Raw genomic sequence first — 72,089 nt, 5'->3', positions numbered from 1 at the left:
TAACCATGATATCATTCACGTAAGCATGTACATTACGGCCAATCTATTGGTGTAGACAATTTTGCACACAATGTTGATAAGTTGCCTGGGCACTCTTGAGCCCAAAGGGCATAGACACATAGCAGAAGGCTCCAAAGGGAGTTATGAATGCCGTCTTCTCCTGGTCCTTAACTGCCATTTTGATTTGATGATAGCCAGAATATGCATCCAAAAAACTTAAACGCTCACAACCCGCTGTAGCATCAATAATTTGATCAATACGGGGGAGGGCAAAAGGATCTGCTAGACAAGCTTTATTAAGATCTGTGTAATCCACACACATGCGCCAGGTGCCGTTTTTCTTAAGGACCAGCACCGGATTGGCAAGCCACTCAGGGTGAAAAACTTCAACAATAAAACTAGCTGCTAAGAGCCTGGCTACCTCTTCTCCAATTGCCTTCCATCTTTCTTCGTTAAACCGGCGGAGGAACAGTTTCACCGGTTTGTATTTAGGATCCACATTAAGGGTGTGCTCAGCGAGTTGCCTCGGTACACCTGGCATGTCAGAGGGCTTCCATGCAAAAATGTCCCGATTCTCACGGATGAACTCGATGAGCGCGCTTTCCTATTTCGGATCCAAATTAGCACTGATGCTGAACTGCTTGGACGAATCGCCAGGTACAAAGTCAACAAGCTTAGTTTCTGCTGCCGATTTGAACTTCAGGGCCGGATCATGCTCCGTAGTTGGCTTCTTTAATGGAGTCATGTCCGCCGGATCAACATTGTCCTTATAATACTTTAGCTCCTCGGTGGCACAAACCGACTCTGCATAGGTCGCATCTCCTTCCTCTCACTCCAAAGCGATTTTGCGGCTTCCGTGAACCGTTATTGTCCCCTTGTGACCCGGCATCTTGAGCTGCAAATACACATAACAGGGTTGTGCCATAAACTTGGCGTAGGCCGGTCGCCCAAACAGGGCGTGATATGGACTTTGGATTTTCACCACTTAAAACGTCAATGTCTCCGACCTGGAATCATGATCATCCCCAAAGGCCACTTCCAGAGCTATCTTACCAACAGGATATGCTGATCTGCCAGGTACTACACCGTGGAACACCGTATTAGACGGTTTAAGATTTTTATCTGTTAGTCCCATACGACGGAAGGTCTCATAGTACAAGATATTAATGCTGCTCCCTCCATCCATGAGCACCTTGGTGAACTTGTAACCTCCCACCTGGGGCGCCACCACTAGAGCCAACTGACCCGGATTATCAACCTGGGGAGGGTGATCCTCTCTGCTCCATATGATTGGCTGTTCAGACCAACGTAGATAACGGGGTATGGCCGGTTCAACAGAGTTGACCGCCCGCCTATGAACCTTCCGGTCTCGCTTGTCCAAGCTAGTGGTGAAGACATGGTACTGCCCACTACTCAACTGCTTTGGGTTGCTCTGGTAACCTGACTGTTGCTGCTGTTGGTTGTAACCACCCTGGTTGTTCTGATTACTTTGACCATTATGTCCGCTCAGATTACCATTAAATCCTGAACCGGAATTTCCTCCACCGTAAACCGGCCCGGATCCTGAGCCACCGCCGGATCCGTGATCATACCGGAAAGCATTAGAATTCTTGAACTCCTGCATAATAAAGCAATCGTTCCAAAAGTGGTTTGCTGGCGCCTCCTTCGTCCCATGTCTTGGACAGGGCTAGCTTAGCAGATAGTTTAGGCGGTCTGGGTTAGGGTTGGGCGCCCCATTGCGATTTTTCGGTTTACCCTTGCATCGTTGGCCATTGTCCTGTGCGTTGGTATTAGCCACAAAGTCCATGTTACCATCCGCTTGACGCTTGCCTCCACCACCATTGCCTGTCCAGTGATGCTGCTGACCTTTGGAGTTGCTGTTCCTCTTTCCCTTCCCTATCTTGTCATCATCAGATTCGGGAACCTTGGTACTATCAGAATCAGCATATTTCACCAAAGCGGCCATGAGGGTCCCCATGTCAGTGCAATGACGCTTCATCCGTCCCAACTTCAGCTTTAGGGGCCCAAACCGGCAGTTGCCTTCTAGGGTTAATACTGCGGTGTCAGCGTTGATGCGGTCTGATGAGTGCAACACTTGTGAAACCCGGCGCACCCAATGAGTCGTTGATTCTCCTTCCTCCTGGACGCATGCAGCCAAGTCCACTATCGACATAGGCTGTTTACATGTATCCTTGAAATTGCTGATAAACCGGGCTCGTAGTTGGGCCCATGAACTGATAGAATTAGCCGGCAAGCTTTTTAACCAAGTACGGGCCGTTCCTTCAAGCATCATGGTGAAGTATTTCGCACACGCCGTGTCATCCACATCAAGCATCTCCATGGCCATCTCATAGCTCTCCACCCATGTCTCTGGAGGTTGATCCACTGTGTAATTTGGTACCTTGTGCGGGCCCTTGAAATCCTTGGGCAGGCGCACATTGCGTAAAGCGGGGATAAGGCAAGGCACCCCCAAAGAACTAGAAGTAACACCAGGTTTGATTCAGATGGTTGGACGAACCGGCGTGAGCTACCGAGCCTGATGCCGTGTGGCTAACTCAGCCTCCCTGCGCGCTCGGGCCCGGTTCACCACTTCCTGAGCGTTATTAGCACCACCCGCCGGGTTGTTGCCACGAGGTGCTCCACGTCGTTCGTTACTCGACACTGCCGGTTCATCCATATGTCTGCTATAGCTCCGGCTTGGACGGGGGGTCGAGTGGATCCGGTCGCAGCTGTACGGGTATGCTTCCTGTTGGACCAAAGCTGTCCTCAGAAGCTCCTTGACCCGTCGCGTCTCTATTGCCTGCGGCGAATCACCTTCAATTGGGATGGCCTCCAGCCGTGCAGCAGCGGCAACGAGATTGTCCATCAGGTTGGAGTAGTGACCCGGAGGTGTTAAAACAGCCTGAGGTATAACGGTGTTTTGACGAGGCGGGTCCATCTGACGAGGCTGAACCGGTGCACCGGTCCTAGGAGCTTCCGCCCGGTTTCCCTCCAGCGGATTGCTGGTTCCTACTCCTGGAGTGTTGAAAAGGTCTCTGGCCTAAAAAACTGGAGGCAAACGGGATCGGTACTTCCTCCTCATGACTTCCTGCGATGCACTCTGGTCCAACATGAGCCTGTAGGCTTGTGTGTCTAAAGCGGCACGCTCTGTGGCCATCCTGGTGTCCTCAGCTGTCAGATCTGCCTTGGCCTAGGTGATCTGTTCCTTCACCTTTGCAATCTCTGCGTTGTGAACGCCCTGATCCGCCGGATTAGCCTCTGCCATAAGCACAGCCAATGCATCAAATAGCTCTGATAGAACTTGAGCCGGCGGGCGCACAGGGCCTCCTGCCCCGGCAGCCGTCGCCGCTGCTGAACCGGAGGTTGTTGCCGCAGCGGTCGAAGAATGAAGCACTGCTTGTGTGCCAGTCATGAATATTCCAACCCGGTTGGGTAGATCAGAGGGGTCCGGAATACTGTCGCCATCGGAACATCCCCCAATCCGGCCGTCTTGTAGCTGATAAAGAGATTCGGTTTCTCCGGTCGATGACTCGTCATCGGAACAAACGACGGTATCGCCGCAAGATTCCGATCCATCCTCATAACTTCCTCCATGGATGACTCCCATGAAGGAACTCTTCATGGCCGGTTTAACCCGGGCGGATCGCGCACGCTGAGCCGTCTCGACAAGGTCGGTGCAGATGTCCGGCTCAGGGCCCGGTTCACCGATCTTGCCAAAGAAAATGTGAATGCCACCAAAGGGGGCCCGGTACCCATACTCAATTGAGCCAGCCTCGGGGCCCCAGCCTGCGTCGTCGATGTAGAGCTTGCCGCGACGACTCTTAGTCATCCGGCCTACAGCGTAGCCCTCAAGTCCTTCAAAGCGGCCCTCCAAGAACCTGAAACCGTCGTGCGATAGCCCCACGGTGGGCGCCAACTGTTGTGGAATTGTCACGGCAGATGTCCTAGAGAAAGGACTTAGTCATGGAGCCATCGCGACGGGTTAGCTTGAAGGGGTTAAAGCGGACACAGGGACGCAAGAGAGTTTATACTAGTTCGGCCCCTTCGATGAAGGTAAAAGCCTACGTCTAGTTGTGATGGAATTGATGGGGTTTCGATGACTAGGGAGCAAACAAGCTTCGCCTATGTCTCGAGTTGTTGTCTGTCCCTGAACCGCCGCCGGGTCGTCCGCTTATATACACGGGTGACACCCGTCGGTTCACAGAGTCCCAACACCGGTCGATATTCGTATCTGGGTTGGTCTCTCCTTATTCCTAACTTACAATACAAGTTTATATACAAATCCCGGTTTACAGCTACAAGTCTTGAACCGACTACGGGCCTTAGGCCCTCATCTGCCTTCTTGGGCTTTAGCACTCTTGAACTACTGATGAAGTTGACCCGGCCCAGATAGGCCGGTTTACGCCCAACAGTAATATCCCCAACAGACGGGAACGCCCCGTGCCTGGTCTGCGTGTGCAATAGTGCATCTTGTACCTTGAAAGCGGTGGTTCTATTTAATGTTTCAAGCAGTCACCTACCATTGAGTTGGTACGAGTAGTACTTAACCCGGGCCCCCCTGTCAGAAAGGAAAATAGAAGAAGTAATTAATCTGGACCCCTCCGCTCCCCGTCGTGGGTATTTAAGGCGTCTCGCATGGATTGACAGGCTGTAATCCATTTCTGCAGATCCTCCTCGGTGAGCACTGGTCGTGGGCGGCGCCACCCCAACAACGGAGGTGGAGATTGAAAGTGCTGCTCGTAGCATCAAGAGGTCGAGAGTGGCACCACCGGTGACGCCGCTTTCTAGTGGTGTGCTGGTCGTCGGAGGGGATGGAAGCGGCGACCGTGCTCCCTCCCGATCCGATGAGGAAGAAGAGGGATGTCGTGCGGACCGCATCAACGATCTCGCCGACGGTGTCCTAGGTGAGATTATCTCTCGTCTTCCCATCAAGGATGGCATCCGTACTTGAATCCTCGCATGTCGCTGGCGTCCTTTGTGGCCCATCGCTCCTTTGAATCTCGACTGCCGCTAGATCTCTGACTCTCGTCTTTTTAATGATGGTGAAAAAGTTCATATCTATGCGCCTTCACCAAGGAGCCCGTTCGCAAATGCTATTCCGGAATGCGGCTTTGTCGAAATCCTGTTGTCAGTCTTCCGGAATCCATTCTGTCCGGCCATGCTGGCTTGGTTAGCCGCCTCTCTATTCCGGCGTGCTACCTACAGTGCATGCCCTCCATTGTTGATGCCTGGCTCCGATCCTGGAATTTGAACAATATCCAGGTTCTTGAGTTCTATTACCTCTTCCCAGAATTTCTGACGCAAGAGGTAACTCTATTGGATCTATGCACTTCAACTACGCCCTCGGCACCGGAGTCCGTGTTTCAGTTTTCCTCCTCTCTCCACACCCTCGACTTTGCTCTTTGCCAAATAGCAGACAATTACGTAGGGACACTTAAGCTACCACTGGTGAAAAGACTCTCACTTGTGGCTATTGATATATCAGACGCGTCGCTGCAAAGCATAATCCACACTAGTTGCCCTGCACTTGAGTCTCTCCTGCTTGTTTGCAATAGAGGAGGTCGTCGTGTCACAATAAACTCGTCTAACCTTGTAAGCATTGGCATTTGTCGTCCACACGGGGAACTCGTTGTTGAGGATGCCCCTTCGCTTCGACGGTTGATTATTGATTGTCTGGTTGACGACTGTTCGATAACCATTGTCTCTGCACCTAAACTGGAGACGTTGGGTGAATTCGTGTTTGTGCCTCCCTCGAAGTGTCTTCAGGTACTGACTTTCCTTAATACTGGAACAGAGCTGTACTTGTTCTGATGTTTGTTTTATTAATTTGATGGTCTTTGTTGTATTCTTCATGCAGAGTCAGGACTTGGAGGTAACCGCTGTCTCTGCGCCTGAACCGTATCCATGTCGTATGACGTGTCTTGAGGTATTGAGTTTTCGTGATACTTCCAGCTTAACTTTATTTGTGAGGAAACAAGTTTTATTTCATCCAACCTTTATGCTATTAGTTTTGTGATTCATCTTCTGTTAATTTTCATCAAGGGTTTGAAGGCAGTCAGTCTAACAACAATGCGTCAATCTGTCAAGACCTTGCTTATATACATTGATTATAAGGTGGACATTGTCGTTGATTTGCTGCAATGCTTTCCAAAACTGGAGAACTTGTTTGTCGAGGTGATGATCTTCAGAAGTTCGCATTCTGTAGTACTCGTTCCTTTTTGAAATGCTTGTCTTAATTTTGACTGAAATTGATGCTCCCGTACCTACACATGATTTATTGTTGTATACATCCATATATAGACAAGTCTATGTCTAACTTCTTGTTACAGAGGTGGTAGAATTAATTGTCGCATTTGGTTTTTTGATGGTCTGTATCTCTTTTTATAGACATTAAGTATTTTCAACCTATCATTTATATTTTAGGGATCGTTGATTTCTCGTGGTGAAAAAAACAAATGGCGTCGTAAGTACCGGCAGTTTCTCAAACATCACGACGTTTGTCTGAAGACAGTATCGCTGGAAGATTATGTTCGCTCTGGGAGTTACGCTGACTTTGCGATGTTCTTTGTTCTTAGTGCAAAGGATCTGGAGACCATGACCATTAAGTTTACCTCCCCTCCCGCAGAGTTCACGGGAGTATTTTATGAAAAGCAACAAAGGGTTCTGGAGTGGTATAGAAGGGCTTCTAAACGTGCACGTCTTAGATTATCATCAAGTTGCAGCCACGCGCGTCCGCATTTAAGAAAGAGGAGTCTTGAATACCTGGATTTGACGGTTCTGTTCAGGTGTGGATGCTGAAATCAGGCCTTGTGTTAGTTGTCCAGATGTATGGAGTTATTTGTTGTTGCGTTCTTTTGAGCTTGGGTTTTATGTAAACTTTATCAGACTACCGTTGTAGTCTTTGCACCGTGTGTAGGCTTGTTTGTTTTTGTGTTGCATGCAGTCATGAAGGAAATGTGTGGTTTTGCGGCTTCGTATGGCCGAAGGACCGTAAAATGTTGTGGCACCAAGGTTAAGAGACATAAAGTAGATTTAAAATGCTGCATGTGTAACCGTGCTGTGTTGTATGTACGACGGTGCCTGTCTTATATATGTACCTGTCATGCACACAATGGATGTACAACCTTGCCTGTGTTGCTGATAGAGCTGCATGATGGTTGACTTGCATGTTGCATGTCTTATATATGGTGATGGGTGCCTTGCACTGATGGGTGCCTTGCACTGTTTCTGGTCCTCGTACTGTGGTTATAAAAACGGCTTGTAAGTTTATTTGGTGCAGTTGTAGAAACAAAGCAAATGTAAGCATAACAAATTTTGCTTGTTTAGGTATTTTTATTACTCAGCAGGCGAGATGAAAAGAGCTAAAAGCATATAGAGCCACCACAACGGTGAACCAAACCTTTTTTGCGAGGTGTTATGTAGTGCTTCTGGCTACCGCACAACCGAGTTTCTACTCAACAGGCCACACCGAAATGCGCCTCGAGGATTCTAGCCGTGACACTACAGACTCACAACCATGCTTTTGACCTTGTCCTAGCAATGTGATTTTCGTTCTCTGCTTGTATAACGTGCCTTTCACAGCCACCCTACTGTGCGCGTAGAAAAGGAGCAACGCTAGCTGATAAAGTGCTTTTTCTAGTACTAGATGTGTGGCCCTCGTTGCATGACTATCATGCGTTTGACAGTGGCTCTTTGGTACAGAACCGTGGTTGTAGAGAGTTCTTGCCCGTGCTTTTAAGGATAGTGTCTCTTGGATCAGTCATTGATTGCCTCACAAAGTAAACAGTGAGGGTTCACATCTGAATCCAATTCTGTTATGTTTTTGTAGTAAGCGCACGAATCTGACTCTGCCAAATACTCAAGTATGCCTCCATGGGCTTCTCGTTCGTGCCTCTCCGTCTAAACGAGTCGACGGAATCATTCGGAAAACAGACACAAGCGAACATGACTCTATATAATACCACGTGATGCCTTTGTGGATTTGATGCTCGTGTCTACGACCCTTATCACTAAAATACAGAAAGTCACAAACGCACATAACCGTGGCTGCAGAGACTTTATCAAGAAAGAACCATGTCTCTATGGACTTCACGTCTGTGCTTTTAAATACAAAGAAATAAGCTTTTAAAATCAGTGTTTCTCGTATAGGCAATTCTATGCTTCATAGAGTAAACGCGCGTGGCTGTGCGTAAGACAAAGGTTCAGTTCCGTGGGCTAGACGCCCGTGCATCTTCGTCTGATCGAGTCTCGCAGGCGAGCATGACTCTGTGTAATACCATCGACCATGCGCAATAAACGCATGATTGTGACCCTGCCTAATATTAAAATATGCCTTCATGGGCTGCTCGTCCGTGCTTCTCCGTCTGAACGAGTCGACTGAATCATTCTGAACACAAACACAAGTGAACATGACTCTATTTAATATCACACGATGCCTTTGTGGATTCGACGCCCATGGCTGTGACCCTAATTACTGAAACACTGAAACAGAAAGATTGCAAGACCGTGGTTTCTAAAAACGCGCAATAGCGGTGACATCTGCAATTATGTCCCTGCACTGTGCCTAAGCGTACCTCGTGTGCATAACCGTGCTTGCGATGCTTCTATGATGCAACGATTTCCAACACAACGGGTCACGGTTGTGTTTGCATTTCTGTTTTACAAATGCATATAGTGCTTGGCAGTAGGTTTCCACCGTTTCCTGGGAAAGAATTACGTCTTTACGTGCTACTGAAGCACGTGGAATCACGGGCGTGCATGTGTCCCGTCGTATCACTTCACGGCCGTTGTGTGGTTCGTGGCAAACCGTGCGTTTGCCATGGTCGTGCCTGTGTGATAGGTAGAACAGTGCGTCTCAAATCACTTTTCTATGAAGTCATTATCGTCTGTGTGTTTGCTCACAAACCGTGGTTCACTGAATCATTGGAACACAAATGCTAGCACAAGCGAGCATGACTATATATAATACCACACAATGCCTTTTGCGGATTTGACGCCCTTTCCTATGACCCTTATCACTGAACCACAGAAAGTCACAAATGTACATAGCCGTGGATGCAGAGACTTGCAGCCCTTTTAGTTAATGAAATGTACGACACGAGCAAAAGACCATTTAGCCATCTACCGAAATACCGAGTTCGCTGTTGGTAAGGTTACAGATTGAGCAAAAAAGGTACGGGCATTGTTTCAGCACACCTACGTAAATTCCAAAACCGGAAAGTGGCGGGAACATCTAACTCCAGCACTGTTTTCAGCACTTACAAATGAATGGATCCTTTAAATCCAGGTGCTCAACACATGTGTGCCTTAGATCCAAGTTCCCGTGGTTGCAACTTGGCGACAACCTAAGGCAAGCATGTTTAGAAGCCTTTTTGTCCCACTGAAGCACGTTTTGTTGCTGTTTGTAGAATTCTTCCGTGAAGTGTTCCTGAAGAAGAAACTTGATCCTCATAGTCTGCGGCTGTGCTGCGTTGAGAATAAAGAATGTTGCAAATCGAATGCTTTTGTCGCATTGAACATAGCTTTCCAGCGTCAGTGACTTCAAACGAACGTCATGACGGTGCTTGCAAGAATAGTCGTTCGCAAGACTTTCTTCATTAGGGGCTATTTCCTGAATAAACATGAATATTTGAAATGGTTAAGCTCGATAAAGAGTGATTCTGCTGGAAGGAATAAGTCTATAACCTCTGTTGTAATAAAAGCTTTCTTTTTAGTTTTGTCCTAATACTCGTCCATGACTATATACACCTTTGTCCATTACATACAAGTTTTCCTTGTGTTGAATGGAGTTCTGCCCCATGCATGGTATGTGTTTTACAATCTGTGTGAGAAGCATCACCTCGATATACAAGTTTTCCAAGCTTCGGAAGTGTTCCACCAAGGAAAAGACTGCGTGCAGGTCATAATCCATGCTGATAGACAATGTCTTGATAGAATGAACCGTTGTGGATGTGCTGACTGTCGGCAAACACTTCATGTAGAGTAAAACATAATATTGGTAGAGTAAAGGTTGAATTGCATGAAACTTGTTCATACCAATGAATGGAGGTGAAAGTATTGTTGAAAGTCAGTACCTGAATAATTATACGGTAATTTGTGATGCCGGATTCACAGAAAATATTAGATAATTTGCCCATGACCTGCAGTTTAGGTGCAGAGGTGATAACTACCCGCAACTTTTTGCATTCACCGTCACAAAGCAACCGTTGAAGTGACGAGGCATCTTCTACAACAATTTTACCATAGTAACCAGAAATGCCGATGCTTATAAGGTTAGGTGAGTTTATTCTGATGGAATGGTGCCTGACTGTCCAAACAAGCAGCAGAGACTCAAGTGTAGGAGAAGTAGAGCTGATGATGCTTTGTAATGAGACGTCTGATACATCAACATCTACTAGCGAGAGTCTCCTGAGCAGTGGTAGATTAAGCACCCGTACATAATTGTCTGGTAACTTGCAAAGAGCAAAGGCAATGGTTTGGAGAGAGGAGGAAATCTGAGGGTTTAATGCTGGTGGTGATGGCATGAGCGAAGGGCATGAGAATGGCCCTATGTCATGTTGTCTCAAGCATGGTGGGAACAGGTAGTAAAACTCGAGCACCTGGAGATTGTTCAGTCTTGGGGATCGAAGCCTGTCGTCGACCGTGGAGTGCCTGCAGTCGAGGTAGGACGCCGGAATGCAGAGGCGGCGAACTGCACTCTGACGCCCGGAGAGGATGGCCTCTGGAAGGTACGAATCATCATAGGAATTATCTTCACCGACATGTTCTCCTCTAAAAAAAGTTCCAGTGTATGTTACGCGGACGAGTTCCTCCGGTGTGGCGGAGTTCACGGTGACCAACTCGAAATGTACTTGATCTAGAGGGTTAAAAAGATGTGGGACAGGGATCTCACGGCAGTCCAGATTCAGAGGAGCGGCGCGCCAAACAAGGCGCCACCGACGTGCGAGGATTTGAGTGCGAGCGCCTTCCTTAGTGGACAGACGGGATATGACCTCACCGAGGACACCGTCCAGTAGGTCGCTGATGCAGTTGGGACCAGACTGATCTTCTTGATCCTCGGATTCGGTAGGCGCACCCTCGCCGCTTCCAGCCGCTACCGCCAAACCAACAGAGGAAGGCGTCGCCGGTCGCGCGAGCCTCGCCCTCTTGGTGTTCGGGGCACAGGAGTAGACCTCCATCTCCGTCTCCATTTCTGGGATCGCGCCGCCTGCGAGCACCACTATCTGTGGGGTGGATCTAGACAGTCCAAGAAAGAGGAGGGTGTGGCTAGGGTTTCGAGACGCCGTTCGTCCGCCTTAAATAGCCGGACCCTGGCCTCTGGCGACGATCCAGACCGGTGTCACCGGAGGAGACGTCCGTCGGACCCTTGGGTTTCCGTGGCGGCGCCACGTGGCGTTCACACCCGAAAACGTGGAGACGCCCGCCGAAACGTTGTGTTTCCGCAATCAACGGACGAACGTGGCCCCGCACAGAACACAAGCATGCCTCCATCGCCATCCCGACCATGCCTGTCCTGGTAACATAGTCAATGGATGCATTTGGAACACAAAGAGACACCAATGTGACTCTGGATAATTACAGGTCATGTGTTTGTTAGTTTGACAACCATGCCTATGACCTGAAGCACAGACACACAAAAAGTCGTCTTCGTGCGTAAAGGATCGTGACGCTACTAAACATACAAAGTTACCTTTCGTGCATTTGAGTTAAAAATCTTACAACGAAAACAATTGTAACAAGGATAGTCGCCCGATTCTACTAGGTTTCCGTAATAAACGCACCAACGTCGCTCCGGGTAGGAACAAACCATGCCTCAGTTGGCTGGACGTCCTTGTCTCTCCTTTTGACCGAGTCCACCGACTCATTCGGAACACGATCAGAAAACCTTTGTGCGTGACTATATATAATAGCACGCCATGCCTTCGAGGGATGTATGCCCGTGCTTGTGACCCTTGTCACTGAAACACAGATAGCCACGAACGTTGATGTCTTTATCAAGAAAGAAGCATGACGCAACTCGGTACTGAACCGTGTATCTATGGACTTAACGTCTATGCTTTTAAATTCAAGGAAATGAGCTTTTAAAATTAGCGTCTCTCATATAGGCAATTCCGTGCCTCATAGTGTAAACACCCATGGCTGTGCGTAAGACAAAGGTTCAGTTCCGTGGGCTAGACAGTCGTGCATCTCCGTCTGGTCGAGTCTCATAGGCGAGCATGACTCTATGTAATATCATCGACTATGCGCAATAAACGCATGATTGTGACCCTGCCTAATACTAAAGTATGCTACCATGGGCTTCTCGTCCGTGCCTCTCCATCTGAACGAGTCGTCTGAATCATTCGGAACACAAACACAAGAGAACATGACTCTATATAATAGCACACGATGCCTTTGTGGATTTGACGCCTGTGCCTGTGACCCTAGTGACTGAAACACAGAGAGTCACAAACGTACATATCTGTGGCTACAGAGAGTGCTAGCCCATGCCTTCGTACCTTGAAAGTCGTGGTTTTATTTAATGTTTCAAGCACCCATCTACCATTGACTTGCTACATGTAGTACTTAACCCGGGCCCTCCTGTCAGAAAGAAAAATACTAGAAGAAGTAATTAATCTGGACCCGTATTTAAGTCGTTTCGTGGATGGACAGGCTAGTCCATCTCTCCAGATCCAACGTCTGTCCAGATCCATGCCACAGATAGCAGCGCTCGCAGGCGGCGCGATCCCAGCAATGGAGACAGAGATGGAGGTCTACTCTGGTGCCCCGAGCACCAAGATGGCGAGGCTCGCGCCACCGGCGACGCCTTCCTCTGGTGGTTTTGCGGTAGCGGCTGGAAGCGACGAGGATGCGCCTACCAGATCCGAGCATCAAGAAGAGCAGTCTGGTCCCGACCGCATCAGCGACCTCCCGGACGCCATCCTTGGTGAGGTGATCTCCCGTCTGTCCACTAAGGAAGGCGTTTGCACTCAAATCCTCGCACGTCGATGGCATCCCTTATGGCGCACCGCTCCTCTAAATCTCGACTGCAGTGAGATCCCTGTCCCACGTCTCTTTAAGCCCCTAGAAACAGTTCATATAGACGTATTGTCCATGCTCCCCAGTAAGGATGTCATTCGCATTAGATATTTTGGAACTCAGTGTAGTTTTCAACCTGTCGTTGATGGTTCGTGCCTTTCGGAAGCCATCCTCTCCGGTCATGGTGGCACAGTTCATCGTCTCTGCATTAGGGCGTGCTACCTCCACTTTAGACCCTCTACAGTTGACGCCTGGCTTCGATCCCCAAGAATGAAGAATCTCTAGGTTCTCGAGTTCTATTAAATGTTCCCAGGTTTTGTTGGAAAAACCATCACACTACCACACGAAATCTCTTCATCTGCGCCCTCACCGCCGACTTCAACACTGCTGTTTTCCTCCTCACTGCACACCATCACATTTGCTCTTTGCCAGATACCTGACAAGTATGCATGATCATTTAAACTTCCACTCCTCAAGAGGGTATCGTTTTTGGAAGTTGATATATCAGACGTCTCACTGCAAAGCATAATCAGCCATGGTTGCCCTGCCCTCGAGTGGCTCCTGCTTGTTTGCAGTAACTTGGACCACTGCATCATAATAAACTCAGGCAAAGTTGAAGTCAACTGTATCCTTTGTGAGAATGGTGAACTCGTTGTTGAGGATGCGCCCTCACTTAAATGATTGATTCACGATATTCAGAGCCGACACTTGCAGATAACTGTCTTTCATGCACCTAAGCTTGAGTGTTTGGGTAATTTTTATGAAGGATTTCCTGAATCCAAGATTGTTTTTGGCTCTACAGTTATTGAGGTGCTCACCTTTTGCACTATACTCTTTACTTGCATTCCTTGCAGTGCCGAAGTTTCATGTCACGCGACCTTTTATCCAGCTAATTTTATGATATGTGCTTGTCGCAGGCTTTGTCTGTAGTCAGCCTATCAATGGTGGTTCAATATGTGAAGACCCTGCTTATCCACATATCATTAAATCTGAACAAGGTTGTTGCCTTGATGCGATGCTTTCCTATCCTAGAGAACCTGTTTATCAAGGTAACGATTTCTAGACACATTGAAAGCACATACAATGCACAACGTACTATATTTGAGGCCTCTACCTCCTTTTGTACTCCTCGAGTATTCTCACTCTTCATGCATTTTCAGGGAGGAGTATGCCGCGAGGAAGGTGTAACAAATAAGTGGCGCCACAAGCACCGGGTGTTTCTGAAACAGCATGACATTCGCCTGAAGACAGTAACGCTGGAAAAATATGTACACTGCAACAAAAACATTGAATTTGCAAAGTTCTTTGTTCGGAACGCAAAGGAGTTAGCGACTATGAGGCTCAAGTTTCTCCCCCCCAGACAACATCACTGAAGGATTTTATGAACATCAAGAAGAGGTGCTTCAATGGGGCAACAAGGCTTCTAGACGTGCTCGTCTTATATTGTCAGGGTATTGTAGGCATATGAACTTGGATTTAAAAGTACACATCTGGACAAACCAGTGTCCAATCATGAATTTGCCGGATCCATTGACCTGTGGATGTTGAAAACGGTTATCCGGACGTCAGAGATAGGTGTTGTTGCGTGCTTTCCAGTTTGGACTTCGAGCTTGTACTTTATCCATTGTGTGTAAGGTTGTCAGGAACTTGTTTTTGTGATCTTCAGCCGTGAAGCAACTTACAAGCTCAAAAAACTATCAAGTTTTCATGTTTTTGTGCACTGTCTATATGTTTGGATTTCCTTTTGTGAATAGAGCGAGCGACTAAAATCATCTGGAATACACAGTCACGTGTGATGTTACAGCCGTGCCTCTCCAAATAACTCATTAGCCGAGGTATTTTACAATACAGAGGCGGGCGTGCCTCTTGTACCTGTAAGACTATGCGTCTGTTATCACTGCACGGCACTTCCTTTGTGCATGTCTGTGACTCTGTGCTGAACGTTTTGGGTGGAAACATGCTTCCCACTCTAGAACATAGTGTCTTGTAGAAACATGACAGTGCTGTTTCTGTGAATCAAGACGTGCTTGTCGTGGAACCGCTGTGCTTGTGCTTTGCTTAAAAGCGTCACCATCCATCTTCTTCTACTCCGATCCAAGTATCTGGCCATCAGAGCAAGAGCGAGACGGTGAGAGATCGGCGATGGAGGCGATTCAGGCGACCACCGTACGTCTTATCGAGGTGGTCAGGGAGAGCAACCCGCAGCCCAACGCGCTGCAGCGCCTCCAGGGGCTGCTGATGTCCGCCACGGCGCGTTCCTTCTTCGACGCCAGCTTCGCCGCCTAGCTCAAGGGTGCACTGGAAGACTTCATGCACAAGTTCAGCTTCGCCAACAGCAAGGTGAAGGACCTGACTGCTCGCCTCCATTCCATGCGTCGCCTCCGTAAAGACCGAGCCTCCGCCTCGGCTTCCGCGACTCGGCTCGCCGGCCTCCATGGGAACGATCTCTTTCGCGCGCTGATGGCCCTGCAGCTCCCGGTCGGGACGCCGCCAGAGGAACACCTAGAGGTCTCTCTCAGCGCGCAGTGCCTCATCATGCATGATGACATCGACAAGTTCAGCCAGATCTATGGACAGATTGTTTACGAGGACAGCTGCAGCACCGTCCACGAGTCGAGCATGGCGGCCTACTTCGACCACAGGCAAACTTTGGTGAAGCTCGTTCAGGAGCACATCCACCTCGCCGACGCCGCCCCCACTTCTCGTCCAACCTCTGGACCATCAAGGGCACAAGCCCGGGTGCCTTGATTAGGTCCTTGCCTTGGCTCTCCGTTCATTTGCTGCAAGCCACATCCCACATGCTTGGAGGCAAGTTCTATATATTTGTGCTAGCTACTACTACTTTTGAGTTTCCAGTGACCCAGTCGATCTATCATGATCAGGACTTCTATTTATTGTGTGTGCTCTACTATGAATTTGACTCTAATATTGTATGCCTGTCGTTAATTTCCATTATTAATTAATACCATCGGTCGTTTAGTATTACCAACTTAGTTTATCTCTTGTAGTCCACTTTTTATGCATCTCTTTGTATGTGTGCGCATGTTTCATTTGTGGTGATGTTAATCTACATGCCTCCTCGTGCCTCTTGTACCTATAAAACTGTGCGTCTGTTATCACAGCACGGCACTTCCTCTGGGTATGTCCATGATCCTGTGGTGAACGTTTGGGTGGAAACATGGAGCACAGCCTAGAACATAGCGTCCCGTAGAATCACGACACTGTCGTTTCTGCAAATTGAGACGTGCTTGTCGTAGAACCACTGTGCTTGTGCTTTGTTTAAAAGCGTGCCGTCGCTATCTTTTAAATACAAGGAAATATAGGTAGCCACGAACGTCTACGGCTTTTATATCGAATAATATATGTAACATCAAGAAAGAAGGATGACAAAACTTAATACAGAACCGTTTCCGTAGGGAGTTCACGTCCGTGCTTTTAAATACAAGGAAATAAGATTTTAAAAACAGCGCCCCTCGCATAGGCCATTCCGTGCCTCACAGAGAAAATGCCTGTGGCTGTGCATAAGACAAAGGTTCAAAAACAACGTCTCCCTAATCTGCCACTCATTGCCTCACAAAGTAAACAACGAGTGTTCATATCAGAACCCAGTTCTGTTCGGTTTACGCAACAAACGCACAAACGTGACTCTCTCTAATACTAAAGTATGCCTCGATGGGCTTCTCACCCGTGCCTCTTTGTCTAAACGAGTCGACAGAATCATTTGGAAAACAGACACAAGCGAAAATGACTCTATATAATACCACACGATGCCTTTGCGTAAGACAGAGGTTCGGCTATGTGGGCCAAACGCATGTGCATCTCCGTCTGATAGAGTCACAGGCTAGCGTGAGTCCATGTAATAATACTACCGACCATGCCTTTGAGCGCTTCATGCCCGTGCCTGTGTCCAGCTTGAGCTTGTCATAACGTATGTGTCGTACTGAAGGGCGAGCTTCCCCTTCGCCTTCTCATCAATAGGATTGATGGAAGTCTCAAATAAAGCAACAACACCAAGCATCCAAAAACAAGTCAAGACAGTTTCAAAGAACCGCTGGGGCAACAGCAAAACAAGCCCGAAACATAACAAGTTCATTTCACAGCGATACACGGCCTATTTATTGAACCTAGATAGATATAGATAGATAGGTATGGTAATACACAGCAAGTACTTGGAAACAGGAGCTAACATACCAAGTTCATTTCACATCGAAACATGGCCCAGCCAATTCTAAATGAGGTTGATGGTGATCATCATCCTCAAGTCACGACGACGGGTGTTCGCAACAGTGAGTAGGATGCCCTGACCTACCCGAAGATTCTTGCCATGAAGGAACTTCTTCCACCCCGCCCGGTTGAAGACAGTGCGACCGTCCGTGTCCACTGCGTAGGCACAGGTGGTGATGGAGCCCGTTCTGGTAAGGCGTAGTCTAGTAGACATGCCTTCTTCATGCGTCTCGATGCCACAACTAACAGATAACCTCTTATGTAATTTCTGAAAATAGTTGGTATGATATATGAGCATGTCATGTGCAATTATCAGCAAATCATACACTTGAAGACACATATATCATTGGATTCAACACTGAGCATATATATCATCACATCACTACACTAGACGCTGATCATCAAATTACTACAGTAATTAAGCATATCATTAGTTTGCTACATACACTAACCACATCATCGCATATTACTACACTACATAAGGATATATCACAGTAGTACAACATGCATATCATATCAACTAGTACACTTATTAAGCATGCATATCGTGTAATTACCACAGTAAGTAACATACTATGAGATGCTATTTAACATTCGTCCTTGTGAGGCGTGTCACGAATGGCATCCCGACGTAGTCTTCACGTAGCGGAAGCATGTCCCAGAGGTTGCACATTTCATCATCGCTCAGCCTCAGTCTTTGGGCATAGAGTGCTTCATCAAGTGGGTTCTCATCATCATCTGAATCCTCACCATCGTCCTCCTCATGAACTTCATCCACACTATCAGAAATCAAATTCAGATAGATAACAGAAATCCTGGGCCTTTCTGCTCTGAAGGAGAAGCTAATAAATTCACCCCCACTAAGATGCAAGCGGGCGATGAAGTGATCCCATTCATCTCCTCCAATCTGGGTTATCGTTCGCCCCTTATCGACCTGCATAGTGTACGCCCCCCAAGAGCGTCGAAGGTCACGGTGTCTCCGACGAGCTCATTGAATGCTAATCTCGCATTGCATAGGACGATATGTGCAAGATAAAAACAAATAACAAACATAATGCATTAGTGGAAATAGAAATAATAAAAAAATAATGAACTGTCGGAAGGTTCATATAAATTGTTACCGCTGCAAAAACAAAAGTAGGGTGGAAGTAGATGCCGAACAGCGTGGCAGTACAAAGGCTGGTCCGGCACCGTGACTTGCACAGTCGACACGGTGCTTCCTCCATTCTACAAAGAACATATTAACTCTAAACGAGTCAATCGTGCGGTCGTGCCTCCCATGTCAAAAAGAAGAGTTGCGATCGTGCATCCGTGCTTAGTATGTTTGTAGTGACACGCTGCTCGGAGAGGTATGTGCGTGAATCAAGTGGAGGCATGGATTACTGGTTGTTGCCACTGTCCGATGTCACTGTTCTTGCAACGACATCACTTAAAAAATACTACTTTTTTGATAAATGGTGTTTTGCAACACCTCCGTCCTCCAAACCGTCTTTCCAGATCCACCGGGTCCATCGCTCCTACATGGAGTCCGACGCCTCTAGTACCAAGAGGACAAGGCTCGTGCCACCAACGACGCATTCCTATGGGTGTTTGGCGGTACCGGTGGGGACCGGTGAGGGTCCTCCCACCGGATCTGAGGAGCACGGGAAAAAAAACTCGTCCGGACCGCATCAGCGATCTCCCGGACATCATTGATATGTCTCCGTCGTATCTACTTTTCCAAACACTTTTGCCCTTGATTTGGACTCTAACTTGTATGATTTGAATGGAACTAACCCGGACTGACGCTGTTTTCAGCAGAATTGCCATGGTGTTGTTTTATGTGCAGAAAACAAATATTCTCAGAATGTCTTGAAACTCCACGGAACATCTTAGAAAAAACAATAAAAATCCTCGCCAAAGATGAAGACCAGGGGGCCCACACCCTTCTCACGAGGGTGGGGGGCGGCCCCCCCTAGGGCGCGCCACCTACCTCGTGGGCCCCTTGGAAACCCTCCGACGCCAACTCCAACTCTATATATTTGCTTTCGGAGAGAAAAAATCAGGGAGAAGAAATCATCACGTTTTACGATACGGAGCCGCCGCCAAGCCCTAAAACCTCTCGGGAGGGCTGATCTGGAGTCCGTTCGGGGCTCCGGAGAGGGGGATTCGTCACCGTCGTCATCATCAACCATCCTCCATCACCAATTTCATGATGCTCACCGCCGTGCGTGAGTAATTCCATCATAGGCTTGCTGGACGGTGATGGGTTGGATGGGATTTATCATGTAATCGAGTTAGTTTTGTTAGGGTTTGATCCCTAGTATCCATTATGTTCTGAGATTGATGTTGCTATGACTTTGCTATGCTTAATGCTTGTCACCAGGGCCCGAGTGCCATGATTTCAGATCTGAACCTATTATGCTTTCATGAATATATGTGAGTTCTTGATCCTATCTTGCAAGTCTATAGTCACCTACTATGTGTTATGATCCGGCAACCCCAAAGTGACAATAATCGGGACCACTCCCGGTGATGACCATAGTTTGAGGAGTTCATGTATTCACTATGTGCCAATTCTTTGTTCCGGTTCTCTATTAAAAGGAGGCCTTAATATCCCTTAGTTTCCAATAGGACCCCGCTGCCACGGGAGGGTAGGACAAAAGATGTCATGCAAGTTCTTTTCCATAAGCACGTATGACTATATACGGAATACATGCCTAGATTACATTGATGAATTGGAGCTAGTCCCGTGTCACCCTATGTTATGACTGTTACATGATGAACCGCATCCGACATAATTATCCATCACTGATCCGGTGCCTATGAATTTTCCATATACTGGTTTACGCTTATTTACTTTCTCGCTGCTACTGTTACAACCACTACAAAATACCGAAAACATTACTTTTGATGTCTTTACTTTTGTTGCTGCTACCACCACTATCATATTACTTTGCTACTAAACACTTTGCAGCAGATACTAAGTTTCCAGGTGTGGTTGAATTGACAACTCAGCTGCTAATACTTGAGAATATTCGTTGGCTCCCCTTGTGTCGAATCAATAAATTTGGGTTGAATACTCTACCCTCGAAAGCTGTTGCGATCCCCTATACTTGTGGGTTATCAGTCATCCTAGGTGAGATCATCTCTCGTCTTCCCATTAGGGATAGCATCCGTACTCGCATCCTCGCTCGTCGATGGCGTCCTTTATGGCCCACCGCTCCTCTGAATCTTGACTGCCGTGAGATCCCTCTTGCTCGTCTTTTTTAGCCTCTAGAAACAGTTCATATCGAGAAAATCTGTATGGCGCCTCCTACCTGGGAGCTCGCCCGCGAAAGGCACTTCGGAACTCGGTGCCCTTGCAAATCTGGCACTGACGATACCACCCTTCCGGATGCCATCCTCTCCGCCCATGTGGGCGCAGTTCACCGTCTCTGCATACCGGCGTGCTACCTCCAATCCAGACCCTCCGGCGTCGACGCCTGGTTGAAATCATCCAAACTGAACAATCTCCAGGTGCTCGAGTTCTATTACATGTTCCCAGATTTCGTGAGAGAGTGTGTCGTACGACCACTCACACACCCATCATCTGCGCCCTTTGCACCGGCTTCCTCCCTACACACCACCACCTTTGCTCTTTGCCAAATAACAGACAGTTACGTTCAGGCTCTTAAACTACCACTGCTCAAGAGACTTTCACTAGTGGACGTTGGTATATCCGACATCTCGCTTGAAAGTATCATCCACTCTAGTTGCCCCGCACTCCAGTGCCTACTGCTTACTTGGAATATGGAAAGCCGCTGCATAAGAATAAACTCACGTAACCTTGTAAGCATTGCAATTCGCTGTGGACATGGCGAACTTGTTATAGAGGATGCCCTGTCACTTCAGCGGTTTCTTAACGATATTCTCAGCAGCAACTTGCAGATAACTATCATGTCTGCACCTAAACTAGAGACTGTGGGCAAATTCCATGATTTTTTCTCTGAATCCAAGGTCACGCGTAACCCTACAATTATCCAGGTACCTAGTTTTCAGTTGCATTTGTCCGAGTAAACAAATTTCATGTAATAGAACCTTTTGTTCAATTTTTGAAATGTTGTGCGTGCACCATGTAGGGTTTGTCGGCAGTCAGCCTGACAACGGTGCTTCAAACGGTCAAGACTTTGCTCATCAAGATGTGTTTTGAAGTGGACGTGGCCGTTTCCCTGATGCAATGCTTTCGAAGCCTTGAGAACTTGTTTATCGAGGTGATGATTCTCACACACATTGAAAGCCCATAACATGCAAACTGTACTACTTCTATTGTATGTCTTAAAAGGCTTGTCTTACATTCGCCTGTAAATTGATACACCCATGGCTAGACATGTTTTAGTATTTCATACACCCGTATCTACAGAGAATCCAATAAATACCTTACACTGGATGCTCTTTCGACAGAATCTCTGTTTTTAGAGCTTAAGTATTTTCATTCTTCATGTACATCTAGGGAGGACTCTGTTGCGGAGAAACAAATACATGGCGTCGTAGGCACCGACCATCTGTCAAACGAGATGACTTTCATCTGAAGACAGTAACGCTGGATGACTATGAACCCTGCTTGGTAAACATTGAATTTGTGAGATTCTTTGTTCTGAGAGCAAGCAAGCTTGAGACCATGAGGCTTAACTATCGCTACCACCAAGACTTCACAGAAGAATTTTACGAAAAGCATCAAAAGGATCTTTTGTGGCACAAAAAGGCTTCTGAACGTGCTCGCCTTATATTATCAGGAGCGTGCAAGCACCGGTTCTTTTATTTAAAACTCATGCGTGTTGAATACCTGGATTTGACGGACCCATTCAGATGTGACTGCTGAACACAGAGCTGGAGTAAGTTGTCCAAGCTTGCAGGGTTACATGTTGTTGCACCCTTTTGAACGTGTGTTTCATCTGAACATGAACAGACAACCCTTGTAATATTTTGTACCGTCTGTAAGCTTGCCATAACAATCCTTGATTATAAAGTGTTGTAACTGTGCAAACGAAAGTGTTGTAACTGTGCAAACGTCAATGTTTCAGCGGAAAGATTCTGAGTATTTTACCATCACGACACTGATTCTTTGTTAGTATAGTACGATGTTCCCACTGATAATGAAATCGTCAGTGGGAACCTTTCCAATACCGAAGCAAGTCCGTGATTGGTAGGCCAATAAAACCGTGTGTCTCGTGACATGACGGATGTTCTTCGTGTTAAGGTCACACTTTGTCTAGAAACTTCACAACCGTGGTTTTCTAACTGCGTATTAAGAAGGTTGGCACACGTGCATGTAGAGCCCTTACTTCGGCGCCTTCTGCTCACAGTTTTCTGCACCCAGAGAGGGTTTATGCTGAGTCAGGCACTTTTTTGCATCTACGTGCCTCCATAGCTGACATAAGCCGTGGCTGTTAGGTGCCCGTGGAGCCAGATGCCCGCGGGTCCAGAGAGCTCACAACGGTGCCTCTCCAGCAGAGCATTCTCACCCATGCCTCTGCCACCACACTTTTGTGCATCCATTAGGCTGACACTCGTGCCTAAGAGGCTTCATTTCCGCGCCTCTGGTGTTTCAATACACGTGCCTCACATGACACTTGCCGTGACCCTTGTGATTGCAGAGAATACACACCCATGCCTCCATAGCTGAGTATTCTGATCCATTCCTCTGCCATCGAAATTTTGTGCATTCGGAGGGTTGACGATCATACGTGCCTGTAGAGGCTAGACTTTGGTGCCTCCGGAGCCTGCACCCTTGTGCCTCACGTGCCACGAGCCATGGCTTTTACGTTCCGCTGGAGACACACCGCCGTGGATCCAGATACTTCACAAACGTGTCTTTTCACCTGAGTGTTCGCAGGCATGCCTCTGGCACCACACTTTTTGTGCATCCAGGGAATTCATAGCTGGCTCTGTGGAGGCTTCAATGAGGTCCGTGCTTGTATAGACTGCAATTAGATGCCTCCACCGCCTGCACGCACGTGCCTCAAATGAGATTTGCCCCCGTGTCGTGGCGCCACACCCCCTTGTCTCTACAGACCGCGCAACCGTGCGTTTTTAACTGAGTATTCGGACACATGCCTCCCCCGCCAAACTTCTGTGTATCTGGACAGTTGATACCCGTGCCTCGTGAAGACGCACGTCTGTCCACGCCGTGACAATTCCACCACGTCTGTCAAAATCTTCTAGATTAGGTACGTATATATATTGTCGTCTTTATGGATCGTGAAACCCTAACCCTTTTCCCAGATCCACCGCACAGAGACCTGCAAGGGAGGCGGCACGAGCTTGGCAATGGAGATGAAGAAGCGTGCCTCTAGCAACAAGAAGACGAGGTTCGCCGCTGTCCCCGTGCCCTCTAAGCTCGTTAAGAGGAGCGGCTGTGGCTCGCCCATTGGATCCGAGAACCATGTTGAGTCTGGTCCGGACTGCATCAGCGATCTTCCTGACGCCATCCTCGGTGAGATCATCTCTCATCTGCCCATAAAGGAAGGCATGCGCACACAAGTGCTCGCATCTCGGTGGCGCCGCATATGGTGCACCGCACCACTCGATCTCAACTTTCGTGTGATCCTTGATACTCGTTCTACCAGATCTCTGGAAAAAATCTATTGCCAAATCATCCGTGTTCTCCCAGGAAAGCAAATCGTCCAGGAAACATACGTCGGAACTCACTGCCGACATCTTTGTTGCAACTGCTGCGGAGAATCTGTCGCTGATGGCTTCAGTCTTCCTGTATCTATCCTCTCCGATCACAAGGGCCCGATTCGCCGCCTCTGCATCCCGACAAGCTACCTCCAGTGCAAACCTTGTGGCGTCGATGAGTTGTTCCTGACTCGGAATCTGGACTAACTCCAGGTTTTAGAGTTCTATCATATATTCCCAAAATTCTTCTACCCAGTGCCCAGGCAAGCACGCAGAATCCCTTCTTATATGCCGTTGCCACCGGCATCCATCTCGAGATTTCCCTTGTCTCTCCACACCATCACCTTCGCCATGTGCAAACTAGAAGACAATCTTGTAGAAATGCTTTGCCTCCCACTGCTCAGGAGACTTTCGCTGGTGGAGGTTTATATATCGGATGTCTCCTTGGAGAAGTTCATCCACCACGGTTGCCCTGCCTTGGAGTGCCTGCTGCTTGTTTGCAACAAGAAATTATGCTGTCTATGAATAAACTCAGCTAGGCTTGTAAGCATTGGCATTCGTTCTGACGGAGGAAAACTGACCATTGAGGATGCGCCTTCCCTCCGGAGACTGCTACATGATTCTGTAGATGCACAACTACAGATAACAGTTTTGTCCGCACCTATGTTGGACACACTGGGAAAAATTTCTGAATTACCCAACGAAACAAATATCGTCATTGGGACTACAGTTATTCAGGTACTTCCTCTGCACGTTACTTTGACCTGCGTTATTCAAAAGCACTTGAGATTCACATCCACGGGCTAATAATATAACGTTATGTGCTCAATGAAGGGTCTTTGCATAAGTAGCCTACACGCGGTGCTGTATTCCGTCAAGACCTTGTTTATCTCACAGACATGCTTTAATCTGGATGAGATTGTTGACTTGCTGGGATGCTTTCAATGCTTGCAAAACTTGTTTATCGAGGTGATGATTTCACACACGCTGAAAGCCCATGCAAAATATGCATAATATACTGGCACTAACTCTTAACTTTGCTCTTCCCGTGAGTTTAGGGAGGAGGATGGGATCAAAGAGGTATAACAAATGAATGGCGCCAAAAGCAGCGGGTGTGTCTCAATAATCACGACATTTGTTTGAGGACATTAACGCTAGAAGACTATGATGTCACAGATGCAAACACTGAATTTGTGACATTCTTTATTCTCAATGCTAGGATGCTACTGACCATCAGGCTTAAGTTTGGCCTGCGCAGAGATTTCACTCATGAATTTTACAAACGGCAAGAAGAGGTACTGCAGATGGACAAAAGGGTTTCTAATTGCGCAGAGCTTAAATTAACAATAACTTGCGAGCACATGCACATGGACTTAAAAAACACAGGTGTTGAATATCTGGATTTGCCAGATCCATTCAACTGTGGATGCTGAAAAATAGGTCTGAAGAGATGTACATGCTATATTGAATGAGTGCATTGTGTAAACATGGTCAAGCAATTATGTACATGCTTTCTGTTTTCAATATCGATCATATGTTTCTGGACCCTATGATAAAAGAAATCAGCTCACACATATGCTCAAAAATCAAACTAGTATCCTCTTGTTTATCTCAGTTGCTTGGCATGAAATTCTGTCTTTTAAAAGCAACATGCGTCCACTGCAAACCTGCAACTGCTCCAACAACGCCTCTCCGAAGGACGTCTCGTGCACCCCACGGGAAACGAACGTGCATCAAGAGGTTGTGAAAATCATACGTCCGTGTGAACACGTCTCTAAAAACATTTGGAATGCTGTGATAATGACTTAAGGTTAGCAACGAACCTCCAATCACTTTTTAGATGTTGGGTTTCCATTTCTCATTATCATATTGAACAAAACTGATGCATCCGAAGAATTTGTCAAAGCGAAAGATTGCGTGCCCCTTTTAATTGCAGACATCGTGTCCCTCCGAGAGACCATGTCAGAAATGAACATTTCGGAAAATAGTAGCACGGTCTTTTGCGTCATTTAAACATACACCCGTGCCTCTCTCACTGAACAAGTAACTTAAAGTGTTACGAAAACTGGGGCACTTCACTGCATTTTCTCCTTGGATAACCGTGCGCACTGTGGCTTCACTCCACTGTCCCTTGGAGTGGCTGTGTCATGCGAAAACAACTAGGAGAACACAACTAGGAATGGACGTGTCATGCGAAAACAACTAGGAGAACACGACTAGCAATGGCCGTGTCATGCGAAATCAACTAGGAGAACACAACTAGGAATGGCCATGTCATGCGAAAACAACTAGGAGAACACAAAAGACGCCTGTGCGTCGTCCGCACGTACATTTAGAACATAGAGGCCTTTCTGTGCGTCTCATTCTTATCCTTACAGGACGATGCGCACCGTGGCTTCACGTCCCTCTCTCTCGAAGAGACCGTACTAGGGAAAAATACTTCAGAAAACAGAAGCATGGTCATGCGTCATGGACGTGCACAACCTGTCTCAGTGAACGCCCCACTGAGAAAATTTCGAAAACAGAAACAAAACTGTGCCTTATATGCATGTAAGTCTGTGCGTGTTGGGGCCGTCCGTGCGTGCCTCTATGCTCCTATAATAAGCCTATAGCCCCATGCCAGTGAGCAGGCGCGTATTATAACTGTCTGCTCTGCTTTGTGCCAACCCAGACCGCCCCCTCCCACTCACCCGCTGTAGCGTTCATCGTCTCTTCTCTCTCGATTCTCCCTCTAGATCCAGGGTTAGTCCATTTTTCTTAATTTCTATGTGAATTTTTCGCTACGATTAGTTTTCCTCTCTATTGGTTTCGTCTCTCCGTGATTGAAAGCAACGCATCTACGCTGTTATGCTAGGAGTTGCCTGGGAATTCGTTGTGATCTAGACCAAATCAACGCATTACTAGGGCGAACCTGTACAGGACCCGTGCCTCTTAAGGGCGGAGTTTATTCGAAGTCGGCGTTTGTGCTTGAGAACGCTACGAGCTGCAGCGACCTGCGGTGTCCAAGTCACAGGTGAGCGATGAACTTCGTCGAGGGAGGTTGGTAGTTTAAATTGAAGCCCGTTAGGTCTTGCAAACAATGGCAGTGGCCGGAAGTCCAAGCGAGTGGCCAGACGTTGAGCTCTATTGCTTAACCGGCCACAGCGTGCTAGAGGTCGGCGTTTGGGGTGCTGTTAACTGGGAATCGGGGTCTGTGCTTGAAGATAGCGTTTGGGGTACTGTACGCTGGAGGCAGGGTTAACGTTGATAGATCACCCGTTTCAAATACCACCTAGCCACACATGTTCCGATGGTTGGCGTCGGCGACGGTGGCGTATGGTCGTGGATGACGTTGTTGCTGGGTGCAGCTCCGACCAATTTACATATAATTTTAATGTTACAAACAGTCATTTGAGACGCCTGATGATAGACTATTGTTTTTCCTTTTTGCCTGTCTTGACTTGAAATATACCTTTGCTAAAGCTGCTTTTAAAACCAAGCAGCAGAAATCCTTTTTAGGAAATTGCTTGTGAACGACTATTTATGTAGAAATGCCGATTTAGCCGAATAGTTTTTCAAGATAATGAAATTTTCCTTGTGTTGAGAATTTCATATAAACATTTTTTTGCAATGTATTACAGGGGAAACCATGTGCTGTGATATATGTACCAACCTCGGTTGCTCCGGACTGGAGTCAGGCGTTCTTCACAGCGCGATAACAGTGCATCTTCCTCGATGCTTCAAGACATGCCTGGTAAGGAGAAATGTCTGCCACCCCATGCTGCCCATCAGTTACTACCAACTAGTGTATCTTTCTGATGAAGGAAATAAAAGTTTCTACCATATTGTTTGAATGGAATGCCTACATTTAAGCATTTAATGATATGTTTTCAGTTTTTGATGTACCTTGTTTTATCAAATAGCAACCTGTTGAAAACAATTGGTACATATATGATAAGCGCTATCTGTCTTGGTTATACATGCCTGGTAAGATTTTTTTTTTCCTGCGCAGTATGTGCCATGCTACTGCAGGCAGCAAGCCACTTCTTCAATCTATCGGTGGAAAGAGGAAGCATTTCAAGAAGAAGGAAAACAAAGAAATCCAGTACTGATCACCAACGAGGATCTGTCATATGAGATCTACATCACCGATGAACCTAACCGGTCTAAAATTCATGGACCTGGCTGGGAAAAGTTAATTAGTGACTACGATCTTCATTATCGGGATCTAATCATCATAAACCTGGATATTGGGAGTCTGTCCATTGAGATAGATCTGAGACTCAGTGATTCCCGAGGAGGTCACAGGCCCCTCCCCAAACCATCACTAGGTAAGTGCACAAACTTCCATCCTATTTTATCAACTATGTTTATCAGCGTAATTTGGTACTCCTACCCCTGTCCACTAAATTAATGACATACTTACAGTCAAAGTTATTTTGAAAACATTTTATGCAATTCTGTTGATTATCATCCCAACTTGATCACATGCATTGAATTTAACCATTCATTTTAAACTTAAATACCGAGTTCATCTGTTTAAACAAATTTGTTTGAAAATGAGTTATTTTGTTCCATGCAGCTCTTGATTTTCTAAATGACTCGGAGAGGGAGTACATTGGGAAAACAGTGTTCGGTCGAGGCGTTAACCTCTTATACAGACAGTTAGGACAAATGATATACCATGTGTTTGAGTCTGACGACTTCCCCACCATACCCTTTGTGCAGCGTCTAAACGTCACCAATGTCATAAATGGTTGTCTGGTTAGTCATTTAATATTTGTTTTGATCCACTGCCATGGTTTTGTTTGCTATTTTCGATGTTTTATGTCCTTGTACATTGATTTTATCTACTAATATCGGTACAATCTGCAGAGAATCCCATCTGCCGTTGTGAGGCTTCTAAAGATGAACCTGGGATATCTACCTCAAAACGGTGGTATCAGCCTAACAGAGATGTATGATGCAATAGACATGAGCACAATGTACTCCATACGAGCTGACGGCAGAATGGAGGTGACCGGTTTTTCAGATTTTGCCCGGGAAGCTCAGCTAAAGGTTGGTTCAATTGTCCTTGTCACAATTGAAAAGCGGTGGCCAACATTGGGAAACATGAAGCTGCTGCGGATGATAATCAACGATCTTTCCTGATAGAGCGTTGCCGGTGGCTATGCTTCCTAGTTCAGTAATTTATGTCTGTTTTTTGAACAGCCTGTACACATCAGTTTTGTTATTTAGTTGTTTCATGGTATGTAACTGAGCATATAATTACGTCCAAGAGGACGGTGGTGAAAATTCCCTGTCAAAGAAGGTGAAACACTTATGTGGGTTAGTTTATTTATCTCTGATAATAATAAAGGGATTCGCTGAATAATAATGGAGAATGAATGGCTGTGGTGAAGTATGTTTTAGAATAGTTTAGTGACGTTGCTAGCTCCGCACATCAGTAGTATACATATTTTTCACTATGGTGCTCCGCAGAATAGCGTCATGCCAAGTAGTTTGTTGCGATGAGCTCAAGCATACACCTCTGTCAACCGCACAACACTTCTCCTAAAAACCTAGCGCCTTCCCATATGCCTCAGTCACCTTAAACATCCATGCCTCACGTAGCATCGTTCCTGTGCCTCTAGCTGTGCTACTCGCTGTATAAGTGCGTTTTGCAGCTGCATGCCTATGCCCCTAGTTTCTTCTCGTTGTTTCTGCCCATCTCGTACTTGCAACTATTTCAGACATCACCGTGCCTATTGAGTCGACACATTCATGACTCTCACGTCCGTGCCTCTGCAAGAATAACGACGGTTCTTGTAAGAGTGCAGCATTACAGGTGATACATTCAGGACACATTAGGGACCACCTTGCCACTATTTCAGACATGACCGTGCGTGTTCCGTCGTCACATTCATGCCTCTCAAAGTTAATTGAAAAACATTCCGGAAAAACAGTAAACGGACGCCTATTGTCAATCCTCACGTCACGTACATTCGACGTATACGACGTTCATTCTTTCGTCACAAGAGTAATTGTCGTGCCTCTGCCACAGAACATATAAGTGTAAAACGATTATTCCTACACTTGTAAAACCCGGAATGCCCTGGATAAATGTCGAATCACACCTTGCGGCAAAACCATGGAGGCCGGTGCTTCTCAGGAACACATCTGTGGCTTCTTGCGCATGTAGTTGAGTGCACGGCTTTTTGTTCGTGCCCGTGCCTCACATCGCAGCATAGCACGAATTGACGTCCGTGAACCACGTAACTTCATTTATGTGTCTGACGTAGCATCATATCTATGCCTCTACTTGCACCTCTTGTTGTATAAGTGCTTCTTGCAGCTGCATATCCACGCCTGTCGTTGCTTCTGGTTCTTTCTGTCCATCTCGTAGCGTCAGCTGCAACAGTACCTCTGAAGAAACACAGCACTGCTCCTACCAGCGAATGTATTACTGAAGACAGTTGCCACTCCCAATGAATGTACCACGCCCGTGTGTCTGATAGTTAAACCAGCCACTTCAAGCATGCTTCTCTTGGTCAGAGACTTGTGCCTCTACATACTGCCCTCATGCCTCACGAGATAAATTGTAAAAGTTAACATTTCACAGCAAACTACGCAAGACAACGAGCATCTCCCCGACTTGCTAGAGATACGACGGTTGCTAAAAACATAACTGCTGATTTTATTTTTAATTTTTATAAAGAAAAACCACGATCAAAAACTCAGGATGTGCACAACCGCTCCACCAGGGAGATGAAACCACGATCCAGAACCCATGATGTGCACAACCGCATCGACAGTGAGATCATGCACTCCTTTGCCGCTTCCCCGCCCTTAAATTTAGACTTCCGCTGCGGCCTTCTTACACACAAACAACAGAAATCGCCATTGCGCTCCCACTCATTGTTCCCCATGAAAAACTAGGTTGCAGAAGGACCAACTGCTCCAGGCCATGGGATTCATCAAGGAATTCAAGGAGGTGCAGGCCCACGGCAACACCAAGTTGCACGTGATCCACACCAACGACTTACACAAGGCAGCGACCACCATCGAGCAGTACGAGCGACACCTCGAATTCGAGCACCACAAGATCGTCAGAGTTGATGTGGAGTACACCAACGACGTTGGCGAAGATCAGAAACCAGCCCTCGTCCAGCTATCCGTCGGCAAGGATCATCCGGTGTTGCTCTTCCAACTGAGCGCCGCCGACAAGAACTACACCAGGTTCGACAACTTCCTCACCGACGCCAGATACACGTTTGCTGGCTTCTCCATTGACGACGACATAGAGATGCTCGGGCGCATCGGACTAGAGATCGCCCACTTCGTTGACATCCAGAAGGAATGGAGAGTGCCTACAGCTACCAAGCGTCTGGACTCCCTTGGGGATGTCTCAGGCATCATTGTCCACGACTACTACAATAGCATGAAGAAGAAGCTCACCAACGCAGAGCACCAGCGCTGGGCGCGCATGCCCCTGTCCATGAGGCACATCGAGTACGCGGCAAAAGATGCTTACACTGCGTACGAGATATGGAGCCGTCTCACCATCATCCAGGAAGGCCTCCGCCGGGCAAAACTCGAGAAGGAGCAGACCAGGAAGCGCGCAAGGTGCTGGGGCGACTACGACTACTGAAGCAGGTGGTCCCGGCCAAGAAAAGTAACTAGAAGATTGCTCATGCCATTCTAGATTTCCCGTTAGATTTGCTTTCTCTCAAGACTGCCATTTGCTTGTTCTAAATTTAGATTTGCTTGTGTCATAGTTAACCTTGTAGTTTGCTTACTGAACAAGTTTATTTCCAGTGCAATGTTGCAGTTTTCTATTATTAGAATATATTGGCGTGAATTGAAAAATATAAACACAGTACAGATAACCTTGTAATTTTTCTTCCAATTTACATATCTTCTGAACAAGTTTATTTCCAGTGTAATGTTGCAGTTTTCTATTATTAGAATATATTGGCGTGAACTGAAAAATATAAACACAGTACTGATAACCTTGTAATTTTGCTTCCAATTTACATATCTTCTGAACAAGTTTATTTCCAGTGTAATGTTGCAGTTTTCTATTATTAGAATATATTGGCGTGAACTGAAAAATATAAACACAGTATAGATACTATACGATTAGCGTAACACACAGAGCAGTACACATAGCAATCCACAAAATGACGAGCATGCAATGCACTAGTACCTTTGTGGGCACAGCGTCGAAATGCAAGGACAACAATTACAGAATGCTCCTAAAAGCAGTGCTCTCTCGGGCGTAACATGTTAAGAAAGTTGCTGAGAACAAAAACATCAGCAAACCGAGCATTACGTCCACCTCACTGGCACTAAATGTGACGTCAACGAAAACGCAGAGGCTGGAGCGTGCCTTACAGCCAGCTTCTGACGTATCGCAGACGTGAAGATTTGCTTCCTCCTTAATATAGTACGTGACTATCGCAGACGCAAATGCTCCATCCTTCACCTCTGTGCCTCAACAAGAACGAGATCGTGCTTGTAACAGTAAAGTGTATAGATGATACCTTAAGGAGACATTAGGGACCACCTTGCACATATTTCATACGTGACCATGCCCGTTCCGTCGGCACATTCATGCCTCTCACAAAAGTAATTTCCATGCCTCTGCCACACAACATATAAGTGAAAAACAATTCTTTCTACACTTATAAAACCCCGAATGTCCTGGATAAATGTCAAATCCCATCTTGCGGTAAAACCATGCAAGACGGTGCTTCTCAGAAGCACATCTGTGGCTTTTTTGTGGATGTTGTTGAGTGCCTCTCTAGAATCTAACAATGCTGAAACCATAATCAAATCTAACCACACTAAAATCTCGAGAATCAAATATGTGCCCTAGTTGAGACGTTTATTTTGTACTTGAAACTGCAATCTATAATAAAACAATACAGTGTAATAAAACATACGCCTTCCGACCCAAATATGGTACTTAAAACTGCAATTTGTAATAAAACATACACCTTCCATCACAAATTAATTCGCTCAACACTGTACTAACCAGTACAACGTGAATTGTACTGCAAAGTTGACACATTTATTTTGGACGGCATAGTACTACTACTTAGGAACAAAACACGATTGTTTGACATGGAAACGAAACTGTCTCCGTTCTGACAACGACGATTGCTTCACATTGTTCAACCTTTACAAACACAGAAAGCATAAAAAGCATAAAAAGCATGGAAAAGCAAACATCTACCAACAAAACTACACTACTCCCCGTCGTCGGAGATGCCCACTATCTCCATTCTGACATCGACGTCGTTGGCCTCCGCCTCCTGCTCCGCATCCAGCTCGTCGAAGAGCACATTGGTCTTCTCCTGCTCTTCCCGGAGGAATCGCCGGTTGGACTCCACATACGCCTCATCTTGGATGGACTCCAGGATAGCGGTCTGCTCCGCCATCAAGGCCGATTCACCGAGATAGAACTCCGCCTCGTCTTCCTCGTTACCGTACTCCTCGTCGTCCTCGTCTTCCTCGTCACCAGCCTCCTCACTGTCCTCGTCCATGCCTTCCTCTACGTCCTCGTCATCCTCGTCCATGCCTTCATCGTCGTCCTTGTCATCCTCATCCACGCCTTCCTCGTCGTCCTCGTCCACACCTTCCTCATCGTCCTCCTCATCCTCATCCATGCCTTCCTCGTCGTCCTCGTCATCCTCATCCACGCCTTCCACGTCGTCTTCCTCATCCTTGTCACCCCCTCCTCTTCCTCCATCACATCTCCCCTAACTGGATCAACTCCCTGCATGAGCTCCGATGGATCCCCCTCCACTTCCTCCACCTCCCCAATCTCCCCCGGCCCCGGCGAGTCCGGAGACATGCCCGCTGTGACCCGAGCGGCGCGCCTCGAACGGATGTCCTCCTGCAACTGAAAGCGACGCTCGGGAGTAAGCACCGCATAAGTAGTTATCTTGTGCCGAACCATGGTGGGGTACGTCACAAACGAAAAGAGGAAGATGGGTGATTTCCTAAGATTGCCGGCGAAAGTGGGAGAAGCAGGATGATGTCTAGTGGTGGCGGATGCCGCTCGGCTTAAATAACTGCTTCTTGACCTCGGGCGACGGAATGGTGACACGCGGTGTTCACTTCACCGACGGATGAGACGGCGGTGGTCCTTTTGGATTCTGCAGCACCGACACGTGGCGTTCACTCTATTAAATACCTCCACCTCCTTCAGAACGGCGTCACCGGAGGAAACGCACGTCGGACCCTTGGGTTTCCGGAGCGGCGTTCACACCGAATACGAGGGGACGCCACGAATGTGACTCCGTGTAACGCATATAGTTGTCTCTTTCAGTGCGAACGATTCAACAGAATCATTTGGAACACCAAGACAAACTAACATCACTCTACACAATGCGACGCCGTGCCTTCCTGGAACCCATAGCCGTGTGAAGAATATACCACACCGGTGTCTCTCGAATAAGCCATTCCCTGCTTCACAGAGTAAACAGTGGGTATTCACAACTGAACCAATTCCGCTGGGTCTCCCCAATTAAAGAACCTTTGTGCGCTGAACGGTGGTGCCTCTCCGTCTGATCGAGTCGACGGAATCATAAGGAACACAAACACACGGGAGCGTGACTCTATATTATAGGGCAGCATGCCTTTTAGCGCTTCACACCCGTGCCTGTGACCCTTAACACTGCCACGAACGTCCACGCCATCATCAGTGCACAAGTCATGTCGATACCTGATACAGAACCGTAGTTATAGTCACTTAACGCCCGTCCTCCTAATAAAAGAAGCGCCACGAAACTCAGCATAGAGCCGTGGCTTTTAAAAACAAGGAAATTACGCTTTTAAACACCTCGACTCTCGAACCGGTCACTCACAAAGTAAACATTTAGCATTAACACCTAAACCCATTTCACTTTGTTTCAACAATAAACTTACGAAACGTGACTCTCCGACAGACCCAACCATGCCCTGATGGCATTCATGTTCGTGCCTCTTGTACTGAACTAGTCAATGGAATCATTTCGAACACAAATACAGGCGAACGAGACTCTACATAAAACTACGCCATTTGGAACACCAAGACAAACTAACGTCACTCTACACAATAAAAAGTCGTGCCTTTCTGGGACCCATGACCGTGCGAAGAATATACCACACCAGCGTCTCTCAAATAGGCTATTCGGTGCCTCACAGAGAAAATAGTGGGTGTTCACATCTGAACCAATTCCGGTGGGTCTCCCCAATTAAAGAAAGAACCTGACGGTGCCTTTGTGCACTGAACGCCCGTGCATCTCCGTCTGATCGAGTCGTCGGAATGATTCGGAACTCAAACACACGGGAAAGTGACTCTATATTATACGGTAGCCTGCCTTTTAGCGCTTCACGCTCGTGCCTGTGACCCTTAACACTGCCACGAACGTCCACGCCATCAACAGTGCACAAGTCATGATCCACGGCTATATTCACTTCACGTCCGTGCTTCTAATAAACGAAGCGCGACGTAACTCAGTACAGAACTATGACTTTTAAAAACAAGGAAGTTACGCTTTTAAACAACTCGACTCTCAAATCTCACAAAGCAAACAGCTAGCGTTAACATCTAAACCCATTCTGCTTTCTTTCCATGATAAACGTACGAACGTGACTATGCAAAAGACGAAACCATTCCCCTGTGGGATTCACCTGCGTACGTGCCTATTTTTCTCAACGAGTCGACGGAAACATTTCGAACACAAATATAGGTGAACGTGACTCTATATAAAACCACACCATGAATCTGTGGGATGCAACCCGTGTCTGTGACCCGAAACACTGCAACACAGAAAAGCCACGAACGTACATGCCTTCAACAGTACACAAGTCATTACAAATACTAGGTTCACAACAGTGGATGTAGAGACTTCACGTCCCGTGCATCATAAGTAATGGCGCCTAATTACAACGATACTCGAAACCAAAATACATTTTATTTGCAAGGTAGCTGACAGCAAAATTTCACAAGACAAGGTAAGAAACTCCACTCCACTGCTTAACAACAACAGACGCACACAACAGCCAGGGACGATGTTGTATACCTAGTCCCCACCAACCTTCTTGTTGCTTTGCTCCCGGCGCAGTTCATCAATCTCCTTCTTCAGCGCCTTCATATCCTCGTCATGTCGCTTCACACCTGCGGCCGATTCCTGCAACGACCGGATGTGCTCTCTAAGGAGATTTTTTGTCTCAGCCGTAATTTCTACGATCCTGGCATTCGCCTTCTCCAAATCTTCTCTTGTTTCCTCGCAAAGCTTCTTCCACGCGTAGGTGATATCCAGCAGCTGCTCGTACATTTTGCCAGCCTTTGGAAGTGAAACCAAAGTATTCATCTCATCGACCAGGTTATTGAGAGTAACTAACAAGGACCTCACAGCACTTGCCGTCGCCGCCCCGCTCACCATTCCCTTCTCTTTCGAGCCACAACTGCTCCCCAATTCTACAGAAGGGGACTTCTGTTCAAGACCATGACGCAGACTAACCCTACCTCCAACTGACTGTAAATCAGTATCAGCAAAACACACCCACATCAAATTAGGAGTCAGCTGACCACAATAATTCATGTTTCACAAACTAAATCAAAGCAGCCGAAAGAAAGAAAAAACGAATGAAGGAGAAGCAGAAACAGGGTGAACTTACAGACGAGGAACCCTCGCGAGCCGGGATCTCCTCCTGCGACAGCGCACAGCTGTCCGGAGTAGTCTCCTTCTGCCTAGCCATGGCGGAGATGGTTAATGAATAGTGATGAGCAACAGGAGTGGAAGGCCTGGCGGTGGACGAAGGGAGGAGTTGAATGTGGCTAGGGTTTCGAGACCCCGTCCAGCTTAAATAGCTAGAGCCTGGCCTCGGGCGACGAGCCAGAGCGGCGTCACCGGAGGAGACGCCCGTCGGACCATTAGGTTTCTGGAGCGGCGCCACGTGGCGTTCACTCCCGAATACGAAGAGACGCTCGTCGAACCGTTGGGTTTCCGCGATAAAAACACGAATGTGACTCTTGGTAAAGCATAACCATGCCTCTTCGCGCTGCACGGATGTGCCTGCCGTTGCGAACGGTTCAACGGAATCATTTGGAACACGAAAACAACATAACGTGACTCTTCAGAATACCACGCCGTCACTTCCTGGGACCCACCACCATGCAAAGAATACACCACAGCAGCTTCTCTCGAACAAGCCATTCCGTGACTCACCGAGTAAACAGTGAGTGATCACACCTGAACCCTTTCTGCTCGGTTTCCGCAATTAAAGAAACGAACGTGACTGTGAGTAAGACCAAACGGTGCCTTTTCGCTGGGTTTCCATCTCTTCGAGTCAACCGAATTATTCGGAACGCAAACACAGACAAGCGTGACTCTATATAATACCACACCATGCCCGTACCTCTCCCATCTAATCGACTCCACGCCTCTATCGAGTAATATACGAAACATCAAGAAAGAAGCGTGACTGTGATTTTGAAAACAAGGAAACAAACTTTTAAAAACAGTGTGCCTCACATAGGCCATTCGGTGCCTCACAGGTTCAATAGTAAGTGTTGGCGTCTCAACCCATTCCGTTGGGTTAAAGAAACGAACGTGACTGTGCGTAATGCAAAGTTGTGCCTCTGTGGGGTCACCGACCATGCATCTCCTTCTGATCGAGTCGAAGGAAGCACTTGGAACAGAAACACAGGGGAACATGACTCTATATCATACGGCACCATGCCTCTTAGCGCTTCACGCCCGTGCCTGTGAGCCTTAACATTACCACGAACGTCCACGCCATTGTCAGTACATAACTGATGTCGCTGACTATTACAGAACCGCAGCTGTATTCACTTCACCCCCGTGCTTCTAATAAAAGAAGCGCGGCGCAACTCAGTACAGAACTGTGGCTTTTAAAAACAAGGAACTTACGCTTTTAAACAAGTAGACTCTCAAATCGGCCACTCACAAAGTAAACAGCTAGCGTTAACATCTAAACCAATTCTGCTTTCTTTCCATGATAAACGTACGAACGTGACTATGCGAAAGACGAAACCATGCCCCCATGGGATTCACCTGCGTACGTGCCTATTTTTCTGAACGAGTCAACGGAATCATTTCGAACACAAATACAAGCGAACATGACTCTATATGAAACCACACCATGAATTTGTGGGGTGCAAGCCCGTGTCCGTGATCCGAAACACTACAACACACAAAAGCCACGAACGTACACGCCTACATCAGTACGCAAGTCATGACAATACTAGGTTCACAACCGTGGCTGCAGACACTTCACGTCCCGTGCATCATAAGTAACGGCGCCTAATTACAATGATACTCGAAACCAAAATACATTTTGTTAGCAAGGTAGCTGACACCAAAATTTCACAAGACAAGGTAACAAACTCCACTCCACTGCTTAACAACAACAGACGCACACAACAGCCAGGGACGCTGCTGTATATCTAGTCCCCACCGACCTTGTTGCTGGTTTGCTCCCGGCGTGGTTCATCAATCTCCTCCTTCAGTGCCTTCATATTCTCGTCATGTCGCTTCACAGCTGCTGCCGATTCCTGCAACGACCGGGTGTGCTCTTCAAGGAGATTGCTCCTCACAGCCGTAATTTCTACGATCCTGGCATTCGCCTTCTCCAAATCTTCTCTTGTTTCCTGATAGAATTGCTGCCACTCGTAGGTAACCTCCAGCAACTCCTTGTACGTTCTGTCAACCTTTGCAAGTGAAACCAAGGTATTCATCCCATTGACCAGGTTAATGAGAGTAGGTCCAACTGACTGTAAATCAGTATCAGCAAGACACACCCACGTCAAATTATGAGTCAGCTGACCACAATAATTCATGTTTCACAAAATAAATCAAAGCAGCCGAAAAGAAACAAAAACAAATGAAGGAGAAGCAGAAACAGGGTGAACTTACAGACGAGGAACCCTCACAAGCCGGGATCTCCTCCCGCGACAGGGTACGGCCATCTGGAGTAGTCTCCTTCTGCCCGGCCATGGCGAACATGGTCAGTGAATAGTGATGAGCAAGAGGAATGAAAGGCCTGGCGGCGAACGAAGGGAGGAGTAGAATGTGGCTAGGGTTCCGCGACTCCGTCCGTCCGCCTTAAATAGCCAAAGCCTAGCCTCGGGCGACGAGCCAGAACAGCATCACCGGAGAAGACGCCCGTCACACCGTTGGGTTTCTGGAGCGGCGCCACATGGCGTTCACTCCCGAGGTAAGAAGAGACGGCCGTCGAACCGTTGGGTTTCCGCGATAAACACACGAATGTGACTCTTGGTAAATCATAACCATGCCTCTTCGCGCTGCACGGATGTGCCGTTGTGAACGGTTCAACAAAATCATCGCTGTCACTTCCTAGGACCCACCACCGTGCAATGAATACACCATAGCAGCTTCTCTCGAACAAGCCATTCCGTGCCTCACTGAGTAAACAGTGAGTGTTCACACCTGAACCCTTACTGCTGGATTTCCACAATTAAAGAAACGAATGTGACTGTGAGTAAGACCAAACGATGCCTTTCCGCTGTGTTTCCATCTGATCGAGTCAATGGAATTATTCGGAATGCAATCACAGATGAGCGTGACTCTATATAAGACCACACCATGCCCGTGCCTCTCCATCTAATCGAGTCCACGCCTTTATCGAGTAATATACGAAACATCAAGAAAGAAGCGTGACTGTGCTTTTGAAAATGAGCAAATAAACTTTTAACAACAGAGTCAATAGAAAGTGTTGGCATCTCAACCCATTCCACTGGGTTAAAGAAACGAACGTGACTGTGCGTAATGCAAAGCTATGCCTCTGTGGGCTCACCGGCCGTGCATCTCCTTCTGATCGAGTCGACGGAAGCACTCCGAACAGAAACATAGGCGAACATGAATCTATATCATACGGAACCATGCCTATTTGAGCTTCACGCCCGTGCCTCTGACCCTTAACACTTCCACGAACGTCCACGCCATCATCAGTGCACAGGTAATTTCGCTACCTGGAACAGAACCGTGGCTGTAGTCACTTCACGCCCGTGCTTCTAATAAAAGAAGCGCCACGCAACTCAGTACAGAACCATGACTTTTAAAAACAAGGAACTTACGCTTTTAAACAACTCGACTCTCGAATCGGCCACTCACAACGTAAACAGCTAGCGTTAACATCTAAACCCATTCTGCTTTCTTTCCATGATAAACGTACGAACGTGACTATGCGAAAGACGAAACCATGCCCCCATGGGATTCACCTGCGTACGTGCCTATTTTTCTGAACGAGTCAACGGAATCATTTCGAACACAAATACAGGCGAACGTGACTCTTTATAAAACCACACCATGAATCTGTGGGATGCAAGCCCGTGTCTGTGACCCGAAACACCCCAACATAGTAAAGTCACGAACATACACACCTTCATCAGTACACAATTCATTACAATAATAGGTTAACAACCGTGGATGCAGAGACTTCACGTCCCGTGCATCATAAGTAATGGCGCCTAATTACAACGATACTCGAAACCAAAATACATTTTGTTTGCAAGGTAGCTGACAGCGAAATTTCACAAGTAAAGGTAAGAAACTACACTCCACTGCTTAAGAACACCAGACGCACACAACAGCCAGGGACGCCCCTGTATACCTAGTCCCTAAGGACCTTGTTGCTGGTTTGCTCCCGGCGCAGTTCATCAATCTCCTTCTTCAGCGCCTTCACATCCTCGCCATGTCGCTTCACAGTTGCAACCGATTCCTGCAACGACCGGACGTGCTTTTCAAGGAGATTGTTCTTCTCAACCATAATTTCTACGATCCTGGCATTCGCCTTCTTCAAATCTTCCCTTGCTTCCTGGAAGAGCCACTGCCAACCGTGGATGATCTCCACCAGCTCGTCACACGTTTTGTTAACCTCTGCAAATGAAACAACACGCACCATTCCCGTTGCCGCTCCACTCACCATTCCCATCTCTTTCGAGCCACAGCTGCTCCCCAATTCTACAGCAAGGGACTTCTGTTCAAGACCATGACGCAGACTAACCCTACCTCCAACTGACTGTAAATCAGTATCAGCAAGACAGACACACATCAAATAAGGAGTCAGCTGACCACAATAATTCATGTTTCACAAACTAAATCAAAGCAGCCGAAAGAAACAAAAAACGAATGAAGGAGAAGCAGAAATAGGGTGAACTTGTAGACAAGGAACCCTCACGAGCCTGGATCTCCTCCCGCGATAGGGCACGGCGGTCCGGAGTAGTCTCCTTCTGCCCAGCCATGGCGGAGATGGCCAGTGAATAGTGATGAGCAATAGGAGTGGAAGGCCTGGTGGTGAACGAAGCGAGGAGTAGAATGTGGCTAGGGTTTCGACACTCCGTCCGTCCGCCTTAAATAGCCGGAGCCTAGCCTCGGGCGACGAGCCAGAACGGCATCACCGGAGGAGACGCCCGTCGCACCGTTAGGTTTCTAGAGCGGAGCCACGTGGCGTTCACTCCCGAGGTACGAAGAGACGGCCGTCGAACCATTGGGTTTCCGCCATAAACGCACGAATGTGACTATTGGTAAATCATAACCATGCCTCTTCGCCCTGCACGGATGTGCCTGCCGTTGCAAACGGTTCAACGGAATCATTTGGAACACGAAAACAACATAACGTGACTCTTCACAATACCACGCCGTCACTTCCTCGGACCCACCACCGTGCAAAGAATACACCACAGCAGCTTCTCTCGAACAAGCCATTCCGTGCCTCCTCACTGAGTAAACAGTGAGTGTTCACACCTGAACCCTTTCCGTTGGGTTTCCATCTGATCGAGTCAACGGAATTATTCGGAACACAATCACAGACGAGCGTGACTCTATATAACACCACACCATGCTCGTGCCTCTCCATCTAATCGAGTCCACGCCTTTATCGAGTAATATACGAAACATAAAGAAAGAAGCGTGACTGTGCTTTTGAAAACAAGGAAACAAGCTTTTAACAACAGAGTCAATAGTAAGTGTTGGCGTCTCAACCCATTCCACTGGGTTAAAGAAACTAACGTGATTGTGCGTAATGCAAAGCTATGCCTCTGTGGGCTCACCTGCTGTGCATCTCCTTCGGATCGAGTTGACGGAAGCACTCGGAACAGAAACACAGGGGAACGTGACTCTATATCATACGGCACCATGCCTCGTAGAGTTTCACGCCCGTGCCTGTGACCCTTAACACTGCCACGAACGTCCACGCAATCGTCAGTGCACAGGTCATGTCGCTACCTGGAACAGAACCGTGGCTGTAGTCACTTCACGCCCGTGCTTCTAATAAAAGAAGCGCCACGCAACTCAGCACAGAGCCGTGGTTCTAAAAACAAGGAACTCTCACCCTTTTACGGTGGGTTTCCGCAATTAAAGAAACGAACGTGACTGTGAGTAAGACCAAACAACGCCTTTCCCCTTGGTTTCCATCTCATCAAGTCAACGGAATTATTCAGAACACAAACACAGACGAGCGTGACTGTATATAACACCACACCATGCCCGTGTCTCTCCATCTAATCGAGTTCATGCCTTTATCGAGTAATATACGAAACAACAAGAAAGAAGCGCGACTGTGAGTAAGGAAATAAGCTTTTAACAACAGAGTCAAATAGTAAGTGTTGGCGTCTCAACCAATTCCGCTGGGTTAAAGAAACAAACGTGACTGTGCGGAATGAAAAGCTTTGCCTCACCGGCCGTGCCTCTCCTTCTGATAGAGCCTGACGGAAGCAATCGGAACACAAACACAGGGGAGCGTGACTCCATATTTTACAGCAACATGCCGCTTAGCGTTGCACGCCCGTGCCTGTGACCCTTAACAGTACAACGAATGTCCATGCCATTGTCAGTACACAACTCATGTCACTGCCTGGTACAGAACCGATGATGTATTCACTTCACGACCAACGCTAACAAGCGACATCCATGCCCAGAGCCTACTCATCTACATGTACCAACGAACGAAACAACACGACGACAATGCAACGCATAAATGCTTTACAGGTTCATGTAAGTACAAAAGGCCACATGCCCCAACGCAACGAAAAAACACACGCTTCAAGCTCTCTGCCTACACTCCAGCAACGTTCTTGATCGGCTGGTGGGCGAGCGCATCCTCAATCTACTTCTTCGTCGCCTCATGACCTTCCTTCACAGCAGCATACGAATCCTCAACCAGGCTCTCGTACTTGACGAGAACCTCAGCATTCTCATCCATAAGGTGCTCCACTTCGCCCGACAGCTTCTGCACCAACGCATGGCTCTGCTCATACAGATTCTTCCAGCGGGCGGCCTCCTGATCCTTCTGGTGGAGCTCTTTGAGAAGCTTCTCATTCTCATACAGAGATCGAAATATGAGACCAGTGGACTTCTCCACAGAGGCATTGCTATGCTGCACCAACTTCTCCAGCTGAGTGATGAACTGCTGCTTCTTAATTAGCTCATCGAGCACGTCGTCGTTGGCTAAGGAATTCGGTACTGCCATCTTGCCGAGATCGTCTCCATGGAGAATGCGCTTGTGGGAGGATTCGCCTCCATGTGAGAGATCGTTGGACACCTGGGCAATGGGGCAGGATATCCCTGCCGCCGCTACAGCGTCGCGGCGGCACCTCTCCCTTCTTTCCACGGCTTTGGTCCTCGCTGTGTGGTTGCTTGAACACCCAGAACCCCTCTTACCCGCCATGGCGCAAGTAAGGATCTATAAGCTAGAAAGAGGTGCCTGTCTCTGGAGAATTGTGGACGTGGAGTGTTCCATGAGTAGGTACCTTTTTATAACACATGCACACCGGTCAGACGGTCAAACAGAGTAATCGACGCCTCGAATTCTCACAATCTCTCTTAAATACCTCGAACTCTGGACGCCTGGGAAACACAAGTACTATCGTTTCATCTCCCCGTGCGTTCGTCCACACTAAAACCACTCAACTTCTTTCAAATGGTCCGTACATATTCAATAAAAAAACATCTCAAACACAGTTAACTTACTGTATACATCTTACTGTATTCCAGAGAAATTACTGTTGAATTCATACTAATATACATTGCCATTTTTTTGAAATGGTATTTGTATCAAAATCTTACTATATCCGCGAATTAACTTGCATGCTTCTCGAGGTGACACCTTAGTGAAAACGTCCGTAACACACGCAGGCACGAACATGACGCTCTTTAATAACAAACAGTGCCTCCCGGCAATGCACAACCGCGACTCTCCACAGAAAAGGAACGAGTCGACAAGGAAAACATTTCCATAGAAAGCGTCAGTAGTCTACCTGAGTCATTAGCAACACAGTGCCAACTCGGCTTCACTTCCACTCACCTCACAGTGTCTCGCCAGAGAAAATGCATGTAACACACGCGTGGACAAACGTGACTCTCGCTAATAACAATACTTGCCCCCGCCATTTTCACATCCATTCCTCTCCAAGAGAACGAGCGAGCGGAATCATTTGGAAATACCAAAAGCATACAACCATGGTAACTTGACTCAGACCAATGCGTTAACATGCTTCCCATGAGTTCATGTCCATGCCTCTCCAAATGAACTGGCGAGCGGAATCGTTTGGAACACAAAGAACCATGCAACGTGACTCTCTCTAATAACAAACAGTGCCTCCCTGGAACGCACCACCGCAACTCTCCACAAAAAAAGGAAGGAAAACATTTCCATACACAGCGCCAGTAGTGTGCCTGTTGCATTGGCAACATAGTGCCAACTCGGCTTCACTTCCACGCACCTCACTGTGACTCGCCAGAGAAAATGCATGTAACACACACGTGGACAAACGTGAGTCTGGCTAATAACAATACTTGCCCCCGCCGTTTTCACATCCATTCCTCTCCAAGAGAACGAGCAAGCAGAATCATTTGGAAATACCAAAAGCATACAACCGTGGTAACTTGACTCTGACCAATGCGTTAACATGCTTCCCATGAGTTCATGTCCATGCCTCTCCAAATGAACCGGCGAGCAGAATCGTTTGGAAAACAAAAAAACATGAATGTAACTCTGAGTAACACCAAGCCATGCCCCTGTGGATCACACAAAAACACTAAAATCAAAAAAATGCTAACATCCCACCGACTAACAGTTAAGATGGCAAGCAAAAAACAAGTTCATGGAAGTACACAAAAAGTTTCACCGATCTTGATGTCCAAACAGACGCAGGCACGTCATAGAAAACGTCTGCAACACGCGCATGCACGAACGTGACTCTGGGTGACACCAAACCATACCCACATCGATGTCACCACACTAAAATAAAAAAACGCTCCCGCATCGAAGCCCACAGAAAGTTACACCAATCTTGATGTGAAACCGAACGGTCGAAGATTCGCAACGGTTGGACCATCCCCCTCTCTCCCTCCACTCCTTTCTTCCTTTTGCTTTCGCACCGAAAATCTCGAACACTTCACCAGTTCCCCTATCTCAAAAACCCTCCTCTCTCCTACTGCCCGCATTTGTCCAATCCAACAGACCAACCAAAAATCCAAATCGTGTTCGCCTCACACACCAGCCGCCATCCACTTCGAGATACATACAGTCGGTGGGTGCCTGCGAAAGCATAAAAAACCTCTCCCGGCGGCGGCGACGACTGACGGCGACGACCCCTGCTCGCGGCGGAGGTACCAACAGAGAGCAGGGAGAAAAAGCAGCTGATGGATGTGACAAATCCCTCACAAGCAATCGAAGGTAAAAAAATATTAATCCATTACATTCCATTACCACAGTTTGATCAAAGCGGTTTTCCCCCTTTTTGACGGACATGAACCCTAACCGCCAGACAAAACCGCGTTTCCAAAAAGTATGTTTAGAATTTTGTAGCAAAATTGAAATAAGGTAGACACGCGTGCAATAGGATGCTACCACTATCCGCCATAGAAATCTGCTCACAAGATATTTGCCTAAAACGTATTGTGCATGCCAGAACTATCTAGGACACCGCTCTAGATTCAAACCATGAGAGCATCCTTAAATTCAAAACCTGCTATTTACAGAAGATTCTATATATCCGTTGATTGTATCTGTTTCAAATTATGTGCCTCTCTCATATCAACATCCGTGCTCCAATAATAGATCTAGATGTGTGCTTATAGCGTGAAACAATCTCTGCCTCTCCGGCAGTGCCGTTTTTTGTGTCCACGGGGTGCATCTCCTCTTTTTCCTGTGAAATTAAATTTTGCTTCTACTGCTGCTAACACCTGGGCATTTTTACGTCGCAAGGAATGGTAATAAGGAAAACAGGGTACCTGCAGAACATCCTGCCGTGTAGCAAGGTACTATAAAAGGCTCACACAAACCATATAACAAAAACTATGTAGCAGGAGCAGTAAGTTAACCACTTACGCCCACACAATCTTGGGAACTACACTTTGATGAAATTTTTTACACACTATGTGTATCATTATTCATTCAATGACATTTTATCTTACCCTCTAAACCTTACAATTATATTTACATAATATCAGTTGTAGTGTTTTTTTCAATATAAAAAAATACCTCCCTTCACTGTTATGGACTTGACAGCAGCCATACTACTCACAGCTGACCCTAATTTCCATCACTCATTGGTCAAACCAAGAGTTAGGAAGAAAACTTGATATAACAAGAAAACAATGGATTGATCGCCTTTTTAGCTCAGGAAATGAAAGAAAAGGGCTATCTTATCAATCTATGTAGATTAAGTTTCAGATTCTTTTTGTGCAGTCGTGGAAGACATGGTTTGAAAACTATATCCCATTTATCTTGATTTTGCTACATAATGCTTTTGTTACATAATCATCGTGCAGGTGACGGTTGTGCAGGAGGAGATATTGAAACGATTTTGTCTGAACTTAACAGTGCATATCCAGAAAAAACCACTCATCTCTCCTGACCCGTCAGAAAAAAGAACGAAGCGGAACATGGACAACAAAGCACCCGAGCAAGTGCCAGCACCAACTTCGAGCAGGGAGCTACAAAAAGAGAGGCCATCAGAAACCAAGACTGACGTTCCTCCTAGAACAAAAAGACAAAAGACAAAGGACAAAAATCAACTCATCAGCAACAGTGCTACCTTGCAGCAGCAGCAGCCAAGACCTCTAATGGTGCTCCCGCCAGCAGTTACAGGGGTCAAGAATGAACTAACTAAAACCAAGAAGAAAAACAAAAGAAAACGGTTTGAAGAAGGCGAGGATGATGCCAGCAAAGAGTCAGAGCATGATGCTGCCGACGACGACGATGGCACAAAACATTATGATGACCTCATTTGTGCAGAGGGCGATGACGCCGCAGGGGACAACGGTGGCGCCGTAGAGGACAGCAACAATGATGTAAAACACAATTTCTCTACAGATTTTTCCTACCGCTTTACACCCATGAAAACCAAACCATCCTCTATAACAAAGCACTCTTTTTCTACACAGGGAAAACCAAAACAGAAGCGGACAAAGAGGATGAAGACAAGTGGAAAAGAATTGGCAGCACCAACGGATAATGAACATGAGGCAACAACAAATAAGGACAAATGCGAAATCAAGGCAGGAGCAGCATTTGATCAGGTCAATAGAGCATGGAACTTACTAAAAGAACGTCACCGGCAAGATGTTAGGACGGCCGGGTTTGGAAGCATAGAGGAATGCCAAATAAAGCGCTCCATCTACAAACCGCTTGCAGCACATATCTACGACAACCTGGACACAGAAAGCATGACAATAACATTCGGTGACGCTGATCAGCTGAAAGTAATCAAGATTACCAGGGAAGCTATACACAAGGTGTTTGGATACCCAAACGGCACAGAAAAGTCAGCACCAAGGCCAGAGAAGAGCAGAACTTCAGTGAAAGAACTAAGCACAGAACTTGGCCTCAAGAAAATGGATTTCCATCATGACGATCTGTTTAAAGAACTACAAAAGTTGGTGAAAGTAAATGACGAACAATCAAACAGGAAATCAGTTAAAATATTTTTCCTTATTTTTTTCCACAACGTTGTCTGTGGAACAACCTCCCCTACCTTCAGCAAACAAGTCATTATGGTCAAGGACTTGGACTATCCAGAAATGGCAAAGATGGATTTCTGTGAGGTAATCGTCGAAAGTATTAAGGAAGGAGCCAAGATATGGTAGAAGCACAGGTTGTTGCCTCAGGAAAAAAAGAACAAAAAGCATCTCAATGGTTTGGCACAGGGACCAGTAATAATGTACCTCGACTCCCTGCTGCTGCCGACCGACACAATAGAAATGTGCAAGATTGCAAAGACAATGGACAAGACATCATTACCGCAAGCAAACCACCTAAGACAGAGTGACCTAAAGAAAATAGCTATGGCAGACATGAAAAAGGACAGAAAAGCACGACCAGATGACTATGAATTTGGCAAGATAAAGGTATAGCCCTATTGAATATATATGCATTATACCTTATAAAAACGGTTTCCAGTCTAACCAACTCCATTCTACCGAAACAATGCAGACATGGAAAGGAACAGAAGAGAGGATCTTCTATGCCAGCACAGCAACACCTTCGCATTCATTACAAATGATACCAGCAAAACAACAGGAGCACCAGCAGACGACCAAGCTACTACCACCCCCAACCATGCGCCGGGACAAAGCACATGTCAGCACAAGTGGAAGCAAGCAATCAGTCACAGGCACCAGCACAGGGTCATATGAAATATTCGCAAGGATAGAAGAAACGTTGAAACAAGTACTCGACGAAACAAAATAGATACCAGGAATAAAGACCAGGGTTGGACACCAATGCAGCAAACAAGAGGAGGAATTAGATGAAAACATGAAGAACTCAGTGGTGCAACAAACAACGGCCCTGATTGATTCTCTCGAACAACTTAGAAAATTTCAGGACATTGTTTGCACGGTGAGCTTACCAGAAGAGCCGTCGCTGAAGTTGCAGGATGGAGTAGACGCATGAGCCACAGCTGCACTTGTACATGGCAAGCACATGAAAGAAGTCGCAGCCATAGCAGAACCAGGAGCGAGGAGAAAAAGGAAGAAGAAAGAAGAAGACCAACAAAACAAACATGAAAGGAAGAAAAGAATAACAAAATCAAGAACACAGACCTCGAGAATTAGCCAAAGGGAGACAAAAGAACATAACAAGGTGAAAAAAGAGCAAAGCAAAGAGCATGTATCAACCAATACAACAAGTGCCGAAGGACAGCAAGAACAAGGTAGAAAAGTAGCTGCAGAAGCAGAGAATCAAGATGAAAATCAGGTAAATGAGAACAAATACATCATCCATGTAACTCGAAAGCGATGCTTTCAAACTTGAACTTAAAAAATCTGTCTTCAATTCTGTTAGGGACACGGCAAGAGAACGCCACCAAAACATAAAGGCCAACAGCAGCATGTCGTCAAGAACACCGAGCAAGAGGATGGAAGCAATAGAACAAGCAACCCAACAACAGATGATGCTCCCTCAAAAGCATCAACAGGAGCACTACGAGAGACGAACAGGATCGGAGGCAGCAAAGAAGTGAGTATAAAAAATCAGTCTCTTCTTTGTAAAAAGTCTCTTATCTCTAAACTAGAAACGGTCTTGAGTTAGCTGACAAATCTGCAACAAAATATACACTCAGCCGGACAAGTATCATATCAACGCTCCCGCAAACAAGGCACGGGTTGATCTAGCATCGACTGTTAACAGCACGGCACAAAAACAAGAAGAAAACAACAAAGAAGAGGTAAAACTTCCAAACCACCTCGCCCAAATGTCGTCAACTCATATTGTTTCATCTATCAGCAAAGAGAAGAGGATGCCCATGCAAAACAGAAAGTTGATATAGAACAACTCTCCAGCACAAGAGCATTTCAGATGACCTATACAGGGGAGAAAGCCTGAGACACTGCACCTGGTGACACACACAAGGCTGGTATACAAAGCAAAGAAAAAGTGGACGCAGAAACGGATATCCCAACCACCGGTGCAAAGGTAAAATTCAACAAGAACCATTTTTCCAAAATTAATAAGAAATGTACTGCCCAGCACAACCTGTCAAAGTAACACAAGAGTTACAAGCAATGAACCATGCTTTTCCTTTTTTCATGAAATGCAGGAAACAAACGAGGACGGTCATCCCGAAGAACAGCAAGGGGTACAAACAGAACAAACCAAAAAAACAAGGGCAAATGGTGACTAAAATGGTACCCAGTACGCCGACCAAACAGCAGTCTCCACGTGACAAATACAACCTAGAAGACATGCCACCAGCATCGAAGACCAACGAGGTAAAGCTACACGCACCTGCTCCTACAACTAAAAAAAGTTATGCATGCATAGATGAAGTCCAAACTTTATTTACATTTTTTGACTGAACAGAAGAAAGAAACAAATGAAGCAGAAGATGTGCCTCAAGAAGCGATAGAAAGTGCTGCTACCGCTCGACAATGTACAAAAACTCCAGAAGACAGAGAAAAAGTGACAGGAACGGCAAAAGAGAGATTGAATGTAGAGGTCAAGCTAAAAAACCTCTTTCTATAGCATATAAAAAACAGACACATTTTAATTACTTTTTTGCGTTCCGACAGATGCAAGAAACCGAGGAGAGCACCAATATTCAAGACCAACAAACACAACAACACCAGGGAATGGAACAATCAGAAGATATTGTTCCAACAACGGACAGGGTAACCGCCGTAGAACAAGCCAGAAAACCTCCGCTGTCTGAGCAAGAAATAACAGAGATGCCAATGTCGACGCAAAAGACTGAAAAGGTGAAGTGAGATAACCTGCTTTTAAGGAAATTAGATATTTAAGTGAACAAAGACACAAATGCAATCTCATTTACCTACATCTATGTCTCAACAGCCACAAGACAAAAACGATGACACCACAGAAGAACAAAACGAAAAAGATCCAGAGGAGCTACAAAAACCTCCACTCAAAGAAGAAAAGCTCCAAAAACCTCCACTCAAAGAGGCAGCACCGGCGGAAACGGCTGAAAAGGTGAAGCTACAAAAAAACGTTCAAAGACACACTTAAACATTTGAGTATTTTTCTTAGGGAACGGACACTAAACTACAATGAAAATAATGAGCATATTTAATTATTTTTTAACCACGCTTTTACATGATAACGCTGAAACCTCAACAAGACACGCACGCAGACACAAGCAAAGAAGCAAAGGGCCACGGTGCATTGGAAGACCATGCAGCAAACATTCCAGAGAGAGTCAGATAACAACAAGAAAAAGGTTGCACCATCAGACAAGAAACATTGTTCTGTGAAAGATGTTGCCGCCAAAAACACGATGGTAAGCCAGGACGGCACTCAAACAGAACATGAACCATTGATCATACAAAACCTGGTCATCGAAGAAGGCACAAAAGATGAAGGGATCGAACGCCTGTACAACAACATCATGACAGCGAATCAGGACAAAGGGTAAGTTCATGTTACCACCAACGAATTATATTCCTCCAATGATTTTCTCCCTTAAAGATTTTACATGTATACCTGTAAATATATAAGTATATATATGTGTGTGTGTGTGTGTTGCAGGCACGAGATTTTTATAAATACAGAGACGTCAACAGTAACGGTGAGCCTCATGGCGGAAAGCTTCAAGTCTGGAAACACAGTGCGCAGCGAAACCATGGCAGTCATGCTACAGATGTTGAAAAAGCAATTCAGGGGCACAAAGAGAAAGATTCTATCAACATACAACACCGTAAGTAAACCTCAAATTTCAACAAATGAATATCACTATATCGATCAATCAACCCTTTCTGTACAATTGAATTTACAAATCTCTTTTACGCACATGTGACAAAAAAAAGCAGGCATCAATATGCACGGCCACCCACGAAGATCCATTGGAGTTGAAAAATAAAGACGAAGCACACGTCAGAGATAAGACAATGCCTAAAAGGCTTAAAAGATTCCTCGATCTGGAAGAAGGAGAGCAACTACAAGATTTCGACATAGTAAGCACATGTCATGTTACAGATAAGAAATACAATCTCGACACTACAATTCCGTCTAACGATCAACAAATCATGACTAAATTCAAGAAGGATCCCTTATTTATTTATTTTCCTTTTTGCAGTTCTTTCTACCAGTTTGCATAGGCGGACCTCTTTGAGAAGGAGTTGTCGGCCACTACTTCGTTGTTACAATAAACATGAAAAAAGAGCGCTTCGAACTCCTTGACTCTTTAGCAGTTGAACATGAAGGAACAATGGATTACTTCAACACAGTAACAAACAGAGTAAAGAGCATATGGAAGCAAGTAAGCAAATTTCTCCAGCTGTCTCCAAGTAGTATTGACCATTTCAAAAAGGTCAAAATGCAGGTGCCACTTCAGGGACGAACGTAAGCACTACAAACCTTTCTCCTTTTCATTACTCTCTGTAACAATTAAACTATTAATTCAATCCATAAAAAACATAGGACGTTAGGACAACTTCACCTAAACTGCCCAACCATCTTTGGACAACGACAATAACCAATCATCCTTCTACCTGTAGACTCGACTGTGCGTTCTATATGTTCATGAACGCAAAGCACTACACCGACGGTGGAGAAACAGTGTACCTAACAGAAGAACAAGTCCCGGGGTTGAGGAAGAAAATTCTCTATCAAATAATCAGCCAATACAGAGATACGGCCGCACTGTCATTAATCAACTACACCAAAGGTTTCTCTTTCTCAAGACAACAAAGTAAAATTCTACTTATATAATTTTCAGAGACACGCCAATAATTTTTTATTTTTTATTTTAACAGATATGCTGAACTCTGAGGTCGATATGGAAGACAGTGAAATGCAACGAATACATTGTGACATAATTCAAGAAGAGATTCCTCCAACTCCCGAGCACATTGGGACGAGCGCTCAAGAGATAAAAGTTATTGACATTAATGACACAAGCAGCGATGAGGAGAAAGAAGATTATCATGTGAGCAGCAAGGATACCACCAAAGCATCTGAAGAAGCGCCCACGGAAGAACAAGCCCAGACAAATGTTGGTTTACAGAGGGAACAACACACGCAACCAGACACTGATTTACAAAAGGAAGACGAACAGAAAGATCCACCGATAGAACCAGGCAGAACACCCCCAGATAAAAAGATAGAACAGATAACAGGCTCTCCTTTAGAAGGTGATAACAGGACAAAGAGCGTACCAACTCGCCAACAAGATCTTTCCAAACAGAACAAGAACCATGTTGACGAAGATCGCAAACCAGGAACATCACCCGAGGTGAAACATGCAGAAGAAGAAAAGAAGTAGAAATAAAAGGATTTAACAGAAAAGATACTTGAACAGAGGAAACACGATGCTGCAATCTTAGTAGAACCGAGCATCGAAAACAATAGCACACAAAAGGAATCACCAACACCTAGGCAGCCTAACGAGCAGGCGCAGTTAGGTCACGACAAGAAAAAGGCAAGGCATCTTCCAAGAGTACAGACAAGATCCCCAAAACCCTCAACGATTCAATCATCAGAGATCAGCTCAGCAAACATAATCTCAATTAAGAGGCCATTCAAATGACCAAGCAAGGAACCTGGGAAAGTCAAGGTTGCATCACTTGTTCCAGGAGATTTCATTTACAGAGAAAAGGCCATGCAACTCTATAGATATCTGATGAGCCGACAAGGACAGAGAGAATCCGCAGGGTAAGCAGATTCTCCTAGTTCCATGGAAACAACTACACAGAGCTACAGATTCTCTAACATCCAACTAACAATTCACTCACCTACTTCCAAACCCTCCTTGCAGACAAGTGCTATATAAATATAAAAGCTCAAACCAAGAAGACTGCATTTCAGCAAAATCCTTCATGGAAGAAGCAGGAAAAGGAGAAACACAGATGGAGGGCTCCATGCTAAACACATTACTGGAGGAATGGGCAGAACAAGAACATTTCAACCCAGACGACACAATTGTACTCCCTGCAGGTTTCGCAAATGTATGCATACCTCACCCACAAAAAAACCACCGCCATTACTATGATAGAATATTTAACTAAAACCACACACTCTCTTTCTTGAAGCTGGTGCTCGGTCTCAATTATGATAACGGTGAGCTATCAGAATTCAACAAGGACGAAGCACTAAAAGGATTTGAACTCCTCGTGGGAGGTAAAGACATCCTCCGTTCGAAGATGGTAAGCTCAGTATTATTACTTAGCACATGACCTATTCTCTTTGGGCTTTCAACGTAAAATAAAATTCAATTTTTACATCAACAATGATCTCCGCTCTCAACGTAGATCATGATACCTCACCACACAAACAAACACTACACGCTCTATGTTGTGAACAAGTTCAGAGATAGCATCGACATCCTTGACTCACTGAACTACGTAAACTACGCCGATTTGTTTTGGAGTCAACACCACGAGCATCGAGAAGAACTGGTACGTACTTTGTGTACATTTATTTCCTCTTTTCCTCATGATAGTATGATACTCTTACTTTCCTCAATGCCGCACCCAAACAACAAAACCATAATGCAATAACAAATGAGAAGGATGTCTGTGCTAATGAAAAAGCACCACGGATTAAAACACAAGAACGGACCAGACTGGGAAAGGATAGCAGAAAGGCCTCACAGGGTCTGCACACCAAAGCAAGAAGGAACACAATGCGGTCACTTCACGGCCCAATTTGCGAAATACTATAATGGGAAAGAACTGGTCAAGGACAGAGAGGATTTTCATGTAAGTTACCATTGCATACACGTCAAATAACTTGATTTCTTTATTACCGTAATTAGTTTATTAACAATTGTGAATAACACGTAACTATAAACCATACATTTTCACATGCCTACAGCCCAGCAAGGTCGATGCCGAATGGAAACCGGAGTACGTATACACACTCATATTCGGTAAAACCAACCAAATAAAGGACCATCAACTTCCTGGAAAACTCAAAGATTACAAACCAGAGACTGCAAACCTTTTTTCACCCATGAAAGGTAATATAACTATCTTCATTTTTACCATCAGTCATCATTACTAGAGCTTCAAATATTTCTTTTAGAAACAACAGCCATAATTTTTTTTGCTTTGACAGAGCGAGACGTAAAAAACCAGCATCAGTCAGAGAGCAGCAACAAATACCCGCAACACCGGCATTCGTTTCTACACGTGGATAAGGCAAACGAGCTCTACAACATAGTCATGAGTGACACATGGCAGGATGAATTCAAAAGGTAACTGCAAAGAACCTTAAATTCCTGTTTATTAAAAGGAAGTACTTGTTTAATGACTTTCTCAACAAAAATTTCTTCTACTGCCCTGAATGTAAGCAGAAAAGTAGTATTCTCGAGAGATCAACCAAAGACAACTTTTACTGGATCAAAGCTAAAGGAAATATTTGGGCCTGCAAACAAGAAAAATCTTCAAGGAATGGAAAAGAAGGTGCTCGATGAGTTAGCAGAAGCATGTGAAAGCAGCAACCAGACTATACACAAAAGACATAGACTATTATTAGGCCCAAGCTTTGCGGGGGTAAATTTCAAAAAAAATCACAGTGATCATATAAACTCATCTTTTTCGAACTATTGTTTAATCTCTTGGTGCCAATCTATTTTTTCTAACTCGTTTTTTATCGTTTTTTATTTGTTGCCTGCAGCATATTCTGAGTTTAAAGGATAAAAGAAAATCTATGAAGGACTTCAGAGTTGATTTCACATGAGAAAAGGATGCCTTGGTTCCTTTGTTCCTTAAGAAATGTCAATCAGAGAAGCTCAAAACAGCAAAAATGGTAATAGCGTTTTCCATACAACAAAATAAAAATAAGCATTTCAAAACAGAATACTATATTCTAAACTCTCCTCTAACAATAAAACTTTTGTACCACAGGTATTCATGCCATTTGAAAAGGAAGACCGATACACACTATTGGTGCTCGACAGATATAAAAGGAAGCTTCAAATCATCGAACCTGAAGAAACCTCTCTTGAAGAATTGAGAAGACAAGAATACCTGAAAAATCAACATGATCGACACGTGCATGATGGCAAACTAATGAAGCAGATTGCTATCATGGAAAACAACAAAGCCATCAAAGAAAAGGACCATCACAAATACCACAACCATAAAGACAAAGTGGTAAGAATTATAAATGATGCCATCTTTCAGTTTTACAAATTACACTACATGTATCTCTAAAAACAAAAACAAAATGCAATTCCCAGGTTCCCAGGTTTAAAGAAGTATACAAAATATTACTGGGTGAAAAATTCGAAAAGGAAAATACAAGGTGGGGTGTTGAAGTTTTACACGACATTCCAAAGGTGAACAAAGGTGAAACCCCGTTTGCTGTTCTAAGGTTCGCGCATCTCTTTGATGGCAACCACTTCGTCGAAGAGATTGATAATTTTGACGTAAGTTTTTGCTTAAAACTCGCAATAAATCTTCTAGGTATCATACAACTGCATGACCTAATACTGATGTGTTTTTTCTCCTTTTTTTCACTAACCTTTTTATAGGATGGCACGGAACAATGGAAAGCACAACAACTGTGCAAGCTAGTATTTAGCGATCAGAATACAATCGAACCTAGCGAAATGGGCGATGAGATTAGAAAGATCTACGACGACATCACGCAATAAAAAGTTGTTGATAAGCGAACGAGCCTAGCTCCATCGAAACACCAGAAGACGATTTAACCGCACATCGTACTGTAGTAATGAAGCAACAGACTATTTTTATTGATGTAGTTCCTTGATTCTTCAGTAACCAAGCATTCGAACACAAGCCGGTGCCCATGCCCAAACTATCAATCCAGGCGGTTGATGACCATGCCCCATAAACCACCCAAGTCTGTCCCTAGACATACGTGTGTCAAGTCGACACGCCATGACTCTACATACTACTCACGCGTGACCACCGGTGACTTTGATGCTTCACAAACATTCCCCCTTTCTGAAACCATGTGCTGCCGAATGCCACCAACCTACAGAATGAGTCTGGCGTGAGTACAAACATGACTCTCTAAATGAGTATTCAAACAAATGCATGTGGTCCCACCGACTCGCGCCGTTAGAGACCTCACACCTGTGCATCCACAATGGTGCCTTCCTACCTCAGTATTAGCAAGCAAGCCTCTCCGACCACACCACCATGCATCCAGAGGATTAAGAGCCGGTAATGCCTCTCAAAGTCCCACACCACTCCATGCCCGTGATGCCAGACATGCGTGACTCTCTAGAGGCTTCACAACCGTGACTCCCTAAATTCATATTCGGAAGCATGCCTCTGGTATCACACTTTTGAATTTTCGCAACAACCAAAACCCCACTTCCGTGCCTCTTGGGTCTTCACCTCCGTGCCTTCTGTAACTGCATATACGTGCCTAACGTGTCACGCCACGAGACTCTTACATGGTCACGGTACCACGCCCATGTCTCTTCACAAACGTAAGAACAGTGCATCTCTAACCAAGCATTCCAACACATGCCTCTCAGACCACACTATTGTGCACCCACAACATTGATACCCGTGCATCGAGAAGTCGCAATCCCGTGCCTTGCGTACCTGGATCCAGGTGCCTCTCTCACATGACACTTGTCATGACTCTTACATGCCCCATGACGTCGCACAACCTTGACTCACTTCCAAACCGTGACCCTGTAACTATGTATTAGGAGCTCAACTCTGCTACCCCGTCCACGTGCCTCCGGGCCCTGTAGTAACACACGCCGGTGACTCTAAAGACTGCAAACATGTGCCTCTCTAACTGCGTATTCCGGCCCATACCAATCCTGCCACTCCTCTAGAAGACGCGCTTGTGTGGACAACTAAAGTGTACTCAGCGCAAAAAGATTGCTTTGCATTTTGTTGTTTTTAGAGTAAAAAGCAACATTACTACTTCAAAATCACATGATTGCTGAATAAACATAGTACTTAGTAAGCTAAATAACTTGCTCAATCACATAAACAAACTACAACTGGACATAAGGAAACTTGTTTAACCTGATACAGATGACATTACAAACTCCTTCGTTCTAACAGAAGTAAACTACGAACCTGATACAATAGAAAGGACAAGCATAAACACAAGCAACTCCACGACCAGTTTTCTATGTTTTCGTCGTCACTAGTATACGTAGTAAGGATCGTCATAATTCTTCTCTGCCTCTTTTGCACTCTCCAGACCTTCTCTGATGTTTTCAATTCTCTTCCACAACTCGTAGGTTGCGTACGCATCTCTCGCTGCATACTCAATGAGGTAATTTGGCAATGGGCTGATCCCCCACAGTTTATGGTCTTCAACTCTATCAATCTTATCCTTCATCTGTTTGTAGAGTGGGTGGATCACGCTACCTGCAACATCAGCCAAAGAGTGGTACCTCTTTCTTCCCTTGAAAGGAACTCTCCATTTGCGCTGGATGTCGACGTACTTGTCGGGGTTGATCTCCAAACCAGAACTTCGCAGCATCTCTTTGTCACCTTCAATACTGAAGCCAGCAAAGGTGTAGAACCTATCCTCCTTCAGGAATGGGCGGAGGCTCTTGGGCTTGCAGGGGGATGGCACATTTAAGGTCGATTCATCAAGTATCGATCAAGTACATGCTTATATAGTACGTATAATTCATGGACGAAAACATTTCAGAAACTGCTACGCAAAGTTCAGAAATAAAATACAAGCACAACATGTTATTTTTATTTTTTGGAATTTACACTTGAACCAATTACCTGTCCACTTCTTAGCCACGTTAACACATCAATTCAAGAAACTGAACTACACTAGAACTTGAAATATATAAAATACACTAGAATAGAAAGTACGCTAGAACATCGAGTTCAGAAAATAATCTCGTACATCAAACCCATAAATTAATCTAGTGCATCAAATACATGAACTGATCTGGTGAGTCAAGTTCAAAATCTATTGTGTTGCATCTACTTCAGAAACTTCACTGATACATCAACTCAATAAACCAATCTAATCAAATTTCCGGGTGAAAAGATAATTAAACAGAAGCACGGAGAGGTTGAAACTGTAGGATGGTTCGCCATTTTGTTGCCGCGGTGATGTGATATACCAAACAGAGTTCCTCCACGCATAACTGTAGAACCGCTGCCCTCTGCGGAGGTTGGTCCTCCCTGGTATACTCGACATCAACGCCGATGTAGTGAGGGTACAAGCCGTGGAGCCTCTTCAGGATCCTGCTGATCATCTTGTCGGCTTCCTCGGGGTTGCTGGTGCATACGACATCCAGCTTTTCCTTGCCATGGATGTCAACCTCCTTGAGGTGCACTTTGTAGTCATGCTTCTGACCGGGGACCTAAACGTCGTCGACCTTCGTGCTCTGGTCGGACGTCTCACCATGGGGACACTTGGCAGATGGTTCCTCCGCCATTACGCTCCTCCAACGATGGTCGCCTTCACATAGAGATTGTGAGGAGATGCTAGTTGAGATGGAACGGCAATAGTGTTTTCGGAATTGAGCGGTTATGGAAGCGCAGTTACCCTTTTCTACCAAGGTCTGTGTCGTGGAGAAGGCGGTTGGACGCGGCCGTGGTAGAGAGGGCGGAAGACATGCGCTCGTCGTTGCTGTGCGTCGAGGCAACCGCCGAGTGGCAATGCTCGCGGTTGGCGGGAAAAAGCAACCGTCAAATCGTCCGATTAAGCACGTAACAAATGTTATTGCTCGCACCTTTCCCGGTGCACGCCGCTACTACCACACGACCAATGTTGCACAGACTTCACACATGTGGACCCACAACCCATACTCTCTGAGTACTATTCGCACCGATGCCTCTAGTACCAAACTTCCCGACGCATCACTCTTACGTGCCCGTGGCGGCACACGCTCGTAATGAAGGAAATATGCCCTAGAGGCAATAATAAAGTTATTATTTATTTCCTTATAATCATGATAAATGTTTATTATTCATGCTGGAATTGTATTAACCGGAAACATAATACATGTGTGAATACATAGACAAACAAAGTGTCACTAGTATGCCTCTACTTGACTAGCTCGTTAATCAAAGATGGTTATGTTTCCTGACCATGAACAATGAGTTGTTATTTGATTAACGAGGTCACATCATTAGTTGAATGATCTGATTGACATGACCCATTCCATTAGCTTAGCACCCGATCGTTTAGTATGTTGCTATTGCTTTCTTCATGACTTATACATGTTCCTATGACTATGAGATTATGCAACTCCCGTTTACCGGAGGAACACTTTGGATGCTACCAAACGTCACAACGTAACTGGGTGATTATAAAGGAGCATTACAGGTGTCTCCAAAGGTAGATGTTGGGTTGACGTATTTCGAGATTAGGATTTGTCACTCCGATTGTCGGAGAGGTATCTCTGGGCCCTCTCGGTAATACACATCACATAAGCCTTGCAAGCATTACAACTAATATGTTAGTTGTGAGATGATGTATTACGGAACGAGTAAAGAGACTTGCCGGTAACGAGATTGAACTAGGTATTGGATACCGACGATCGAATCTCGGGCAAGTAACATATCGATGACAAAGGGAACAACGTATGTTGTTATGCGGTCTGACCGATAAAGATCTTCGTAGAATATGTAGGAGCCAATATGGGCATCCAGGTCCCGCTATTGGTTATTGACCGGAGACGTGTCTCGGTCATGTCTACATTGTTCTCGAACCCGTAGGGTCCGCACGCTTAAGGTTACGATGACAGTTACATTATGAGTTTATGCATTTTGATGTACCGAAGGTTGTTCGGAGTCCCGGATGTGATCACGGACATGACGAGGAGTCTCGAAATGGTCGAGACGTAAAGATTGATATATTGGAAGCCTATGTTTGGACATCGGAAGTGTTCCGGGTGAAATCGGGATTTTACCGGGTTACCGGGAGGTTACCGGAACCCCCCGGGAGCCATATGGGCCTTCATGGGCCTTAGTGGAAAGGAGAAAGGGGCAGCCCAAGGGGGCTGCGCACCTCCCCCCTCCCCTAGTCCTATTAGGACTAGGAGAGGTGGCCGGCCACCCTTCTCCCCCTTTCCCCCTTGGGAATCCTAGTTGGAATAGGATTGGGGGGGGAGTCCTACTCCCGGAAGGAGTAGGACTCCTCCTGCGCCCTCTCCCTGGCCGGCGCCCCCCTCCCCCCTTGGCTCCTTTATATACTGAGGTAGAGGCACCCTAGAACACACAAGTTGATCCACGTGATCTATTCCTTAGCCGTGTGCGGTGCCCCCTGCCACCATATACCTCGATAATACTGTAGCGGAGTTTAGGCGAAGCCCTGCTGCTGTAGTTCATCAAGATCGTCACCACGCCGTCGTGCTGACGAAACTCTACCCCGACACTTTGCTGGATCGGAGTCCGGGGATCGTCATCGAGCTGAACGTGTGCTCGAACTCGGAGGTGCCGTAGTTTCGGTGCTTGATCGGTTGGATCGTAAAGACGTACGACTACTTCCTCTACGTCGTGTCATCGCTTCCGCAGTCGGTCTGCATTGGGTACGTAGACAACACTCTCCCCCTCGTTGCTATGCATCACATGATCTTGCTTGTGCGTAGGAAAATTTTGAAATTACTATGAAACCCAACAGTGGCATCCGAGCCTAGGTCATTTATGTTGATGTTATATGCACGAGTAGAACACAAGTGAGTTGTGGACGATACAAGTCATACTGCCTACCAGCATGTCATACTTTGGTTCGGCGGTATTGTTGGACGAGATAACCCAGACCAACCTTACGCGTACGCTTACGCGAGACCGGTTCCCTCGACGTGCTTTGCACATAGATGGCTTGCGGGCGACTGTCTCTCCAACTTTAGTTGAACCAAGTATGGCTACGCCCGGTCCTTGAGAAGGTTAAAACGGAGTCTATTTGACAAACTATTGTTGTGGTTTTGATGCGTAGGTGAGATTGGTTCTTACTTAAGCCCGTAGCAGCCAAGTAAAACATGCAGCAACAAAGTAGAGGACGTCTAACTTGTTTTTGCAGGGCATGTTGTGATGTGATATGGTCAAGGCATGATGCTGAATTTTATTGTATGAGATGATCATGTTTTGTAACCGAGTTATCGGCAACTAGCAGGAGCCATATGGTTGTCGCTTTATTGTATGCAATGCAATCGCGATGTAATGCTTTACTTTATTACTAAATGGTAGTGATAGTCGTGGAAGCATAAGATTGGCGAGACGACAACGATGCTACGATGGAGATCAAGGTGTCGCGCCGGTGACGATGGTGATCATGACGGTGCTTCGGAGATGGAGATCACAAGCACAAGATGATGATGGCCATATCATATCACTTATATTGATTGCATGTGATGTTTATCTTTTTATGCATCTTATCTTGATTTGATTGACGGTAGCATTATAAGATGATCTCTCACTAAATTATCAAGAAGTGTTCTCCCTGAGTATGCACCGTTGCCAAAGTTCGTCGTGCCCAGACACCACGTGATGATCGGGTGTGATAAGCTCTACGTCCATCTACAACGGGTGCAAGCCAGTTTTGCACACGCAGAATACTCAGGTTAAACTTGACGAGCCTAGCATATGCAGATATGGCCTCGAAACGCGGAGACCGAAAGGTTGAGCGTGAATCATATGGTAGATATGATCAACATAAACGATGTTCACCATTGAAAACTACTCCATCTCACGTGATGATCGGTTATGGTTTAGTTGATTTGGATCACGTAATCACTTAGAAGATTAGAGGGATGTCTATCTAAGTGGGAGTTCTTAAGTAATATGATTAATTGAACTTAAATTTATCATGAACTTAGTACCTGATAGTATCTTGCTTGTTTATGTTGATTGTAGATAGATGGCTCGTGCTGTTGTTCCGTTGAATTTTAATGCGTTCCTTGAGAAAGCAAAGTTGAAAGATGATGGTAGCAATTACACGGACTGGGTCCGTAACTTGAGGATTATCATCATTGCTGCACAGAAGAATTACGTCCTGGAAGCACCGCTGGGTGCCAGGCCTGCTGCTGGAGCAACACCAGATGTTATGAACGTCTGGCAGAGCAAAGCTGATGACTACTCGATAGTTCAGTGTGCCATGCTTTACGGCTTAGAATCGGGACTTCAACGACGTTTTGAACGTCATGGAGCATATGAGATGTTCCAGGAGTTGAAGTTAATATTTCAAGCAAATGCCCGAATTGAGAGATATGAAGTCTCCAATAAGTTCTATAGCTGCAAGATGGAGGAGAACAGTTCTGTCAGTGAGCATATACTCAAAATGTCTGGGTATAATAATCACTTGATTCAATTGGGAGTTAATCTTCCAGATGATTGCGTCATTGACAGAATTCTCCAATCACTACCACCAAGCTACAAGAGCTTCGTGATGAACTATAATATGCAAGGGATGAACAAGACTATTCCCGAGCTCTTCGCAATGCTGAAAGCTGCGGAGGTAGAAATCAAAAAGGAGCATCAAGTGTTGATGGTTAACAAAACCACTAGTTTCAAGAAAAAGGGCAAAGGGAAGAAGAAGGGCAAAGGGAAGAAGAAGGGGAACTTCAAGAAGAACGGCAAGCAAGTTGCTGCTCAGGAGAAGAAACCAAAGTCTGGACCTAAGCCTGAAACTGAGTGCTTCTACTGCAAGCAGACTGGTCACTGGAAGCGGAACTGCCCCAAGTATTTGGCGGATAAGAAGGATGGCAAGGTGAACAAAGGTATATGTGATATACATGTTATTGATGTGTACCTTACTAGAGCTCGCAGTAGCACCTGGGTATTTGATACTGGTTCTGTTGCTAATATTTGCAACTCGAAACAGGGACTACGGAATAAGCGGGCACTGGCAAAGGACGAGGTGACGATGCGCGTGGGAAACGGTTCCAAAGTCGATGTGATCGCGGTCGGCACGCTACCTCTACATCTACCTTCGGGATTAATATTAGACCTAAATAATTGTTATTTGGTGCCAGCGTTGAGCATGAACATTATATCTGGATCTTGTTTAATGCGAGACGGTTATTCATTTAAATCAGAGAATAATGGTTGTTCTATTTATATGAGTAATATCTTTTATGGTCATGCACCCTTGAAGAGTGGTCTATTCTTATTGAATCTCGATAGTAGTAATACACATATTCATAATGTTGAAGCCAAAAGATGCAGAGTTGATAATGAAAGTGCAACTTATTTGTGGCACTGTCGTTTAGGTCATATCGGTATAAAGCGCATGAAGAAACTCCATACTGATGGACTTTTGGAACCACTTGATTATGAATCACTTGGTACTTGCGAACCGTGCCTCATGGGCAAGATGACTAAAACACCGTTCTCCGGTACTATGGAGAGAGCAAGAGATTTGTTGGAAATCATACATACCGATGTATGTGGTCCGATGAATATTGAGGCTCGTGGCGGATATCGTTATTTTCTCACCTTCACAGATGATTTAAGCAGATATGGGTATATCTACTTAATGAAACATAAATCTGAAACATTTGAAAAGTTCAAAGAATTTCAGAGTGAAGTTGAAAATCATCGTAACAAGAAAATAAAGTTTCTACGATCTGATCGTGGAGGAGAATATTTGAGTTACGAGTTTGGTGTACATTTGAAAAACTGTGGAATAGTTTCGCAACTCACGCCACCCGGAACACCACAGCGTAATGGTGTGTCCGAACGTTGTAATCGTACTTTACTGGATATGGTGCGATCTATGATGTCTCTTACTGATTTACCGCTATCGTTTTGGGGTTATGCTTTAGAGACGGCCGCATTCACGTTAAATAGGGCACCATCAAAATCCGTTGAGACGACGCCTTATGAACTGTGGTTTGGCAAGAAACCAAAGTTGTCGTTTCTTAAAGTTTGGGGCTGCGATGCTTATGTGAAAAAGCTTCAACCTGATAAGCTCGAACCCAAATCGGAGAAATGTGTCTTCATAGGATACCCAAAGGAGACTGTTGGGTACACCTTCTATCACAGATCCGAAGGCAAGACATTCGTTGCTAAGAATGGATCCTTTCTAGAGAAGGAGTTTCTCTCGAAAGAAGTGAGTGGGAGGAAAGTAGAACTTGATGAGGTAACTGTACCTGCTCCCTTACTGGAAAGTAGTACATCACAGAAAACTGTTTCAGTGACACCTACACCAGTTAGTGAGGAAGCCAATGATAAAGATCATGAAACTTCAGATCAAGATACTACTGAACCTCGTAGATCAACCAGAGTAAGATCCGCACCAGAGTGGTACGGTAATCCTGTTCTGCAAGTCATGCTGCTAGATCATGATGAACCTACGAACTATGAAGAAGCGATGGTGAGCCCAGATTCCGCAAAGTGGCTTGAAGCCATGAAATCTGAGATGGGATCCATGTATGAGAACAAAGTATGGACTTTGGTTGACTTGCCCGATGATCGGCAAGCAATTGAAAATAAATGGATCTTTAAGAAGAAGACTGACGCTGATGGTAATGTTACTGTCTACAAAGCACGACTTGTCGCAAAAGGTTTTCGTCAAGTTCAAGGGATTGACTACGATGAGACCTTCTCACCCATAGCCATGCTTAAGTCCGTCCGAATCATGTTAGCGATTGCCGCATTTTATGATTATGAAATTTGGCAGATGGATGTCAAAACTGCATTCCTGAATGGATTTCTGGAAGAGGAGTTGTATATGATGCAACCGGAAGGTTTTGTCGATCCAAAGGGAGCTAACAAAGTGTGCAAGCTCCAGCGATCCATTTATGGACTGGTGCAAGCCTCTCGGAGTTGGAATAAACATTTTGATAGTGTGATCAAAGCATTTGGTTTTATACAGACTTTCGGAGAAGCCTGTATTTACAAGAAAGTGAGTGGGAGCTCTGTAGCATTTCTGATATTATATGTGGATGACATATTGCTGATTGGAAATGATATAGAATTTCTGGATAGCATAAAGGGATACTTGAATAAAAGTTTTTCAATGAAAGACCTCGGTGAAGCTTCTTACATATTAGGCATTAAGATCTATAGAGATAGATCAAGACGCTTAATTGGACTTTCACAAAGCACATACCTTGACAAAATTTTGAAGAAGTTCAAAATGGATCAAGCAAAGAAAGGGTTCTTGCCTGTGTTACAAGGTGTGAAGTTGAGTAAGACTCAATGCCCGACCACTGCAGAAGGTAGAGAGAATATGAAAGATGTTCCCTATGCATCAGCCATAGGATCTATCATGTATGCAATGCTGTGTACCAGACCTGATGTGTGCCTTGCTATAAGTTTAGCAGGGAGGGACCAAAGTAATCCAGGAGTGGATCACTGGACAGCGGTCAAGAACATCCTGAAATACCTGAAAAGGACTAAGGATATGTTTCTCGTATATGGAGGTGACAAAGAGCTCACTGTAAAAGGTTACGTTGATGCAAGCTTTGACACTGATCCAGACGATTCTAAATCGCAAACCGGATACGTGTTTACATTAAACGGTGGAGCTGTCAGTTGGTGCAGTTCTAAACAAAGCGTCGTAGCGGGATCTACATGTGAAGCGGAGTACATAGCTGCTTCGGAAGCAGCGAACGAAGGAGTCTGGATGAAGGAGTTCATATCCGATCTAGGTGTCATACCTAATGCATCGGGTCCAATGAAAATCTTTTGTGACAATACTGGTGCAATTGCCTTGGCAAAGGAATCCAGATTTCACAAAAGGACCAAACACATCAAGAGACGCTTCAACTCCATCCGGGATCTAGTCCAGGTGGGAGACATAGAGATTTGCAAGATACATACGGATCTGAATGTTGCAAACCCGTTGACTAAGCCTCTTCCACGAGAAAAACATGATCAGCATCAAGGCTCCTTGGGTGTTAGATTCATTACAGTGTAATCTAGATTATTGACTCTAGTGCAAGTGGGAGACTGAAGGAAATATGCCCTAGAGGCAATAATAAAGTTATTATTTATTTCCTTATAATCATGATAAATGTTTATTATTCATGCTGGAATTGTATTAACCGGAAACATAATACATGTGTGAATACATAGACAAACAAAGTGTCACTAGTATGCCTCTACTTGACTAGCTCGTTAATCAAAGATGGTTATGTTTCCTGACCATGAACAATGAGTTGTTATTTGATTAACGAGGTCACATCATTAGTTGAATGATCTGATTGACATGACTCATTCCATTAGCTTAGCACCCGATCGTTTAGTATGTTGCTATTGCTTTCTTCATGACTTATACATGTTCCTATGACTATGAGATTATGCAACTCCCGTTTACCAGAGGAACACTTTGGATGCTACCAAACGTCACAACGTAACTGGGTGATTATAAAGGAGCATTACAGGTGTCTCCAAAGGTAGATGTTGGGTTGGCGTATTTCGAGATTAGGATTTGTCACTCCAATTGTCGGAGAGGTATCTCTGGGCCCTCTCGGTAATACACATCACATAAGACTTGCAAGCATTACAACTAATATGTTAGTTGTGAGATGATGTATTACAGAACGAGTAAAGAGACTTGCCGGTAACGAGATTGAACTAGGTATTGGATACCGACGATCGAATCTCGGGCAAGTAACATATCGATGACAAAGGGAACAACGTATGTTGTTATGCGGTCTGACCGATAAAGATCTTCGTAGAATATGTAGGAGCCAATATGGGCATCCAGGTCCTGCTATTGGTTATTGACCGGAGACGTGTCTCGGTCATGTCTACATTGTTCTCGAACCCGTAGGGTCCGCACGCTTAAGGTTACGATGACAGTTACATTATGAGTTTATGCATTTTGATGTACCGAAGGTTGTTTGGAGTCCCGGATGTGATCACGGACATGACGAGGAGTCTCGAAATGGTCGAGACGTAAAGATTGATATATTGGAAGCCTATGTTTGGACATCGGAAGTGTTCCGGGTGAAATCGGGATTTTACCGGGTTACCGGGAGGTTACCGGAACCCCCCGGGAGCCATATGGGCCTTCATGGGCCTTAGTGGAAAGGAGAAAGGGGCAGCCCAAGGGGGCTGCGCACCTCCCCCCTCCCCTAGTCCTATTAGGACTAGGAGAGGTGGCCGGCCACCCTTCTCCCCCTTTCCCCCTTGGGAATCCTAGTTGGAATAGGATTGGGGGGGGAGTCCTACTCCCGGAAGGAGTAGGACTCCTCCTGCGCCCTCTCCCTGGCCGGCGCCCCCCTCCCCCCTTGGCTCCTTTATATACTGAGGTAGAGGCACCCTAGAACACACAAGTTGATCCACGTGATCTATTCCTTAGCCGTGTGCGGTGCCCCCTGCCACCATATACCTCGATAATTACTGTAGCGGAGTTTAGGCGAAGCCCTGCTGCTGTAGTTCATCAAGATCGTCACCACGCCGTCGTGCTGACGAAACTCTACCCCGACACTTTGCTGGATCGGAGTCCGGGGATCGTCATCGAGCTGAACGTGTGCTCGAACTCGAAGGTGCCGTAGTTTCGGTGCTTGATCGGTTGGATCGTAAAGACGTACGACTACTTCCTCTACGTCATGTCATCGCTTCCGCAGTCGGTCTGCGTTGGGTACGTAGACAACACTCTCCCCCTCGTTGCTATGCATCACATGATCTTGCTTGTGCGTAGGAAAATTTTGAAATTACTATGAAACCCAACACGTAACTCTAAAGACTTCACAACCGTGACTCTCTGAGTAAGTCTTCAGATGCATGCCCCTACCACCACATATTTGTGCATCCACAAAGTTGATACCAGTGCCTCTAAAATTCCAACGTCGGTGCATGTAGAGCCTGATGTTCCGTGCCTCACACGTCTACTAAGATGCTATAGCGAAAAAAACCCAGGCGACACGAATCTTGATACTAAAATCAGACCGTCGAAGATTACATACGGTTCCATCATTTCCATTTATCCCACCTCCACTACTCTCTTCCTTCCTCTCTTCCACAACAAAATCTCGAAACATTCCACACTCACACAAGATCTCCTCATAGGTTCATTACACCAAATTCCAAGTAGAGTTCCCCTCGCAAAACAACCGCCACCACGCTTCGCCAACCACCCTCCCACTTCGAGATACACACCGTCAAACGATGCGCCCAACAACACAAAGTACCCACCCGACGACGACGAAGCAAGGACTTCAACACCGCCGGCGGAGATCACAACAAAAAAAACGATCAGACAGAATCGACCGATGGAAGCGAGAAGCCGAACACAAGCAATCGAATGTAAATAACAATCTATCCCATTACATTCCATTCTCCAGGGACAACAACCCTATCCACCACAAAAAACAGAGTTTTGCACTATCCAAAATCAACTTGTCTCAAAAATTGAAGTACCGTACACACGAAATTTAATAGAAACGCTACTGCTCCCCGCTGCGGAATTTTCACCACACGAAATGCGCTTAAAAGTTCTACACCTGCCACTTCACTAACTATAATACCTCAAACGATCCAAATACTTCGAGCATACTGAGAGCTCAAACTTGGTAATTACACCAGATTTTCTCTGCCCGTTGTCCCTTAATTGTAACTATTTTCAAGTTAAGTGCCTCGTGTCCGTCACAGCACTGTTTTTACTTCAGTGCGTACAACCACGTGCCTCGCATGACACTTGCCGTGACTCCTACGAGGCCTGTCGTGCCACACCCACCTCACTTCACAACCTTGGTTCTGTAACCAAGTAGTCGGACCCATGCCTCTGCCGCCACAGGTTTGTGCATCCAGAGAGTGCACACCTGTGACTTAAGAAAACACACGTACGTACCTATTGTGGATTCACCTTTTCTGCCTTCCATGACTGAACCAACGTGCCTTTGTCGTTCCCGAGACTTCACAACCATGCCTCTTTAACCGAGCATTCTAACACTCGGACCCATGCCTCTGCAGCCACACGTTTGTGCATCCATAGAGTGCACACCCGTGATATGAGAAAACACACGTATGTGCCTTTGTCGCTCCCGAGACTTCACAACCATGCCTCTTTAACCGAGCATTCTAACACTCGGACCCATGCCTCTGCAGCCACACGTTTGTGCATCCATAGAGTGCACACCCGTGACATGAGAAAACACACGTACGTGCCTTTGTCGCTCCCGAGACTTCACAACCATGCCTCTTTAACCGAGCATTCTAACACATGCCTCTCCCAGCGCACTCTTGTACTACATCCACAGGGTTGATACCCGTGCCTCGAGAAGCAGCATGTCCGTGGCTGCGTTGGTTTCATTTCCATGCATCCACTGCTTAAATCCACGCGCCTCACACAACACTGGCCTCCTGTTCCTGCGTCAACGTGCCTGTAGAACCTACACTTCAGTGCCTCGTGTGCCTGCATCCACATGCCTGTAGAAAGGCTCCACTTCAGCACTACCACATGACTTCACAAACATGGTGCCTTCACTTCTTTGCCTACACGTACATGCACCCACGTGCCTCATGTGGCACTCACCCAGACTCTTACGTGCCCCATAATGCCACACCCACGTGACTTCACAAACGTTGTTCTGTAACCAAGTAGTCAGACACATGCCTCTCCCGACACACATTTGTGCATCTAGAGAGTACACACCCATGACTTGACAAAACACACGTACGTGCCTGTTGTCGATTCGCCTTTTCTTCCTTCCGTGCCTAAACCAACGTGCCTCACCTGCCTAACGAAACATGCGCTGTGACTCTTACATGGTCCCACTGCCACGCACGCGTCGCTCCTGAGACTTCACAACCATGCCTCTTTAACCGAGCATTCTAACACATACCCGTGCCTCGAGAAGCAGCGTGTCCGTGCCTGTATTAGCTGCATTTCCGTGCCTCCGCTGCTTACATCCACGTGCCTCATACGACACTGGCCTGACCCATGGTTCTCTAACTGCCTGTAGAACCCACACTTCTGTGTCTCCTGTGCTTCCCTCTGGAAGTGCCTGTAGAACCCACACTTCCGTGCCTCCTGTGCCTGCATCCACGTGCCTGTAGAACCTGCACTTATGTGCCTCGTGTGCCTGCATCCAAATGCCTGTAGAGAGGCTCCACTTCAGAACTAACAGTCTCAACACTAAAAAAATACTGTAGCACAAAAAAAGACCCAAGCCAAGCATAACGAATCTTGATGCCCAAATGGACGGCTGAAGATTAGAGACGGTTCGACGGTTTCCATCTCTCCCTCCCTCTTCTACTACCTTGCTTCCCCTTCCGGAAAATATATCTCGAAACCTTCATCACTCCCGCACGCTCTCCTCCTTCCTTCTATACACAAACACAAACTCGAAATCGAGTTCGCGTCACCGGACAACCGCCACCGCATTCGCCAACCACACTCAAATCCGACAAACAAACAGCCACACTCTGCCCGCGACAACACCAATAACCCCGCCGGCTGCGGCGACCGACGGCGAGGACTTCAACAGCGGCGGCGGAAATCACAACAAAAAAGGAGCAACGACACAATAAGCGGATGGAAGCGAAAAACACAGCACAAGCAACTAAAGGTAATTATCATTCTATCCCACTCCATTCCACCGGGTAGATCGTAGTGATTTTTCCACTTCCAGGAACAGCAACCCTAGCCACCACTACCAAGGAGTTTTCTAATAACCAAAATCAATTTGCCTAACAAATTGAACTAGCGCAGAGATGAGATTTAATAGAAATGCTACTGCTCTCCGCCCTGGGATTTTCACCATCAAAGGTAAAAAAACCTGAAACATCAGTAACTAGAATACGTCCATAGATCCAAACCCCGCAAGCATCCTGAGAGGCCTAAACTGATAACCGTACGAGATTTTCTACATCCCTTGTCCGGTCAATGTAACCGTTTTTCAAATTAAGTGCCTCTGCTGTGAAATACCGTGAACAAAGAATAGATGTACCATGTGCTTCTATGGTAAAACAACCCGTGCCTCTCTATCCATGCAAATTTGTTTTCACACCACGCACGTTTTTTTCCTCTGACACTCGACTCTGCTTCTAACACCTGCCCATTTTTTATGCAGCAATGACAAATCCTCACGAAGAAGCTAAAACGCGGCAAAATACTGACGAAGACCCTGCTGAAGGGCATGCAAATCAGCAAGCTCCTGTCAAAGGTTTGAGCAAAAAGTCTCCATTGTCCATCTACAAAAAACTATATTGAGAGTTATTAATAACTTAACTGCTATCCTTGACAACAATGACTTAACTATGTCTACAAATAAAACTACCTACCACTTTTTATATATTTCTTTATAGAAAACATAAAAAATGTTCACACACTATCTTGTTTTTAATTCAAAAACAGTTTAACTTACCCAATAAATCTTGAACTATCATTGATGATATTCCTCCAATTATGAAATATCACCTGCAGAGTGCATTTTT

At 45.9% G+C, this 72,089-nt stretch overlaps 2 protein-coding genes across 2 annotated transcripts; one reads left to right on the top strand and one right to left on the bottom strand.

Moving 5' to 3' along the window:
- Positions 1-30,805: 30,805 nt before the first annotated feature.
- LOC125534676 (uncharacterized) lies at positions 30,806-31,489 on the top strand. Its single transcript, XM_048697834.2, has one exon. The coding sequence runs from the start codon at positions 30,806-30,808 to the stop codon at positions 31,487-31,489; it is 684 nt and encodes a 227-aa protein (XP_048553791.2).
- A 26,435-nt stretch (positions 31,490-57,924) lies between these two features.
- On the bottom strand, positions 57,925-59,008 carry LOC147986634 (3'-5' exonuclease-like). The gene is made up of 2 exons (XM_087542092.1): positions 58,874-59,008; positions 57,925-58,344 (listed from the first exon to the last, which is right to left on the bottom strand). Exons 1-2 carry the CDS (start codon positions 59,006-59,008, stop codon positions 57,925-57,927), a joined length of 555 nt encoding a protein of 184 aa, XP_087398218.1.
- Positions 59,009-72,089: the final 13,081 nt, after the last annotated feature.

This window comes from Triticum urartu, chromosome 2A, assembly GCF_056163025.1.
Source record: "Triticum urartu cultivar PI428250 chromosome 2A, HENAU_Tu73, whole genome shotgun sequence".
Lineage (NCBI taxonomy): Eukaryota > Viridiplantae > Streptophyta > Magnoliopsida > Poales > Poaceae > Triticum > Triticum urartu.
The sequence above is the reverse complement of the archived record's forward strand: the minus strand, read 5'-3'. Positions and strand labels throughout refer to the sequence as shown.

What these genes read in the sequence shown, in the direction of transcription:
- LOC147986634 (XM_087542092.1), bottom strand. Translation starts at nt 59,008, where the DNA reads ATGATCAGCAGGATCCTGAAGAGGCTCCACGGCTTGTACCCTCACTAC. An exon ending in GCGTGGAGGAACTCTGTTTG is followed by an intron (nt 58,345 to 58,873) that starts GTATATCACATC and finishes TCCCCCTGCAAG; the next exon opens with CCCAAGAGCCTCCGCCCATT.
- LOC125534676 (XM_048697834.2), top strand. Translation starts at nt 30,806, where the DNA reads ATGGGATTCATCAAGGAATTCAAGGAGGTGCAGGCCCACGGCAACACC.